Below are 72,089 nucleotides of genomic sequence, written 5' to 3' on the forward strand. Positions count from 1 at the left end.
ACATCTTCCAAGAGTGTGGAGAATTTGCTGTGAGAGTTGTTGCTTTAAGGTTTCGACTATTTCTCCGATTGGACTTGGTTTTAGACTTAACTAGGTGAGTTGGCTGAGTTGTGGGGTTGGGTAGGCTAACCTGGTGAATTAATTGGGTGGGTTGACTCATCGAGTTAACTTAAGGCTCTAGGGTTTTGGGTTCATAGGTATTAAGGTTAGGCCGATTTAGTTGAATGGGTTGAGTTCAAGGTTTAATACTGGAGTTCCTAGGGTTTAGGATTCTAAGGTTAATGTTTAGGATTGGGGTATGGTTGGCCATCCATTCGTTCACACTTTATTAGCTTACCAACCAGGGTTGGGGTGGGGTCTCTACACTTTAAGAAGGGGTTGGGGTCTCTACACTTTAAGAAGCAGGAAATGATATACGTGGCATATAATCTCGAATGTGTCTTATCCACACCATCTGTCATTTTGGATCATTGTTTTAGGGCATAAGCCCAAAAATGAGGCATATCCAAATCTCCAGTGGGACCACACCATAAGAAAATAGTGATGATTGAACACCCATCATTAAAAACTACCTAAGACTCGTTGTAACGTTTATTTGACATCTAACCTATTTTTTAGCAGAGTTGGAAGAAGGAAAACACAAATATCAGCTTGATGCAAAACTTGTGTGGCTCCAATAAGTTTTTAACCGTAGGTGTTCAATAACCACGGTTGCTTGTGGTGTGGTCCATGAGAATTTAGATCTGCCTCATTTTGGGATCAGACGGCTAGATAAAATGAATGAACAACGTTCATAAAATACATAAATCATGATGGGCCCATAAATCATTGTTCAGATATGCAGAATTTGCAGTATCAGTATGGAATTCGTGTCGGCCCCTCATGCAATGGGGTTCATGCATGAACCACTGAAACAATGGCAAAATAGGAGGGTAGTACTGTAATTTGGGAAAGGTACAAGAAGATGTCAAATGGTAATATGTGCTGTCAATCAAGGATAAAACTATCTTTTCCTCACTTGTTGGTTCTAACCGTTTGGTGCCCGTCAGTGAAGGTTGTTGTAGGACGTATATGAAATTGATAAGCAGGTTTTAAGAAATAGTTTAAGAGCACGAGGTTTCTAGTCCATAGCTAAAAAGATAGGCAGCTATATGGAAAAATCCCTTGTTTAGTATACAAGCTACCATAACTAGTAAATCCACACTCACATTACGTTAAACATAAACAACATCATGCCCATCCTTTAAATCATACCCGTCATCATTATGTTGACATACACGTATCATCATCTCAACCATTAATAGGTGCATCCCACCTTGGTGTGACTCCCACATTGACCTTTAGACTATACACCAGGTATGCGGTCCCAAAAGTCAAGTGTGAGTCCCACTTGTTGAACCAATAAGCTAATTCAAAGGGATAAACTTACAACCATAAGGCTTTCAATGGTGTAGACCTAATTCCACAACTAAGTGGACTCCACTCATTCCACCGTAAACTAGAAACAATGCACAATCTCAAACATAAAGACAACATACTAACATCTTTCATGTCATACATCATATTTGACCGACTAGTCACATACACAAGTAAACCAAGAAAAAGCTCAATTATCCAGTTTATGCATTCTAAAATAGGCCTCACTAAGTGTGGTCCAATTGAATAGAGGTAGTGTGCAAGGCACACTGACCACCAAGCAATGAGCTTGCCCAACGGGCTTAAGAAAGGTTACCACCATGGTGGGGCTTCTCACTCCCCAACGATTTCTCTTAGTGTTGGGCCCACTTAGGCCTTAGGGTTGCCTCATTTAGATGAGCCCAAGGCCACCAATATTATCTTAATATAATAATTAGGTAGCAAGATCTATCCACTACACATTTCACATGTTAAATAACACACATTTACAAAACATTCCAGGTAGGCCTCATTAGATGAAGGATAAGGCCCATACAAGACAGCCGATGCTAGATGGTCCACCTAAGGTTTTTTGCCCACCAGCACTTAGGAGTTCATTTTCAGAGTTTAGATGTTGCATTAAATTCCTTGGGAAGGTGGTGGACCCCATTGATTTGCCCCACAAGAATTTTGTCAAACAGATTTTTAGTAAAAGGTTGGTTTCTGGCCATCTTCAATTCAAATTTATGATCATGTGGGGCCCACATCTGATGAAAGAAGGATCTATCTGGTAGCTCTATGTATGGTCTTTAAAAATTATAAGGCTTGCCTCATTATTTGAGTGTCCAATTTACGATGATGGTCCAAATATGAGTACTTAGCGAAAATGTGCAGGAAACACAGTGCAGAATTAGTTTTGGCCTGACTTTGAGTACGTTCCATGATTACAAGAGACCACCTTTCAGCGTGATGTCAGGTGTCATTGATAGTCCTATATATGGACTTCAAAAAATATAATATGGGACCAACTTTTTATGCACACATAATATTTGGTGTATGGATAAACATATGTATTTTAATTTTCTGCATAGAATTTTCTGCATAACCATGCCTAGCCCAATTTTGGGACCCACTCCTCATCATGTGGAAACTTATTTGGACTAATTGGTATATTTTAAAAGGTCGAAGTGGTGGCCCACTCATATCTTGTGCATATGATCCACCACAGAGGCCCAAAGTTAGTCCAAAACACAATTAATCTGACAGTTCTCAGCAATGGGGTCTGTCATAACTTTAGGCCCAATTTCCAAACACTTGGGGATCATTCCCGATAAAACGTTAGGACATCCCAGGCCACTAATATGTGGATTAAACATCCCCTATATTGGGACCCTTAACTACAGAGCGTGAGGCCCACCACAAGGTGTCAAAGAGGCCTAAATGCAATACATATACTAGAAAAAATTTCAACAAACAGAAAAAGTGCAAAAGGATAAGAAATATATCTAATGGCAAGTCGGACCCACATGCTGGAAAGGCATAGATAAGATACACACATCAATGCACATGTTTGTACACATGTTTGTACAGATTGGATGAACTAATAAAACACATATCAGAAGAGGTCTCACTACCAAGTGGGTCCACAAATAGGATAAATGTTGTGTATAACATACAACTTACAAGTAGCACATGAAACGACGTGTTTTGGTCCGTTGCTAAAATATCTGTAAAATAAATAAATAAATATCGCCAGATTTTTATTTATTTTTAGTCTTACACCTGATAGTCATTCAAAAAATAATTCACATGATTGTTTAATAAGAATCCCGTTCACAAAATTCAACAGATTGTGCTGAATATGATTTTAATTAATTCAAAAAATAATTCACATGATTTTTATTTTTATTTTTTGTTCTCTTTGTAGGGCTTTTGCTCCTTTCGGCAGTCTCTGCCCTTTAATAAAGTCGCTTATCTTTCAAAAAAAACAAAACATATTTGTAGCCACTCGTGTTTTCTTGGGAGGAAAAACAAAGTTTCCCCTTTACTCCTATTTTTTCTTCTTCTTGATAAACAATGTTCCTTGATCTTCATTTAAAAAAAAAATAAAAAAATCCAAGTGAATGATCTATGCCTAGATGTAAGGAATATCAACAGGTAGAGAAGTTGATGGTCCTTAAATCATGTTTTGATAATCTTTTGTTCTCTGACATTTGTTAGATTTATACCGTTGACTTATATGAGAACCAAAGAAGCCATCATCACCACCATGTCTCAATGCCGCTTACAAGAAGAGCTAATCATGGCTGTTTTCTTAGTCCCCCTCCCCAACCCTCCAAAGAAAAATCTATGATGTGGTTACCATAGATGACTAGGAAATTTCAGAAGCTCACTACAAAAGAGCTATTCTTATGTAACTCGGCCTCCAAGGAAAACAACATGCTAGATTTTCTAACTACTAACAATGTTCTTTGGAACTATAATGAGAAAGTTGGATACAAGGATAAAAACAAAAACAAAAATAAAAAAGATGATATGCATGAATCTGGAAGGGAAACAAGCATCAATTAATCAGTGAAAGTCAAGAAACCAAATTAAAAGTTACACTACAGAAAAGCTAGAAAGAACATACAGTATGTGCAAGTTTGGCAACTGAGATAACTCTGGTGGAAGGCTCCCAGATAAGTTGTTATTGTCCAGAAGGCTGCAAAGATTCACTTCACTAATTTATATATATATATATATATATATATATATATATATATATATATATATATGCAACAAAACCAACATACCCTTAGCAACTAAAAAAATTGCCTGAGGGTATGTAACAACTCAAACTCAGAGCCAATAGCGTACTGTAATCATGGTATGCCAAAAAGGTTACGTAACAATATCAGTGGTAACTGTTATGCATCCAAAATGGGCATTATAGAAAAATAAAAAAATAAAAATGGCCCGTAACAGCCCCATATTGGGACAGAAATGGATTTTATTTTATTTTTTTCAAAAAAAAAGAACACCGTAACTGTTATGGCCCATATCTTAACGGTAACAGTAGTGGCCATTACGGCCACTGTTACCATTTTGGAATACCTTGAATGTTATACAAACAGAAAAAAAACCATTAGCTTAACTTACAAGTGAACAAGAATTGGTAAGTTGGAAAGCTCAGGTGGAATTTCCCCACTGATTGAATTATTGTTCATGTGCCTGCCAAAGAAAGCAGATTATTATATCAAAATGGTTAAACTTTTGTGCCACATAAAAGCAGCATTGCAAATCAAAGCCCACTCACAAATGCTTTAATTTCTCCAAGTTTGCAAATGATTTTCGTATTGGTCCCAATATATGGTTCTGATCTATTTGTATTCTGTCCAGGTTAGGAAGACAACCAAGCTCATCGGGCAAAGAACCTGATAATTGATTTCCATTCAAGAGCCTACAACAAATAGCACATAGAAAGGCAGGATTTAAACAAACTGAAATTTTTTAGTCAACAATCAGTAAGTGAACAAATGGACAAATAATCCCTTTATAATGCCCATAGAGTAGTAACATAAATAAAATAATTACTAAAGAAAAAAAATGAATGATCCTTCCAGCATGTCTTCAAGCATTAAAAAGCATGTAAATTGAATGCAGTTTTTCCAAAAACTAAACATTTAAGACTTCAAATAGAAAATCAAAGAAATAATATTTACATCAATGTGGAATGAGATTTGGACTGTAGTGTTAACTAGATCATGCAGCAAAAGCAACTAGACGAACAACAGAACTTTTGAAAACAAAGCAGAACTCCCAAGAAAGATCTTTGAAAGAGCAAAGAAGGAGAGTTATAGCCTCAGTTTTGGTTTTAAAATCATTCGCAGGCTCAAAAAAGAAGACCTGCTATGGGATTAGCAGGATTTTTGTGATTTCAGAGATATTTTCTCTGGGGTTGGATGATTTTATCACTTTTCTTTTTGCTGAAGCTGCTTTTTTTTACTTTCTAGTAAAGTGCTTGCTGATCAAAAAAGAATTCCAAGATCAAACTCTAGGCAAAAGGATCAGAAAAGACATGGAAAATCTTCAAGCTAACATTTAAAATGAAAATACCAGTAATGGACTATAAAAGGAGTCAGCAACAACTAAATTATGTGAATGATGTTCTTCAGTTGTCCAGAACTGCATTCCTTTGCCACATGTACAATCACAAATTATAGGGGAGGCATGGCCTAGGTCAGGGTTGGCCCTAGCCTAATCCTACTCCCCTGTGCCCTTTGCCCTGGCCCAGCCCTGGTGCTATTCAAGAAGAAGAAGAAGAAAGATTGATCTCCATGGCATACAGTAGAGCAGCATCAACACCATGAACTAAGGTCCAACTTCTTAAAACAATAGTGAACACGTCTTGGTGGAACATTATACCAACTGGAATTTTGATTTGAATCAGAAGCCCAGTTGGCAGCCAATACTGAATTTTTAAACCTTGAACTACACAATTCACCACTTGTCTAATTTAGATGAATGGTCAGGGGGTAATTTTGCACTCATACAACCACCACATCCCAATTAGGACATAATCGAGGAGCTTTGTTAGTTGTTACTCGGTGGACACAACTATTAACAGAACTACAACTTCTAACTGTAAAATACCCAAATTATCAGAAAAACAAGAAAACCATGTCATCAATAACACCAAAGGGTGGTGATGCATATTCTAAAGACTATATATATATATATATATATATATATATATATATATATATATATATATATATATATATATATATAACAGGGATATAGTTTCAGGGCCTGTTTGTTTTAAGAAACCCAAGACAACATGGGGCCTGTAGCTCCACATCATCAGTTTAATCAACATTTTCCTGGAAAATGGCCCACTATTTGTATGTCTTTTTTTTTTTTTTTGGCTAGGTCAAAACAAGAAACATTCAAATCAAAGGTTGCTCTCCCAAAGAACAACCACGCCATTCCTATCCTAGTCTAGAAACCCTTGGATTCTTCTAATGCAAAGTCTTTTGGAAGCAGCGTAAATGATTCGAAAGATTACATCACCAAATTATCACAATAATGGTTAAATGATTTACAAATTGAAATCACACTTCATCACATGTAGAAAGATCCAAGAGTAAACAAATAAAGAATGATAATCCCGTGAGTTGCAGGCATACCGGCTTTCCGAATTTGGACAGCTCAGCACTTTTCGCTCTATGCTGACCTGGATAACCTATTTGGTTCAAATGGAAAAAAGGAGCTCAGGTGACATGAATATTACTTATCTTTTACGTAAAATAAAATAGCAAATGAAATATTGGCTCCATTAACACCAGCATGATTATGTTGAACTCTTGAGCATAAAATTGGCAGATGACATCAATTCAGTTCAATTAACAGAAGCATGCTGTTGTGCAAAGAAAACTGCAACCCAGTAAGGGATTTCATTTAAAAGGAAAGCAAAAAACTTATTAAAGAGCTAAACTAACTTAAAATTGAAGGACGTAGTATTTTTTAAACTTGAGCACGCACGCTGATTTGTAGCTTAATGTATACCATGAAATGCACTAGGCCTAGCATAGCCTTTCCAGTAAGCAAGTTGAGGAGGTACACTCGCAGTTAAGTAGGGAACCTTGCAATGCAGTGTATAAAGATAAACAAAAATAACTACAAAATTCATCAGTTCAGTTTTCATGCTTTATCAAAGTATTCAAAAATGGTAATATAATGGCCATACTGGCCATTACATAACGTTAATGGCACGGGCTGTTACACAATATGGGGTAACAGACCATTCCAGAAATTTTAGACCATGACAGGCCTATGACGGCCATAACAGTCCATTAAGGTAACATATATAAGCCCCCAAATGGGGGCTGTTTTCAAATTCCCCCCATTTCACCCCCTCTTTTCCACATTTTTCCTAAGTTGTTTTCAAGCCATTTTCAACCATACTAGTGCACTTTTTGAAGATCGAAAGATGAAACCATTTACAACAAATCGAAGATGTAGAACCAGATTTGGAGAAGATTAAAAGATTAGGTAAATTTTCTTTTTGGTTGCTGTATAAGTATTGATTCAACATGATATTACCAAATCAACCAAATCTTGCTAGATTTGTGTTCGATTTGCACATGTTAGTAAATTTTTCTATTTTGTATTTTTGGGAATTTCGAGCTATTTTTGGGATGGATGGTTAACAAAAATAAAATAAAATTAGATTGTTTCCTTAAGTGGGAAGGTGAGGGGAGCTGGATTCAGAAGGTTGGGTGATATCAATATGGCCTTTCTTGAGAAGTGGATTTGGAGATTCGGGTCTAAACCAGGAAGATTGTGGAGGGAGGTCATAGCCAGTAAGTATGGTGTGCAGTGGGGAGAGTGGTTCGTGAAGAGGTCCTTGCTTTATAGAGCTTCATGTATTTGGAAGGTGATTGAAGCAATAGAACATCTAGTTCGTAGGGGTATGCCGTATTCACTCAGCAATGGGAGTCACATTCACTTTTTGGTGGATATTTGGAGCCGTTAACTACCAAAAAAAAGAGGGCAATCTGCCAGTTTGAATAGGATCATGGCCCCAGTGGCATCTGCAGCAATCATGACAACCTGTTTGGATGCGCCCTAAGTAGATATGGGTTGGTTATTCCAGGAGCCAGCAGGACTGGCCACTGTGCACTTGGGAAGGATCAGAGGACAGAAGCTGTGGTAGGTGGGCTCCATTTTCTCCATTTTCCACCCCCCCCCCCAAAAAAAAAAAAAAAAAAAAAACAGTAGTGACATGAGAATGGGACCTACTGGTTCTTCTCTTCTTTTCTTTTTTCTTGATTTTTTTTTTTTTTTTCAAGTAAACTTGACACCGTACTAGTTCTTGACCCAATATTGATTTGGGCTGCGTCCAAATGCACCCTAGTCTGGTACAACTCATAAACAAAATCTCTTTGATAAATAGCAGCCATAACTTCCAACTAAAGGATCATGAGATAAATACCTCTTCGATTCAATCTTCAAAACAAAATAAATACCTCTTACAAACTCTAGTGCTTCATCGAGCACTAAGTTAAGTAACTGATCATATCCTTTCAGCGTCCCTGTCACTATCGGAACAAAAAGATCAGTCAGTCATGCACTTTACGTTGGATTAAGAATAACCACATGTCATTTAAATCATATAGAGAAACCAAAAATTAAAATTTTATGCAAGCTAACCTTCTACATACCTTTCAAGAAGAAGCATTCAATATTTTGGAACTCTTCCAATGTAAATACATATGATGTCCATCCCTCCATCATTATTGTATCAAAAGGTGGGCCTGTGCTTCAAAATAAATCCCATCTTTTGGCACTTAGATCTACCAGTGGATTAGCAATCAGCCACTATCCAAAATCAACATTTTACTTAAAACAAAAATACACTCTCTTTTAAAAGAACTATTTTGAAAACACATTTTGACACAAATGCCCCCTATCAACAGCATGTGATAAGAAATGTGAGAATCCATAGTGAAAGAGGAATCCTAAATGGAAGATTTGTGCAGTGATAGTCTTAAAAAAAAAAAAAAAGAACCATTTCACCTCCAATACAAAAGGAAAATCGAAACATGTTTAGGCTGCATTTGGAAGATACTATTATTTGTATCCAGCACAATGGGCAATTGTGCTCAATTCGGCTCCTTTTTGCACTAACCATAGTTCAAAAACCCAAAAACTCACTGGACTCCATGTACAGCCAGGTGAGGTTGACTTGAAGACTCTACCTGACTCGACACGATGTTTAATGTAAAATTAAAACAATAGAATTAGTAGTAAATATTTAAAAGTTTTATATCTGTATATGAAATATAGAATACAATAACAAACATCAAGATGTACTGTAGCCTGCTTGTAAAGAGGTTGAGGTCTCAAGTCCAACTCTCCTTTCCTCCCTCATGATTTTTTTTTTTTTTTCAGTAAATTGGTTTGACGAGAGTGACTTGGTTTGAGTCAACTCAAGTCGTGTCGATTCGACCACGTCTTCGGGTCAACTTGACAAATCTTCCCAAGTTGGAAGCGAGTCAAACCTAGTACCGAGTGAATTTCCCAATGACATAGCTTGAAAGCTCACCGAGTTGAGTTGGCCGAGTTTTGAGTCATGTCCGTGTGTCTTGGAATTATTGCACTGACAGATATCATACCATTCTGCTCAGTTCTTAATGGGGTTTCTACCCTTGCCTTCTCGAACTAAAGTGAGTTTTCAGACATGTTCCAAACAGAAAGGGATGGTGTAATGGTTGCCAGTAGGGTGGCTAGAAAAAGGAGGAAAAGAAAAAGCTCCCTCTTGTCTATCTGTGCTTGCAAAAGGTAAAAATGATTTTTTTTTTTTTTAAGGTAAAGCTAGAATTAAACCCATGGCATCAACATTCTGGCATTCGGCCTACGGCATTTTTGTACTTTGTGGCTTGGTTTATCGTTTGCAGTTTTTATTTATCGTATGCAGAAGTGGGCCGCTTCTGGGCCCAGGTACCTCAACAAGATGAGCGGTCCGCTTCTGGGCCTAGGAACCTCAATAAGGTGAACGGTCCTGCTTCGGGCTGGATTTGGGTTGATGCTGAAGGCCTGTGGACTGTGCTGGGGTGTGAGTTTGAGGTCTGATTGCTAATCATGCTGGACCTTTCTTTGACGTGGCAGGTTGGCGTGACCCAACTTATTTAAGACTGTTTAAAATGGGTAACTATCCAATGGCCTAGGTCTAGATAGATTCCTAGTGGGCCTGTTCTTGGCCTCGTTATAGCCTCGCACCCTACAGTTAGACAATCCTCTTCCCAGCTAGCTTGGCCCATTTACGCTGCCTACCAAAGAGTACCCATCTCTTTATCTGAGATAAAACATCCGAAGGTATTCTTGGGTCTGACCAACCTAAGCTTATTCAGCTCCAAAGATCATCTAATAGGTCTTCGGGCAAGCATTTAGGCCTGTTGGGCACCTTCCCATTTTCATATAAAAAGGAGGGAAAAAAAAAAGGTTTACGGGTCCGTTTGGACGCACCCTCTAAAACAGGGTTTCAGGTGCAAACACCATTTTTATCTAAAATCCCTAATTTGTAATATCAGAAAATCCCCAATTAGGGGTCCACATTCAAATCTGTAAGCCCTAAAATCCCCAAATCCCTAAATGGGGGTCCAAATTGAATCGGGAATCCACAAATTACTAAATCCCTAAATTCCTAAATCAGCATTGAGATTGAAAGAGATACCTCGCGTTCGTGAACGAGTCTCCAACCGAGCTTCAGAGAGAGAGAGAGAGAGAGAGAGGGGGGGGGAATCGTGTGGAGAGAGAGAGTAAGAGAGAGCGAGGACAGGGAGCGGATTAGGGCAAGAGAGAGAGAGACAGACGGAGGATGAGAGGATTAGGGCGCGCGCGCGCGCGAGAGAGAGAGAGAGAGAGAGAGAGAGAGAGAGAGCGCTGATGCTCTTCGAGCTCCGAGTTGTACGAACGGCTCAAAGGAGATCAAAGTTAAATGGGCCTCACAATGATGTATTTATCATATCTACACCGTTCATTAATTTGGAGAGATCATTTTAGATCTGATCCCAAAATGTGTAATTTACAATGCTCAAGTGGGCCACACCACAAATAGAAGTGGGACAACGATTCTCACCGTTAAACCGTTAAACCACCTCTCAAGTGGCCCACAAGTAACATTTACTTTCCGTCCAATCTGTTCAAAAGGACAAAAAACCAAATTTCATATCGATCCAAAATTTCTGTAACCCTAAAAAGGGTTTCAATGGCAGGCGTTCAATCCTCCACTACTATTTACGGTGTGGTCCATTTGATTTTTGGATCTGTCTTATTTTTTTGATCAAGCCTTATGACCAACTTACCAAGTGGACGGACGGTTTTTAGTTATTGCAATATTTTATCATGAACCATCCATCAAATGTGGGGTTCATATGATGTGGAGTCCATATCAATAACCAGTCCTTTTCTCTATTGTGGTCTATTAGAAGTAACCATCAAATGGAATGCTCAGGATAGTTTTTATTCAAGATCATCAGGTGGACCAAAACATGCACATAGAATGGTCAATCAATATTAGGCACTTATTTGTTTCTATGCATGTGGCCCACCTAATGATCATAATTACTGAGTAAATTTTTTTCTATTTCAATGCAATATATAACATCCAACACGAATTGATATTTTTCTTTTCTTCCATGAAACAAGAGTGAGCATGAAAAGCAGAGGAGACATGCCAATATGTAGCTGAATAAAAAAGAGAGACCAATAGAATGAATTTAATAAGATGTCGTTCTGCACTATGGTAATTAGCATTACCAAGAATTCTCAGTGCCACTGCCACATAAATAGAACTTTGAAGATAGAGCTCTTTCCACACAATTAAGTTTTCAGTATTATTTGATTTGTTACTGTCCAAAAGGTGGTGTACTATATGAGTGTCTTCAATATCTGTAATGCTAGTGAGTATAATTGTCTCTTAAAAAAAAAAATAGAATCATTGATATATATATATATGTGTGTGTGTGTGTGTATAGAAAAGGTGGTCTCCAATGACTAGTAACACTGGGAAAAATTATGTTTTGGATATTGTAGCTTGCCAAATGGTTCTCTTAAGGAGATCACCAAAGTATATGCTCTGCATGCTGTGTACGACAATCCTTATGATGTCCCTAAAGATGTAATATGAAAAGCTTTTTATTCTTAACATGATCTCTTTAGTGTTCTCTATTAGCTGTAGCCTTTTGATTATAAATGCTTTGCTTAGTGAGGAAATCAAGTCCTATCATATATAAAGTGTTTAATCTTTATTTTTAAATAGAAATCTACATGCTTATCAGTTATTTAGTGTAGGTTTGTGTCTGTCAAAGATGTTGGAGCATTTTCCCATGTTCTAAGTTTTGGTCATCAATGCATGTGTGTATAATTGATAAAATAAAAATGCGTGCTTGTATGTTCAGGTGCCATTTATTACTATCTTATGGTGCATGCAGACTTACATGTTTAAGTATGATAGTGTCCATGGGCAATAGAAGATCATGAGCTCAAGGTGAAGGACTCCAAGACCCTTCTTTGGTGAGAAACCAGCTAATGTCTTTAGTGTCAGGTAATTGAACTTCACATCTCATGTATTTCAGAAGCCATTTTTTAATATTTAAAATGCATATGTGAAAGATGACCAAGGTTGCAGATCTCTCTACTGTTTTATCAATTATAAGGAACCAAAAGAGATTCCATAGGCTGAGATTGGTGTTGCATTATGTTGTGGAGTGAACTAGAGTGTTTATTGACGAGGACAAGGCTGCTGCCCATTTGAAGGTTTTTTAATTTCTATTAAGTCTCTTTTCCTTCATTCAATATAAATTAAAATAGATTTTTTGTAGTTGATATTAATGACTTATATAGGAGTAAGTTTGTTTGTAGTGTTTGATTTGATTGAAATTCATTTGGTGGCCTGATAGGTAGAAGTGGTTTATCATGTTTTATAACTGTTTCATTTAGTGGCAGTGCTAGTTTGTGCCATTTTTTATCTCCCTTTTCCTTTTCTGATGTTTCTTTTCCTCAAAATCTATATTGTTGTTTCAGCTTTTCTGAATTGGATATTTTATATGATTATAGGTCATGTTGCTGATGACATGTTCGACTGGTAAGCAACAATTATGGGACCAGCAGATAGCCCCTTTGCGGGTGGTGTATTTTTGGTAACCATTCGCTTTCGACCAGATTACCCCTTCAAGCCACCCAAGGTAAATCTCAATTTCTTGAGATTGGGAAATAAAATGTCTTTTTAAAAAGCCTGAGTAGGAATAGATAATTTGTAAGTCATATAACAAACTATTTAAGTAATGTTCAAAATCTTGGTCACAATTGAAAATTGGTCAATGACTTGGCTATGTCAATGAAAAGGTTGCTAACTGTAGCAACTGACTTGCATACCTTTATGAGGTGTGGCAATTAGCTGAAATTTAAAATACATTATAAGAAACTATGGATCAATGTTTGGGTTATAAAGAAGTTAGTAGAAATAAGAGTGCATCATATGACAATTACCACTATTTTATGCAGTGCACACATTTAGAAAGGATACAATTCTTATGTAGTCCATGGGATGTACATAGGAATATTTATGTATGTTGTACCTTCAGTTACCTCTAATGGCTATCGGCTAGGGATCCAATTATTAAAACCAACCATAATTCAAATATGGAGGTCTTTATCCCAACATGTTTTCAAAATTCACAACAAAATTCTATAAAAATATTTTGGATTTACCATCTATGGACAGTGGACATTTGTGTGCACCAAAATTATGCCTTTATGGACAAAACTTTGGTTTATTGATTGAGAAATGATCGCAAACAATTGTTGTTTATGAACTTTTGCATACAAATATTTCTTTCCTACCAACATGTCACGTGTAAAATTTAACTCATGCAAAAGGTGGGTCACACCATGATGATCATTTGGTATGAAAATGAGGCCAATGCATTCCATTTCTGCTCCAAATTTTGATGTTCTTCTCAAGGTACCAGGTATTTTTGGGCCTCAAACAATACTTTGTTTCTTCAAATGTGGGTGCTGGAAAGATGCAATGGTATGCCTTTAATAAAGAGCCATCGGGTGGTGTTGATTTTCCCAATGGTAGATATTCTTCACCAAGCATTTCCTTTTTCTTCTCTTTTTTGGTTACTCTATTATTGTATTTACCACAAAAATAGCTGGGACAAATCTATGATTGTGCTAGCGACGACGGTGATTTGCAATATGTTACAATAGAATTGAACATTATGGCTTCCCATCATTTGTGTTTCATCTATTTATAGGAGATTCATCTATTTACAGATAGTCTGTGGCTACCATGCTCTGCCTTTGCCATCACGTGGAGCTGAAATAGTCTTTCAACCTTTAGATAATTTGCAGCGAATTAGGTATACCCGACCTAGGCTATCTGCTTTGGGCTTATGTGGAAGTTACTCTGAAGTATCCGGTTGTTCTTTAGAAACTGCTGAGGTAAGATCAATAGCTATTGATAGTGTTATTCAGTTCAGGTGTTTGTTGTTGACTTCTTTTGTTTTTTGTTTTCTTATTTATGTAATTATTACATGCTTTTATAATTTAGCGGCAGACGGTGTCTGGCACATATAAGCGCATGACTAAGTTAAATGATATATCTTTCAGGTTTTGACAGCATATCTAAATCTTAAGCAGACCACACTGAAGGAAACAATGGCAATTGAACGGCTACCATTAAAAACTTCTTGAGAGCCATCAAAATGTTTATTTGTTGTCGAACCTATGAGCAACATGTCTGGATTGTGAGCAGCATGTTTGGATTCTAATCATGTTTCTGTTCTTGCTAATTTTGTGAGTAAATAATGGGTCTGAACCCTCCTTTCAAAGTCAAAGCAGGCCTTGCAAACAAGTTCATAGACAAGGCTCTCGAGTTCAAACCAAATCTTCTCATTCTTATCATTCCAAAAGAAACAGAAAGGTAATGCCTTTGGCAAGGTTTTATTATTCTATATGCATGTAGACTAGAGAATCAGGCATTCATCAGGTGGGCACACATGTATGTTGGATGTGGCCATTAGCCAAAACTTTCTATTCGTCCATCCTTCCATACACTGGCCTACCTGGTGAGTGGACCTACCTGATCTTTGGGTGATGTCATATATGTGATTGGGCACATAGTGAATGCCTTGGATTCCAGATAAAAGGACAGGTTGTTGCCTGTGGTTGTGCTGGGATCTTCAAACTGTGGGATCTCTCTATCTTTCTCTCATTTGGAAGTTTCTTTGCCAGGCTAGATGAGAAGCAATCACCATATGATCTTCTTTGGGAGGATGGCTAAAAACTCTCTAGCAAGGTTGGATGCAGTAGACAACACGTTTATTTTATACTCACTAATGATTTCATCAAGTAGAAGTATTCCGCCAATAACTCTCCTCCATCTAATGATCGTAGTTGCATGATTTGCCTCCACTAAATATGAGTTATTGGTTACAATTGTCCATTTCTTGTTGGACCAAAGTGATCATCTAATATGGAAAATATTATTGGCCCCACCATATTATTCAACATCACATAACCCCCTTTTATATTGTATTAACCACATGCGATATTAATAGTACCGGCTGAAACCATTAATATTGCATGTGGATCAGCTGATATCAATATGTTGGTCGTTTATGCTTCTTTTCTTCTTTTCTTTTCTTTACGAAGTGCCACTTTATCTTACCAAGTTACCACTACGCGTTCTATTATATTTCTTCTAAATTAATAGTGAGTTAGAAATTATGATAATTAGTTTAGAGGAGGACAACAACTAAACTTAATGAATAGGCGTTGTGCAGGACTACAGAATTGATGTAATCCTTACTGACTATTGTATGCCAAAAATGAGCAGCCATGACCTTCTTAAGGTTGTGAAGGTATGAAGCCTCGTATCCAGATCATTCTCTCTCTCTCTCTCTCTCTCTCTCTCTCTCTCTCTTTAATCTTGTTTTCAACATATTCAAGAATGCAATTAGTCCACATTCAAGAACTTGTGTATTTAGTTTGTCTCTTTTTCTGAAACCTCAGGAGAACAAATGCTTGAAATCTATTCCTGTTGTGGTAATGCCATCCAATAAAGAGCCACAAAGAATCAGTGGTGAGAAGATATTCTCTTTCACAGATTATAGGCTAGCTTATTATTATTATTATTATTATTATTATCATCATCATCGTCATCATCATCATCATCTTGCACATTACACCATTACTTAACATGAATATTATAAAATTAATCTTGCCACTCATGGTCAGCTGAAGTTAATGAATCATGTTTTTTCTTTCCATCTAAGTTTCGTCTTCAAAGTTCTCTTTTTGAGAAAAATGTGGATATAGTAGTAGTACTCGTTTTTACTATTGCAAAACTTAACATGATCATGTACGATTAAACAGTTCATCTTGTAGGGCTTGTATTAATACTAATTGTTCATGTCATAGATTCTCCTCAATTGGATGGACTTAGTTGTTTGATTGCTAGTTTGCAAGCCCATGGTTCACATTCAAAGGAAAAAGTCACCTAGACCATTTCTTGACGGGTCTTATCAGATAAATGGTCTTGACCAAGGAAATGTGTGGCTAACTCGTGTGATCCTACCCAAACTACACTTTTGTTTTTCCATCGATTAATAGGTGTGGACTACTGATATTTCCATGGGATGTGTCTCGCATTCGAGCATCGCCGTAGGTAAAAGCAATCCCAAGAAAAACAAGACCGATCCAATTCCATCTTTAGTAAAAGATCTCTCTCTCTCTCTCTCTCTCTCTCTCTCTCTCTCTCTTAACTTCATCACTACAACAATTTAGACTTTTTGTGACGAGTCTAATTTCATCGTAAAAAGTCAAATTTTTGCAACGACATTCTAAGTTGTCACAAAAAAACCACTATTTACAATGGTATTTTAAATCATCGCTAATAGTCACTTTTGTTACTACGAGCTTCAATTGTCGTCGCAAATTTTGTCGTTAAAACTTGACGTATGAGTTTTTCCCAGGAAATCATGTGGCGGGAAAGACTTTTCGCGACGAGCTTAAATAGTCGCCACTAATAACCTGTAATGAACTAGGTATGGTCACAAAAAAAATAAAATTGTGACAACACAAATTGTAAACAGTGGCTTTAGCGACAACTGGTTAGCTTGTTACACAAATACAAAATTAGACTTTTTTCCACAGGTTTTTTTGCGATGACTACGTCAACTCGTTGTGAGAAATACCAACTTAAGCCTTTTGCAATGACTGTAGTTTCATTGCAAAAGGGTAGAGTATTTGTAACAACATTGTAGGTCGTCATCAATATTCGACATTTTTGCGATGAGCTACAATTGTCATCGTAAAAACCTATTGCCCAAGTTATTTAGTGGGAAATTATGTCACGCCCCAAACTCGAAAAGCGGGCTCACAAAATTCCCGATCACCGAATCTGGCGCCGACAACCTTCATATTGTCTCATTCTCATATCCCGACGCTCACGTGCTCGATTCTGATCCTAGGATCCTACGAGGAGGATTTTCAGTGTGATTTTTTTTTGTAATGGAGTATAACCACAATCATAACTAAGTCACAAAACAACATCACCACATATCTACTATATCAAAAACTTTAAGTATAATACGGAAAGGAAAATACAGGGTGATAAAAAATTCCAAAATAATTTGATGTTGCTCCTGCCTCAGCACTGCTGCGATCTAAGGCCACCCGCATGCAACGGTCGTGCATAAGCTTACAAAAGCTTAGAGGGTGGTGTAAGTGTGTGTGCAAGGTAAGCGCCAAGTGTATAATATTAGAGTAATGCAAAAATATGCGGTAAGTCTATAAATACTATCAGCTGTACCAAAGCTATGTGATGCAAGGCATGAATGCTATTGGCCATACCAAGGTCATGCGATGCGAGGCTTATGTAGCTAAATGTCATATGCGAGATGCAAAGCAAGCATGCCAGTACTCATTAAGTACACATATCAGTACAGTTTCTCTCTAAGATATCACTGGGGTCTATTACACTCCACACTGACTGCCGCCTCCCTAGCCGCACAACCCAGCGAGCAGAATAGACCTCACTATCCGCCTGACCAGTAGTCTTCTAATACCTACCCAGTTCGGCGATAGCGGATTCATTTACGAGCTGATCAAACTCAGCCTAGCTTATAGCCCCCTCACTTGGACGGATAAGGCCACACCCCCTTCCAACCGACCACGACACAGTCGGAGACACGGCCTACTGGTATTCAGCACTCGAGTGCTTGTGTATCCACTCAGTCTAGACATTGGAGCGGCTCTTGGTACCAAAAGGTTCTGGAATTTTCACCTAAGAACATCCTAAGTGCCCACAGTGCTAGAACCAAGTATTTCCGGTATCTGATATGACCATCCATGATGTACCTGTAGAGCCACGACCCTAATGTCGATAGGGCATATAATGATCAAGTCATACATATGCGAGATGCATGAGTCACACCATCAAATCATGCAGCAATCCCGCGCGTACCACGCGCTCATGTGGGGCACTCCATCTCATAAGGAGTCCCGTAATGTCTCAGCCCAACAGCTTATGCTATGATCAAACATTCCTCATATCAAGCATACATATAATGCGTATGAGTATGAATCATGGAATTGTACTAAGCATGTTATAAAGTAATGAACTATCCTTACAACGCAGATGGGTCTAGACGGCATACACACAACAAGTACGGGCCTATCAATGGGTCCTAGGGAGAGTTATAATTTGGACATTTAACCAACATTAGTCAACACATAAACCATGGTGGAATCACATTCAATGGGTCTTATGTATATCCTATTGGGCCTCGACCCATAGGCCTCCAATACATCAAATGGGCCTCACAACATGGGCCTCATGTATATCAAGGTGGGCTTAATCACATGGGCCTTATGTATATATCAAGGTGGGCCTAAGCAACAGGCCATAACTACATCAAGATGTATATAATATATATAAATGAATCATATCAAAAGATCAACTGGACCGCACTCTAAATATCAGTAGTGATAATGATTTCCACCGTTGAAAACTCCACAGGGCATACCGTTATATATATTACCATGGCCCTTAAGAAGTTTGAACGATGAATGTCACTATCCCCACTATTTTTCAGTGGTGGGGATCCACTTGAACTATGGATCTGACTCATTCTTTAGCTCATGCCACAAAATGAGCTTTCAGATTGGTTGGATGGTTTGCATGCAACACATGCATCATGGTGGGTCCCACCATCTATGTGTGGACGGTGTGGATTAAACACATAAATCATGGTGGGTTCCACCATCCAATACCGTTGACGATGTGAATAAAACACATACATCATCGTGGGTCCCACGTGGGGCCCACCATAGTGTTTATCTGACATCCAATCTGTTGATAAGGCCACACATACCGGGATGAAAGGAAAAACAAATTTCATATGATCCAAAGCTTCTGTCAACCCAAAAGGGGTCCAATGGCAGATGTTAAATCCTCACTGCTTCCTACTGTGTGGCCCACCTGATTGACGGCTGGATGACATGGATAAAACATGTACATCACGGTGGGTCCCACCGTCCAGTACTGTGGACGGTGTGGACAGAACACATACACGATGGTGGGTCCCTGCCTCCCACCGCACAGCACACAGCAGCGCTTGCTGCACATCCAGAGGACATCAGCGGCAGCTGCTGCCTATTATATATATATTGGGTTTTCCTGAGGTTTTTCACAGGTGGGGCCCGCATCAGGTGGATCCGACCCAGCCAATGACTCCTATGGCTCAAGACAAGCTAAATAAGCCCAATATTCGATATATTTTGGGGTACAACAACATCAGAGTACATTTTAACGGTGAAAACTACTATTTCATATGCTATAGCCTATCAGAAAACTGGATTGACTTCATTTTTTGGCTCAACGCCTAAAATGACCTGAGGAATGGAATGGACGGCTTGGATCAAATACATACATCAAGGTGGGGCTTGCATGAGCGGCCCTTCCCAAAGGCTTTGAACCATAGCTAATATTTATGTTTTCAGGTAACGACCAGCGTCCCTGGACGCTGGACGGTTTGGGCACCCATGCATATAAGGTGGGCCTGCTCAGGTGGGCCACCAAATGGTGGATGATGTGGATACAACACATGTAAAGTGGACCCCACCTACAGATGGCTTGGATAAAATACATGCTCCATGGTGGGGTACATCCGGGTGGGCCACACGGGCACATCATCACATACAATTAAAAAAAAGAAAGAGAGAGGAAGAGAGAGAGAGAGACACGTGCGATGGAGGGACCCCGACACTATGGGCCCTTCGTTCCATGCATTCAATCATACATCAAGTGGGTCCCATTATATGTGGGCCCACTAAATCAAAAATCAACGGTGGAGATTCATTCTTCACCAAAATGGAAGGTCTAGATAACCTCTTCCAAACTTAGAAAGTAAACATCATGATAATCAAGGTGGGCCATCGGCCACATCTTAAGGTCCAAAGTGAGATCCATACCATCGATCGGTAGGCCTCACTTGGCCCATCATAAAAACATGAAAACTAGCCTATAGAAGCAGCTACCATTCGATCTTCTTGGTCCGATGGAATGCTGGTCTCCTTGTGCTTCACTTTGATAGAAGGTGATAAGAGTTGAATGGCTAGGATAAAGGATTTTGGGGTGGGAAGTGGGCCACACACATGAACTTTTTCTCTCCTTAGAAATGTTGGACGTCTACCACTCTTGCTAGCTTGGAAAATGTGAAGAGAAAGTGAGGGTTGTAAGGGAGAGAGAGTGATGGGTGATGGATGTGAGGTGAGTGATGGGTGAGGTGAGAGACTTGTTGACTTTTGGGGTTCGCTTGACTTATAGAGAAAGAAAGCATAGGTTGCTCTTATACCTGACATGAGGTGATTGATTAATTGATTTGAGTGATTGATTAATGGGACATGATGTAGAGATTCTCTTGAGATTTGCAACGCACGGTGTTTTTTTCTTAAACTGAATGCGGGCCCACATCTCTCGGCCAGGGTATCGGATCAGTATGCAAGATGTGGCGTTGGAACTGCAGTGATGGTGCGGTCGCAATGGTACAAGTCTCGGATTAAGTCGACTCAAATTTAAAGGATATGACTTAGGGTAGTATGCAAATGTCAATTATAAGTTGCAGGTTACCGAAATTCATCGAGAAGGATCGCAAGAGTCGTCAGAACAGTACAGACTAGGATACGGGTCTTACATTACATGGCGGGAAATACATTTCATGATGTATTTCAATTATCGTCGCTAATGTTTACTTCATGCCATGAATTGAGTGTCGTCACAAAATGTTAGGTTTTACAACGATGCAAAAGTCATTGTAAACGGTTTATTTTAGTGACGACTACGTCAGCTTGTTGCGAGAAATACAAACTTAAGCCTTTTGCGACGACTATAGTTTCATTGCAAAAGGGTAGAATATTTAAAACAACATTATAGGTCATCGCCAATATTTAACATTTTTGCGATGAGCTGCAATTGTCATTACAAAAACCTATCGTACAAGTTATTTAATGGGAAATTATATGGTAGGAATAGTTTTCGCGACGCGTTTCAATTGTCATCGCTAATGTCTACTTCATGCAATGAATTGAGTGTTTTCATAAAACGTTAGGTTTTACAATGATGTAAAAGTTGTTGCATATAGTTTGTTTTAGCGACGACTACGTCAGCTCATTGCGAGAAATAACAACTTAAGCTTTTTACGACGACTATAGTTTCATTGCAAAATGGCAAAGTATTTGAAACAACATTGTAGGTTGTCACCAATATTTGACATTTTTGCGATGAGTTGCAATTGTCATCTTAAAAACCTATAACACAAGTTATTTAGCGGGAAATTACATGGCGGGGAAATATATTTCGCCACACATTTCAATTGTTGCCACTAATGTCTACTTAATGTGACGAATTAAGTATTGTCGCAAAACGTTAGGTTTTGCAATGACGCAAAAGTCGTTGCAAAAAGTTTATTTTAGCGATGAGTAAGTTAACGTGTTGCAAAAATACCAAATTAGACTTTTTGTGACAAATGTAGTGTCACACCCCAAACATAGAAACCGGGCTCACAAAATTTTCGTTCACCGAATCCGGTGCCGGCAGCCTCTGTAGTACCCCATTCTCGGCTCCTAGCGTCCGTACACCAGATTCTGATCTTGGGATCCTACAAGGAGGATTTTTCAATGTACATTTGACTTGTAATAAGCATAACCACAAGTTTACCCAAATCACAAAGGCAACATCATCATCATATATCCACTAATATAATCATTTGAATACAATGCTGAAAGGGAAATACATATATCGAAAATCAAAGCTTCGAAGGTCCGCTGCATGCTTTAAGCTCAACGCTACTGCAACCTAACGCCACCTACATGCATCTATCATGCATGAGCTTATAGAAAGTTTAGTCGGTGGTGAAAGTGTGTGCATAAGATAAGTGCCAAGTAAGTAATATCAGAGTAATTAAAGTAAACGGAAATACTGATAAGCCCATAAATCATACAATATCAGAAATACTGGCAAGATCATAAATCATACGATATCAAAGTAATGCGAAAACATGCTGATAGGCCCATAAATACCATCAGCCTTATCCAGGCTATGTGATGCAAAAATATAATAAAAATAATATCATATACTGATGAAGCAATGTAGATTAGCTATACAATGCGGGGACAGTAAGCCAAATATTAGATGCTGATGATGTAATGTAATATACCATGCGAATGAAATGACCAAGCTGGAGTAAAGTCGGGATGATAGTACGTAGTATCGCAGGCTATGAGGTCCATCACAAGGGCCTTCTATCCAAACCAGTCATATACCTAAATTTGGATAGCCAGACTCATTGTAGTAGACTCCTGATCTCAGGTTAGTAGCATGCCCAACCGAAATCATTGCCATTACGAAGGTACACAACAATTAGTTGCGCACCACCAACCCAAGTGGATAGTGAATGAATGAATGAATGAATTATTATGCAACTCCTACTCGATAAGTCCACATAACAGTACGGTTTCTCTCTAAGATCATCACCGGGGTCTAGTATACTCTACATGTAAATCGTCGCCCACTGACGCATAACCATGAAAGTGGAAGAGACCTCACCATCCGCCTGGCTAGTAATCAGTCAATATCTACCCGGCACGTCGATAATGGACCCATTCACGAGCTGGTCAAACTCAGCCTGGCAATGCCCCTTACCCTCGGGCGGGTAAGGCCACACCCCCTCCCAACCGACCATGACACAGTGGGAGACGCGACCTCCTAGTATTCGGCCCTCATGTGCTCATATATATCCACTTGATCTTGATGTTGGGGCATCTCTTAGACACAGAGGTTTAGGGATTTTCACCCAAGGACATATATGGCGCCCCTATGCTAGAACCAAACATTTTTGGTGTCCCATCTGGCCATCCACGATATACTTGTGAAGGCTATAGCCTTAATATCACTAGGGCATACAGTAGTCACAATACACAATATAAGATGCATGAGTTATACAATCCAATCATGCATCAATCCTACGCATACCGTGCGCTCATGTGAGATAACCTCTGCCTATCAGGGAGTCTTATAATAACCTGCCCAATGACATATGCAATGGTCAACCACATCTCATAACAAACATGCAGATGATGCGTATAGGCATGTATCATGATGCTATGCTATCACATATTCATAATCAGTCTTAATAATCGGCATCAACAATCGACCCCGATAATGTGGACATTTAACCAACATTGCCTTCAAGGAATGACCCACATAGAGCCTAACATATAATGGACCCATGGCCTCATACAAGGGCTAAAAATACAACACCATGGGCTTTACTTAAGAGCTTAATACACATCACGATGGGCCTAACATACATCACAATGGGCTCCATAGTCTGGCCCTCAAATGTACAACAATGGGCCTCATACAATCATTACATGGGCCGCGTCATATGGGCCTAATACACATTACATGGGCCTATATACATCGGATGTGCCATGTCCCATGGCCCATAACCCATGGGCCCCAAACACATTGCAATGGGGCTCTCACACAAGTCCATTATACATCACATCAAGATGGACCTCAATGGATGGCCATAAATACATTATATTGGGCCTCATATACATCAAGTGGGCCGCATCACATGGGCCACATATACATCACAATGGGCCTCTAACACGGGCCTAATATACATCACAAGGGGCCACTTCTCAAGGGCCATATATACATTACATTAAGCCTCAACAATCGGAATCGACCTTAACAATCGGCCTCGACTAACGGAATCGGCCTCGTCAATCAGAATCAGCCTTGACAATTGGAATCGACAATCAGAATTAGCCTCGACAATCGGCCTCGACTAATGGAATTGGCCTTGACAATCGGACTCGACCTCAACAATCAGAATCGGCCTCGATAATCAGAATTGGCCTCGACAATCAGCCTCGACTAATAGAATCGGCCTTGTCAATCGAACTCGGCCTCAACAATCGAAATCGACAATCAAAATTGGCCTCGACTAATAGGATCGACAATCGCAATCAGCCTTGACAATTGGCCTCGACTAACGGAATCGGCCTTGTCAATTGGACTCGGAATCGACAATCGGAATCAACAATCAAAATTGGCCTCGACTAACGGGATAGATAATTAGAATTGGCCTCGACTAATGGAATCAGCCTTGACAATCAGACTCGGCTTTGATAATCAGAATTGATTAACGGAATCAACCTCGTTAATCGGACTCGGCCTTGACAATCGGAATCAACAATCAGAATCGGCCTCGACAACAGGCCTCGACTAAAGGAATGAGCCTCGTCTATCGGACTTGGCCTCGACAATCGGAATCGACAATCGAAATTGGCCTCCACAGTCGGCCTCGACTAACGGGATTGACAATCAGAATCGGCCTCGACAATCGGAATCGGCCTCAACAATCAGCCTTGACTAACGGAATCTGCCTCGACAATTGGACTCAACCTTGACAATCGAAATTGACCTCGATAATCAGAATCAACAATCGGAATCGGCCTCGACTAATGGAATCGGCCTCGTCAATCGAACTTGGCCTCGACAATCGGAATCGACAATCAGAATTGGCCTCGATAATCAGCCTCGACTAATGGAATTGGCCTCGTCAATCAAACTCAACCTCGATAATTGGAATCAGCCTCGACTAACGGAATCGGCCTCCATGCAAGGTGGGATCCATGGATGGACGACCGATGATGAATCAAGCAATATCAATGGGGTCTAATCGTTTAGGTTAACCCACTAGAGAATGACGAGAATGGGCCTAACAAGGCCTAAGGGAAGGTCATAATGTGAACGTTAAACCATCATTGGCCATCAATATGGCCATTTAACCAACATTGCTCCTAATTAGTGGCCTATATAAAGCTAAACATATAGTGGGCCCATAGCCTCACGTAAGGGCCCAATACACTTCACTATGGGTCTCACTCATGGACTTCATGTACATCATAATGGGCCAAAATACATAGGCTGAAAAATAAACCACATTGGGTCTTACCAAATGGGTCAAAAATACATCACAATGGGCCATGTCATATCAGCCAAAAATACATCTCAATGGCCACACCCCATGGACCACACATGCATCACATTGGGCCTCACACATGGACCATGAATACATCACTTTGGGCCTCATCAATGGGCCATAAATATACCACATTGGGCCTTACATATGGGCCTTAATATATATTAGGTGGGCTACATCAATGGGCCGCACTAATGGGCCTCATACACGTCAAGGTGGGCCTTAAGCATCACAAAATGGCCCACAAAATACATCAAAGCAGGCCTCATGTAATGGGTGGGCCTCATATATATCAAGTGGGCCTGATGGGGTAGCCCAAGGTTTAACCAAAACAGATGGACAACATGGTTGAAACACATTCATCATGGTTCGCCCCACAACACACACACACAGGTGGGCCTCATCCTAGAAAAAATGGATGGACAGTGTGGATAAAAGCATATGTGAGGTGGGTTCCCACCGTCCAACAAACTGGACGGTGGATATGCAATACATACATTGTGGTGGGGTCCATCGTGATATGAACGGTGTAGATGTAAACCACACATCATGGTCAGGGCCCACTTGGCCTGTTGATGTCTCTAGGTAGATGCAGCTGTCCACTGCATGGGACCCACCGTCCATCTCCAGCACATGCCTCACGTGTGGGTCCCATGTACTGGCATCATACAACAGCTATATTGTTGATTTGAGACACCCAGCCAATCTGCTGCCCACATTAGGTGGGTCTCACGTGGGGCCCATCACATAATATAATATTATATATTATTATAATATTAATTATTATTATTATTATTATTATGCCAAGCAAGGATCCACCATCCAGACGCTAGACGACGTGCGTATCAACACGTACATCATGCGTGTGGCCCATATGAATGGATGGGCGGTGTTGATACAGAATATATGTATCCAAGGTGGGCCACATTGGACGTCCTGGATGTAACATACATACCAGGTGGGTCCCACATGTGGGTGGGTGCATCTAGCACCATCCTTTGCTGGACGGTGCGGGTGAATAAATACAACATGTGGGGCCTCAAGATTTCTGACGTCATCAGCTATTGCTGGTGTGGGATCCACACGTGTGGACGGTGTAGATACCCTCCATCAAGGTGCATCCCACGTGTGGATGGCACATACATCACGGTAATCCCCACCGTCCCAAGCATTTGGATGGTGGAGGATATTCAATGCATACATCATTGTGGGGCACGTCCTACGTGAATGACGACCACATCAGGGCCCACCGTCCCTACGTGGATGGTGTGGATGGCCTAGATGAAACACATATGTCAAAGGTGGGTCCGCACATGTGACCCACATAGCTTTTGGAATAAAGTTGATATTCATATTTCCCTTCATCCATATCTGTCCAGGCGGACAGGCAGTGGCCTGTCTGCTGGACATCATCAAGATAGGCCCTACGTGCAGACGGCACGGATATAACATATCTTGGTGGGCCATACACATACACATCAAGTGGGCCACGCACCTCATCATCTTCATCATCATACACAAGGTAAGGAAAGAGAGAGAGAGAGAGAGAGAGAGAGAGAGAGAGAGAGAGAGAGAGAGAGATCGGGTGTAGCAGAGGACCCCGCCACTATGGGCCCCTCATATCATCACAGCGCATACATCAAGATGGGTCCCACATATGTAGGCCCTTAAATCACAAATCAAATAATAAAATCACCCATGTACAATGAACATTCACCCACCGATTGGCCTTCTTCTTAGTCCGATGGAACACCAAACCCCTTGGCTTCAATCTTGATGGAGGATGATGAACATTAGACGGTTGGATGGTGGAGAGAGGTAAGAAGTGGGCCACACAAAGCTCTCTCATGGAGCTCTCATGGACGTTGGGTTGCTTACTTGAAAATGGAGAAATGAGAGAGAGAGAGAGAGAGAGAGAGAGAGAGAGAGAAAGGATGGGATGTAAAGAGAGAAAGAGGGATGGGTGATGTGTACTTTGACATCTGAGGGATGGGTTGCTTTAACTTTGGGGTTGCTTGGGGATGGAGTGTTGTACTTGACATGATGTGGTGATTGGTGGGATTGATGGGATTGATTTGATTAGAGATTCTCTTGGGTTAGCAAATGCGTGGCATTTTCTCGAACTAATCACAGGCCCACATCTCCTGGCCTGGGTATCGCCTCGGCGTGCGAGATGCGGCATCGGAACTGTGGCGACGACGCTGTCGTACTGGTACAAGTCTCGGGTCGAGCTGACTCTAAAATACGGGATACGACTTGGGGTCACGCGCAACTACCGATAAAAGATCGTGATTCACCGGAATTCGACCGGGAGGACCATGGAAGCCTAAGGAACGGTACAGGCTAGGATGCGGGTCTTACACGTAGTTTTAATCAAATGGTGGAAACAATCGCTTAATTAACTTCCCAATCACATGGAATCCACTATTAATTTTTTTCTAAAGAAAATGCACTATAGTTGAAGATGTTGGCTTGTTGATGTCAGCCACGTGGATGGGTTAGCTAAGATGAGGACCGTGGTTGGAGCTTTAAGAGCTTGACCAATAGGAGGTCTTAAGTCGGGAATCCTTGCGGGAGTAGAAGAATATTGGAGGGCTGAAGTCTGTCGAGGAACAAGTCCTTTCACCAAAACTTTTTTGCATTTCAGTTTGTGGGCTGCTTTGATCGTTGGAATTATTATCGTCATTGTTGTTTCAGTCGATGTATCTCTCAACCTATTTGTTCGTCGGCCAGAAGTTGGGGACGATTGAGGTGTAATTCTTCTCTTTCCTTGTAAGTCCATCAAGGAGTAAAGGTGAGTAGTGATAAGCTCAATAGAAGTGGAGACCAACTATTTATAATGTTCCCACCATTCAATGAAGGTGTCCATCACCTAGGGATGATTCAGAAACTTGGACAGCTCAAAAGACATGTTGGCTAATTGGAAAGTGGAATGAAGAGAGTGGTAAACTTCGACCTAATCAATGAATGACCGAGAGTAAGGAGGTTAATTGCAAGTCTTTTGAGTAAAGAGATAGGGAATACATTAGACTAGGCCGAATTGTCAAGTGAGAAAATTCAGACAATATTGCTTGATTCCATCCATGACGTTCTTTCCAATCTCCACCGTGCCGTCGTATGGGAGGTCCCAGACATAAGGTAACACTCCAAAGCTTGAAGCATCAGAGAAGTCGACTACTCGTCAGTTTCTTCAAAACTACCTGTTTTAGTAAAAAGGGGGTGAAAGTGCGGTAACACTTGCTAGCATTAAGAGGGAAGCAAAAAGAGTCCATATAGGTAGAGAAAGTACGGACCTCTTGAGGAAAATGAATATTATGGTGACCGTAAGAAGTATACATTATATGTTCAGGGGAGGATAAGATACAAGAAAAGAATGAAAATACTCATACAACCATATTTAGAGAAGCCATAATGGTCCTTTGCTATGAAAATGATTGTTGGTGGTTAGCTCATATATGCTTCTGTATAGGTGGTTGAGCACAAAGGGTGCAAGTGCTATTTTTTTTGCCTTGTGCAAGTACCTCAGCTAGTTGAACATATTCATTGGTGATATGGAGTACATTCATAAAAAGTAGATATCAGCAAATGCATAGTAATAAGAAGGCAATGTGTTCTTCATACTCGACTGGGCCTTTATATTTTTTATAGGTGAGCATGAAATGGAAGTAGGCCTTGTTACCTTTATTATGGAAATATCTCTTTCCATTGTGAGCAAAGCTTAGAAAAATTGCTTTGTCAAAGGGAAGAAGTTGTGTGAGGGCACAAATGTTTAAGATTATTGGACTCATAGGGCCATAACTGAAGAAGAAGCTGTTGGTGGATGAGTTTCAGAAGGTGGATGTTGTAGTGAGAAGTGGAGGATCCGATGCATAATCATGCAATGATAACTTGATGCACTCATAGATGCTAGTTTCTTTTCAAGAAACCTTATATTGTGCAGCTACACGCTTAAACCAGTCATGTCATCCCAGTAAAGGTTTTGTCCAAGTTCATGGAGTCTTCATGGCATTGGAAGGACTGGGGATCGACTGAGATTGAATCAACATATTCTCACCTAGGCAGATTAGGAAGAAGCAATTCATGGAGTGGATTTTGCTAACCTCAATTTCAGGAGAGAAGGCAAGGTCGAGGCAAAAATAATCACCAAGTGGCGATTTAAAGAGTATCTCATTGATGAATTTCTTGAAAAGACCTTCTAACGCATATATCAGGTCATCTTGTTGGAAGGTTGGAGAAATAGATGATGAAGAAGTAGCCATCACTAATACAAGAGAGCGTTAGGGTTTCAAGAGTAAGGAAACATAGAAGAAAGCTTGAGGAATGTGAAAACGTGTTGAAATTGGATATATATATATATATATATATATATATATATATATATATATATATATATATAAGGTGCATTAATGAGAATGTAATTGTCACGCCCCAAACTTAGTAACCGGACTCACAAGGAACCCAATAGCTGGTTCTGGCCACAACAACCTCCGTAGTACCCCATTCTCGGCTCTTGAGGCAGGTTCCGATCTTGGGATCTCACAAGGAGGATTTTCATAACCGTATAACCATTTCCAATATGAGCATACCCAATATCACAACAAGTATATCTGATAATAACAAAGGCACATATCATAAAATCAACTATAAATTTGAACTTTTACAAGTACATAGCTGAAAGAAATACATTTGATAGAGAAAGAAGTGAGAAGAAGATCTATAACGCTTAGGGAGTCCTCGGCTCGACTCTAATCCAAGCTCTGCCACTACGATTCTTACCTAGGATCACCTGCATGCATCAATCATGTATAAGCTTATAGAAGCTTAGAGGGTGGTGAAAGTGTGTGACAATAGTGCGCAGAAGAGTAATAGAAGATATAGGAAGGGGAAACATGATCAATGAAAATATCACTAGCCTTACCGAGGCTCACTATGAATATGATGCAATGAGTACTGGGTGCCTTACCAAGGCGATGCATAAAGGAGCTTAACAGCCGATACAAATGTAATGCGAAGTGATGCCAGTGCTCATATCCAATTTCACATATCAAGTACATTTCTAATCATAAGGAAATCACCAGGGTCCAGTACACTGCTGGATGACTACCGCTCTCCAGACCCGCATAGTTAAACGAGTGTAAGAGACCTCACTACCCGCCTATGGACAGCCAATCGCCAACAAGGCTCGAGGGCAGTGGACCTATTCACGAGCTGGTCAGACTCAGCCTATCAATGCCTTCTTACAACAGGCGAGTAAGGCTACACCCCCACCTAACCGACTACACGATATGAGAGTCGTGGCCTAATGGTATAAGGCCCTCTTGTAGTCATAGTTTTCACTCGGTCACAACGTTGGGGTAGATCCTTAGTACCATGGAAGTTTTAGGAATTTCACCCATGGGCATACTATGTACCCTGTATGCTCAAGTAACATTTCTGGTGTCCACATATATGGCCATCCACGAATGTCCTTATGGAGGCAAGACCCTGATGAAGCGAGGGCAGTATCATCATGAAATGAGATACCAATGATGAGTCATGCATACAGATCATGTACTAGCTTCAAGCACTCGATGTGCACAAGGGGAGAAACTCCATCCCTCTATCATATCAACCTAATGACCACACACAATGCAATTCATTCACGCAGACGATGCATATGGGTCATAATGGTGTGAGTGCACTACTCAGTGATGATGACGGGAATCATACTCCTCCTTCCCAAGGAGGGACAAGGTCTAGATACTTAGACATGTACTCTAAGGAGAAGTCTTCTAATGAGGGCCCAATACTTTGGAGTAGCCCATAAGCTAAGAGGGTTATAAAAGCCCAAGAAGAAGCGGTCCTAACAAGGGTCTAAGGTGGGCCTTCAACCACCTATAACAACCCTATGGGCCTACCTTAGGGCCACTAAGGAGGACATCCAACCTCAACTGGGTCCCAAAAGGTAGCCCGCTACCTACACTCATATAAGGCAAAGCCTAAGGTCTAAATAAATCATGAGCCTAGTGAGCAAACATACAAAGCCCAACTCATAAGGAATATGGTGGGCCCATAGGCAAGGTTTGGACCCAACCATGAAGATCATAAACCCACATATTGTGGTGGGCCTAATGGGCAGCCTGGTAATCCAACCATATGGGCAATATCATAACTTTATCCAAGTGAGTTGGGCCTCACAACTTGACCCTTATACAAGGTCATTTGGTGGGCAACTAAGGGCCCAACTACTTGCACTTATGGTTCATAAGCTATCACAATAGGTGGTGAAATATAGGCCCAAATGGTGAAGGGGCCTAACTTAAAAGACCTAAGATGACTTGGGCCTACCAAGGCCAATCGAAACTATGAGTACAATTCTAAAATAAAACCCAATAGAAGTGGGCCTCCAAACATACATACATGAAGCCCAAAGATACCTCAGAAAGGGGTAATCTTATGTGCATGATTCACCCTTAACCTGGTGGGCCATGCTGCCTCATACTAGGCTACTAGGGGCAGCCATTTTGGGCCCATTGCTGAATTTCCAACCCACCTATATTTTGGGCATGCTGGGGCCCAGCAATAATTAATGAGAGACTAGGTATAAGTCCCCTGGTGACCCACATATATCCTTGTGGGTCCCACCAGATAGGAAAGCTGAATTAAACACATAAAATAGGTGGACCATGCTGCGGACTAAAAGTCCAGCAATGGTCCAATCGGCCTAGACGTGCCAAGGGTAGATGGTCCTATGAGCCTGGGCAATTGGCCTAAAACTCATCCAAATGGGTCTAAAAAATGGAAGCTACTGAGGGAGATGGTCATGTACCATATGGACCAAGATTGGATGGATGGTGGGACAACAAAATACATCAAGGTGGGCCCACAAACTGGCATGAACGGCCAGCCATGGCTGGATGCCCCAGCCATCCTGGTGGGCCGATCTAGCTTGCACCATGGGTGGTGCAAGGGTCCGTTGACCCTGAAAACTTACAGGTAGGTCGAAGATACCCGAAGAGGAGTTTATGGGTATACAGCTGGTGTTTACCGAGCAATGCCACATCATCCATAAAGCAATAGTGGTTGAGCATAACGTAGTTGAGTCAACAAGGAAGCTTAGAGTGGTTATCCATATAAGTGGCAAGCTAAGAAGAGAAAAGGCTCTTGGGGTTCAATAATGATAAAATGGTTATAACAACCGTTAGAATGTGAGAAGCATCCACACGATCAATTCAATGCTATAAATAGTAACAGAATTCTGCAGAAGAGATTGTCTCATACCAACCAAACCAAACCAAATCTATCTTTCAATTACCATTTCCTTTATCTATCATTTACATTTCTTAGTGTAATCATTTAGTTTATTTGTCATTTACATTCCTTATTATAATCTTTTAACTTCTTTTTTTTTTTTTTTTTGCATTTACATTCCCTAGTGTAAACCATACCGGTAATCACTTTAGCTATAATTCAAGTCTCACTCATACACCGGATTTAGGTCGAGTATCAAGCAAAGTTTTCCATCCATAGAGGTGTTTTCCAATTGTTCTCCATGGTTAGTTCTAAGACTTTATTTATTTATTTATTTTTACTTGTAATGAAGAGAAAAAGTCATTTCATAAGGAAGGCAGAGGTGTGACCCATTTTCAGAGGATGAACCCCAATCTCTGACTATTGCCTAATAATCTTAAGCAAGGTTCTAGATTTCGGTCCTATACAGTAAATTTCAATATCTTGATGCTTGGGGTAGTAGATATTCGGTTTGAATTAAGTCGCACATTAAATTATGGCATGCCTACACTAATCACATGACCAAGATTGAAATAATAACAACAGGCATAGGCTTGGGTGAAGGGAAAACACAAATATCAGCTTGATTCCTAACCTTTGTGCCGAGTTTTTAATGGTAGGCATTTATTCACCACTATCTTTGTGGTGTGGTCCACCTGATATTTGGATCTGACTTAAGTTTTGTCTTTTGCCCTAAAATAAACTGGCAAAATGGATGGACAACATGGATAAAACACATGCATCTTAGTGGGCCCGCAGAGCACCTTAATAGGTCCCTACTCGATCCCAGTACCTTACTTAAGTGTCCATCGGGCCTACCATGATATCCATGCCATCTAATCTATTCATCAGTTTTTTTTTTTTTTCAATTTGTCTTTAATGTTAGCATGAAAGGAGATATTTTTAAAACTAGCCACATAACAAGAAATAGCGGGGATTAAGCTTCTTCAAACGCACATATTTTGGATCTACTTGTGGTTTCCCTTCGTCCTTGTGGGAACAACCTTTTAAATAGTTGGATGACATATAAATATCACAACCTACCATGAAAGTTTTAATGGTGGGTGTTTCTATCCCCACTTTATGTGGTCTACTTGAGTTTTGGATCTGCCTCATTCAGTCTCAAATCCTAATATGGGATGGCCAAAATTGATTAATGGAGTGGATTTCACACCATCAGTAAAGTGGACCCAATACAAACTCCTAATATCGGAATCTTGCATCCACATGATTTGCATGATGTGGCACAAGTAGCTGACTTTGGTGGTGTGTTGACATGGCAAGGATTATTAGCCCCACCATGATGTATGTGTTATATCAATATCATCCATTCATTTTGTGAGATTATTTGAGGACATGAGTAAAAGGTGAGTCAAGCAGACCACGCTCTAGAAAGCGGTGGGGATAATGGCGCTTACTATTAAAACTTTCTTGAGCTCACCTGGTGTTTATTTTCCATTCAACCTATTTATAAGGTCTAATGATGTAGAGTAGGTCACCGATAATTTCATGGCCAAGATGTAATAGAAAAGGCCTGATCGGAGATGGAGATGATCCGGACCGTTGGAACTTAAAATTGTTCACAACCCCAAGTGTAGGGTTGGGATGCAATAATAATCTCGGTGAGACTGAGGTCGAATCCATAGGGACTAATCTTATGTGTACTCTGAAAGCAACTAGAAGTAAAACTAGAAAAAGATATAAATCAAAATCTAGAATTAAAGGGAGTAATTGTGAAGTGTATAATTAGAAACTTAAGAATTCAAAGGTGGGAACTAGGGTTTCCAAGGATCCACTTGTAGCAATCAGGGTGATTCCTCACTTGATTCAAGAAACACAATTGGAATTGGAGTCCTATCCTATCCAATTGGAAGATATAGCAATTAAGATCAAATCTGAACTTCCTTTGACCTAATTCTCAAAAGAGGAGAACTATGATAATTGACAGGGATTCTATAACTAAACCATGCCCATGAGAAGATGGTAAACAATAGGATTTACTAATCCCATAATCTTAAAACAAGAAAAGAAGATACTCAAAGCTATTACAGATCTACTATAATTTAAGTCACAATAAATCATTAAAAACTGAAAGTATTCCCTAAATATCAAAGTAAAATCAAAATAAGTTCAACATAAACATGAATCAAAATAATAAAAACATCCCATCACGTTACAAGCTTCACCTCTTAGCCCTAGCTAAGAGGTTTAGCCAACCATAGACATGATTGGAATTAAAACCCTAGAAGAAAGTATGGAAAACTAAGGAAGAAAGGAAGAAAAATGCTTGGCGATGGCTCTCCACCCTTGTGCTTTTACTCCTCCAAACCCTAAAATATCCTTTAGAGCATCCTAGGGAGTTCTATTTATAGTTGTGGAACTCTAACTTTCATGCCTAGTTGGAAAACTCTAGAAACCGCCTCAAATTGATGCAGTTTACTAAAATAAACTTCACTCTATGCAGTTTTCCAAAATTAACTTTACTCTACGCAATTTCATAGAATGACCCAAAGTTTCAGAATATGCTTTTCAGGACAATTTCAGGATTCCTTTTCTTCACTTCAAATCTTTGATTCTCTTCATTCCTCACTTGGTTTTCTTGGATCTTTGGCACTTGAATTCTTCAATCTTGGTCTCCTAAGATCCATCCCTTGCCTTGGTTATTCTTGAGCATCAAATCCATGCTTTAGCACTGTTTTCAATCAAAGCTCTTAAATTCACATTGCAACACAAACATGAGTAAAATAGAACATTAAGCATTATCATGTTCATAAAACTAAGATATAAATAAGGGATAATATGTAATATTTGACCCTCAAAAAAATTCCCAACCAGCATTTTGCTAGTCTCGAGCAAAGTATGTGTGAAATAAATCTCAATGCTTAATGTTCAAAACCTCTCTAGGAAAACAATCTTTTGTATACTTAAGTATGAATGGGTAGAATTCAGATACGAAAGTGGGATTTTAAAAACTTAGAGCCGAACCACATAAGCAACCAATCAAGTAAATTCTTTGTCCATTAAATTGAGCATAATTTGTATATCAAGTTTTTCAATGTGCTCAGTGAAAATCAACTTACTTCCTGTACGAATACTATTAGTTCATTATGTTAGCCATACTCATCACTTCAATATCAGTTTGAAACTTAAGTACTGATTCCGAATTTATCCCCTTTTCCTTCTTTCTCCAGCTTTGATTTTTATATTGACAGTCAATTTTTTATTCATTCTTTTTATTTTTGCATTCTTTTCCATATTTTTCATTCTTTTTATTCTTTTCATGACCCCTTTGTCGATCTCCTTTTTTTTTTGAACTGGTTCTTTTCTTCTTTTATGGTGGATAAAATTCCCCGGACTCGATTCTCACCATCTATCAATGATTCACATACTGACAATCAAAACTTCTATCATGTCTTATAAAAGACAAATTGAATGTGTCTTGTGATTTAGATTAACATGATATTCAAAATATCTCTTAATCAATTGAGTACAAGAACTTAGGTGATAGATTACTTAGTTGACCAAACTCCAACAATCCAAAATTCAATCTCTATTTTTATCATACCCAATGCATTCTTAAGTACACAATTCATCGCTTCCCAAACAGATTTCAACTTGAAACATTAAAAATTTTGCTCAAAACTGTGAAAACACTGATTAGTTCACCTAATCCCCCATCCCTTACCAAAAAATCTACATTGTCCTCAATGTTTTAAAAAAAAGCATGTAATGTAAAAGAGACAATGAAAATAGAAGGAAAATGATGGAAGAGTAATACCTGAAGAAGGAATTTTAAGGCTTTTTGAATGTTCTCAGTGTGAAGATGGGTTAGCACAAGAATTAAACCAACAGAAAGAAAACTATCCTAAACAGTGAAAACTAAACTATCCTAAACAGCGGAAAGCAAACTGTCCTAATCCTAAATCCTATGAAAGTAAATAGATCTACCTATACCTCCGTCAGACAAGGAGGCCAATCCTAGTAAATAGGGTCAATCAGTAGTTTTGACATGTCCTCTGAATCAAAATTTTCAACAAATGGCTTTAAATGATGTCCATTTACTTTGAATTCATTGCCATTGTTTAGATTCTGAATCTCGACATCCCCATAAGGATAAACATTAATAATAGTGAAAGGGCCAGTCCAACGAGATCGGAGTTTACTAGGAAAAAGGTGTAACCGAGAATTATACAAAAGGACTTTCTGACCTGGTGTTAATGGTTTCTGAAGAATGTGTTGGTCATCAAATACTTTCATCTTGTCCTTATAAATTCTCAAGTTCTCATATGCATCATTTCGGATTCCTTCCAGTTCATTCACCTGAAGTTTGCGCAATGAGCCAGCGTTGTCCAAATTGAAGTTCAGATTTTTAATTGCCCAGTAGGCGCTATGTTCCAACTCCACAGGTAAGTGACAAGCCTTCCCATAGACAAGTCTAAAGGGAGACCACTACTAGAAAAATGGGAAATGGCTACGGATAAAAACTGTAGCTAAAGACCTATGGCTATGGTTTTAGTCCGTGGCACGACCATAGTCGTAGGTGCCGTAACAACGGGTATAAAATCTATGGCTATGGATTTAATCCGTAGCTATAAATTAAAATAGCTACAGATATAATCCGTAGCAACTATTTCTATAGCAAAAAGTACATACAACTACGTATAGTATTTGTAGCTAAAAGTAATGCTCAATCCGTAACAATATGCCAAATTTAATAACAGCTACGGTCAATATCTGTAGCTATTTCTTACATTAAAAAAATTTATAATTATTCATTCATTTAATTACCACCTGCATAATCATTCATTCATTCAATTACAATCATTCATTCAACAATGAATCAATTACAATCCTTCATTCAATCAATTACAATTACAATTACAATTACAATTACAATTACAAGTACAGTTACAGTTACAGTTACAGTTACAATAACATACTAAAAATACAAAGAAAATGTCATCAGGTCATCATCCTTTTCTTGGTGAGTCTGGTCCCTAACTGATGAATATCCCAGATCTGACACACGTTACAAAGATCCTTTTCCCTTTGCACCAATCTCCTTTGCATTTCTCTCTATTTTACAGGAGGCAATACCTTTCCATCTATCCGTTCTTTTTCCTTCAAGATTTCTTACTGTAAGTAGAGAGGATATAACCAGCATAGATTGATGAACAACCAAGAGATGAAGATGGGTACATGTTTGAACCCATTCCCATCCGACGCCCAGTTTCCTTAGCAATTGCCAATTGATCACCTGCAATGGTTTCCGTGGGGGACATTAGTAGAAACATATATATCGCAGCACTGACTGGCAGTGCGATAATACAAAGAAAACCAATTCAAACATGAAAAGAATGATGTCGACAATGAGAAAACTTAGTAAAAGGTTTCACTACTCCCAAACTTCAGTTGGGAAATCTGTAAATAAAGGGAAAAAAGGAATTGATCAACCATTGTATTTATTGTTTGGCTGTGGATATCTTTGTTTAACCTTTTTCTCATATTATGAAATTTGCTTAGTTCTGTTAACTGTTGATTTAATTCACATAAACAAAAAGAAAAGAAGTGTTAATATCACAACTACTGGACAGTACTTGATGCTAAATTCTCATGAATGAGCTACGAACTGTGACATTGTAATCATCATTATCCCAACAATTCAGGGATTGGAATTTCTAAAATACAATAGAGGAAAACTATGTAGTTAAGTATGAGTTTATTTAAGGGTTTTCTCATTGTCATCAACGTTTCGAGAGAATTGAGTATTGGTTATATAAATTGTTCAGAGTTAGCAACATTTCCTGATTTACAATTCCTTGCAGTCTTGGTTGGCAACAACAAAGAATTTGCAATAAGATTCCAATCTTTTTTTTTTCAATAGTGCGCTCATTTATATGTATTTGTCCTATACAGAAAACAATTCACAATACTAATAAAGCTCAATTGTAACAGGTTCTACCTCAGGTACATCAGGTGCATGTGTATCTCTATGTAGAACATGTAAAAGATGTGCAAGGTTCCATGTTCCAAAAGACCTCCAAAAATAAATTAGAATTCCATCTCCATTGGAATGAGAATGTAAATGCAATTTGTAACTCTGACAAAAACTTTTATGCTCTGGCAAAACAGACCAAAAATGGAGCAATACAAAGAAAAAAATGACATGAAAAGGAAAATAAAGCTACTAAAATCTATGCCACCTCAACAATTTTCTCCATTAGAACTATGGGCTAGAAATAGACAACTGAGAATGAATTAATGCCATTTCCAAGATTACATCATGATCTACTTAGTTGCAGAATTGAAATGGACTGCAAATTGAATTTGAATGACAAACTTTTACAAATCATTCCACATCAAGAAACCTTATAAGCTACTAAGAAATTTCCAACCCATAGTGATAGATGATTGATTTACAGGATGAAGGAAATCCATATTAAATCAGTCAGTACAAGGAAAAAAAAAAACAAATAGATTATGGTTGCTACAAATATAAACAACAAAAATGGCAATATCTTTGCATTGTTGTATATCAAGAAGCTTCACAGTAAGTTAGAAATTCATCACTCATAGTAACAGATAATCAAAATAGCTATAAAAAAAAAAAAACTATAACTTGTTTATATACAATATTGAAGTTACAAGCCATAAATGGTTTACCTCTGATTCTTAAAATTCAAAATGTTTAGTAGTTCCAATCATGAAAGATTCCAATTGCCACTTGAGTTCTTTGGAATCCATACAACAAAGAAACCCAACTTCAATTCAATGAATTTATCAATGAAAATAGAGAATTATGCATGAAAAAATGTTAAAAAATTGAACCTTTTTCTATGGCACTCTTGCTTTACGCCAAAGCCTCAGCTCTTCCAGTAAACTTCACATTAAATTAATGTGTACGGTTACCATCAGTCATTTCTCAGCAATGATTCAGAATAAGAAAGAAAGAACAACCATCATACAAAGGTGTAAGACATGCAAAGTTGTAGGGCATAGAAAACAAGAATCATGAGATAAGTGAGAGTGAATCGGCATACTTTTTGGGAGAAGTTTATACAACTTTCTTTGGTATAATGCTAGCTTAAAAAGAATACAAGACATGCATTTCCCTACGGGCATTCATTTTAATAAAAGGAAAAAGGTGGCAGAAAAATCTGTATCGTTCACTCATCAGATGGGTCCACAAGCAACAAAAAAATCTTATTGTTATAATGACTCCAAGCTACTCTCTGAAACTACCTCGAAAATTCCTCATAAAATCCGAATAGACTTAAAATAAGAGTTCAACCTCCTAACACTTCATCGCATCCTAGGATATGTAGCTTTCTTGTTATGAGTTTCAGCTTCTTTTCCACTCTATTCCGGGATTCCATCTCCAGTTGTAGCTGCCTTTCTAGCTCTATGAGCTGCATCTCCTCCAAAAGGAGATAAAGGAATGAGAAGAAAGAAGGATACTCAAAAAATCAAAGCTGACATAGATTCCCAACATGTAATTTTAACTAAGAAATTCATCAAATTACAATACCCATGAATTTTTTACATGGGAAAAAACAAAGGAGAGTATTCAAAAAATAGAAATTAAAAAAAACCCACAAAATTCTACAGATATTATATAATTATAATATAACAAAAATGACAGTAGTCTTTCCAAAAAAGAAAAAAAGAAAAGATAGTAGCAAAAGGAAATGAAGAAACATGGCTCAACATGTGGGTCCACTTTACATTTCTTTTTGTCAATGAAAAACCATAGCTTAAACATTCGGTTTGTGCTTTAGGTGTATTTAGCAGTGGATTGTCTTTTATTTATACATTCAGACAAGAGAAAAAAGGTTAGTAATCCGGCAGAGTTGATGGATGGAAGGCAGGCACTTAAATATTGCTAAAAAAATTACATACCTGGAATGCAAGTAATTAAGTTAAATTGTCCAAACCTGGAATGCACATGGATGGCAGGGCTCACACGCATGTGGAATTAGCAAATCTCTTTCCAATTTTGGCAAACTTGGTTTCAAAGACTTGCTTTTCCATTGCATCAAGGTTGTCCATTAGTTTCAACCGAAAAAGGAATGGTAAATCAAACTTGCATACAAGTATGAACTCGGATTGACAATCGTAGAGATTCCAAAAGAAAAAGGAAAGTGCAGATGAAACAACATTTTTTTCATCTTGTTGAAATAAAAGAATTAGTTCTTATGCCATTAGCCAAAGTAACAACATTTTTTAAAAAGAAAAAGATGTAAAAGAAACATCTTTCAAAGCTACACCTGGAATTACAACAAAATGAAACAAAAACAGATGCTTTTTTATGATTTGTTCTGGCTGAAAAAAAAAGTTATCATGCCATAGTTTTCTATTTTCACTTCTTGGCCGTTGTAGCCTAAGAAGTGACTATTATGAACTCTGGAACTCTTCTCTTCCAAGAAACAGAACATGGAACTGTGAACCATGATTTTTTTTAGATGAATTGTATTTTTTATTTTTTATTTTTAAAAAATAAATGAAACAAAGTATGGAACTGCTCCAAAATAGATTCATCGAAGGAAAAAAAAAATAGAACTGTAATCTTTTGTAATTTTGAGATGACTTGCTCCCAACAACACATTAGCAATCTATATGGAAAAAAGAATTAATGAATTATGAAGATTTTGTCCCTTTTTGAAAGATTATCAAGAAAAGTAAAAGAAAAAAAGGGATTAGCTCAAACCAACAAACCTGGAGTGTAAACCGATTAATCTAAATCATCATCCTATTGAACAGAAATGCAATGATTAGTATCCATGAGAACATCCAAAACCAAACAGAGTGACTTGATAATGAGTTCTTCAAGGAGCCATCATCAATGTGTCTGCAAAACTATGCATGAAACATGTCATTTTTTAATATTTGTGGTAGCATTTATGTGACTGTGTGCAACAAATGCAAGAAATAAGAGGCATGAAAGTAGGTACTTCCAAGACAGAGGAGACTGGCTTTCCAGTAGTTTTCTAATCTAACCCAAGAAATAGGAAGCAAGAAAGTAATTCTTTTAGGATGTGAAAGAGAAAAACAGAGGCATTAAAAAAAGAGCTTCCTATGACTAATGAAATTCACTACGATAGTAAAAAAAAAAAAAAAACTAACTCCAATTGCCTACATTCTTTAAGGACACTTCTAGACACTCACCCATAGAACCTGGGGCTTTGAGTATAGACAGCAAATTCTCTTTTGGTTGGGGCTCATCACTTAATGATGACAATGGTGAAGTCATTGATGCATCCCCACCTATTGCAGGAAAAAGAAAAAAGTATAGAATAGTATTAACAAATAAGCAACTTTAATAAGAAATAATAGTAAAATCTCCTTGACATGAGTGGTGAAAACAATTGAAAACTTCATAGATTTAACAAGACCACCACAATAATAATTTAAAGAAAAAAATGGTAAGAGTTACATGGCATCTGTGTGAAATATAGATGCAATTTCCAGCCCGGTCTCATTTTGAATTTTCCTTTGCCAGGAAAATCTGTCCTTGAGAGAAAAAACAAGCTTGTAGAATCATCGACTTGCAATTGTTCGTATCCACTACATCTATGGCTATTGTGAATGTTTGAAGACGTCCAATCTCTGTATATAAGAACCTGCAATGATGAGGAGCAACAATTACAAGCATAATATTAGATTCAGCTGCAAATAATGTTCTTGTTGTAATATTTTGGAACATTAAAAAATGAACTTCCATTACTAAAATTTAACAGTAGATCTTAACAGTAGAGGCTATATGATTAAGAACTAGCATAGTATGTACTAATGAGGTGAACTAAAATAATTAGTTCTTGAAGTGGAAGTGACAAAATTGCAATTACCTTGGTATTCGTATTGAGGAACCAGTCTCCAATTTTCAATTATATTACCATCATGTCAGATACAAATGGAAGTTAACTGCAACTTGAGGGCTACTCCCTCATATCATAAATACTAGGACAATTTCACCATTTCCTTTCTATTGAACTAACCATGGTTAATTGGTCACGGTGCATACAAATGCCCGTGATTCAATGAAAGCCCGTGATGTGAAGGTGTGAGATGTGCTAGAATCTAGCTAGATGCCAACATGTGTTGGAGATCTGTGGAATTAATCCATATTCTGAAAGAGTACATGACACAATCGAGAATATTGGTTGAAACATTTCTTCAAACATGTAGGGGGCCATGGACGGTGGCGGACATGGCTGCTACCCAATTTTCGGCTATCAAAAGAGAAAAATAGAGAGAAAGAGAGAATACCTCAAGTGCCTCTATTTTTATTATTATTGTTATTATTATTTTACATGGAGACTATAATTCTTCTTCTAGAGAGAATGTTCAACAAGTTCAACTACTGCTACAACAAGGGCAGATACTTCATAACCATGAAGAATGAGTAAATCTTTCTTTTTTTAAATTTTTTTTATAGGTACAGAATTCCTTAAAATTTCACAAATAAAGGGAGAAATTCGAATTATAAAAGATATTTCAACATCAAAGCTGGGAAAAAAAAGGGAATGTGATACCCAAACACCCAAATCCAGATGGACAAAAAACCATCAAATCCCAAAACAAAACCCCCCACTAAAGAAAGCATAAATTACCATAAACCCAGGAACCCAAATCCTCAAAACACAAAACCCATCATACCCCCAAAACAAAATGTTGAAACGAATGACCAAAAGAACCCACCCTCAAACCCAACATGATTAAACCCCAAAATCATAAAAAAAAAATCCCACCCACGAAATGAAAGGAAAAGATGATCCTTTTCCCATTACAGATTCAGAAAAATAAACCATAAAAGTGATTTTTACAAAAGCCAAAATCCTTTTCCCATTACAAATTTTAGGAAAGCCCTAATTCCAATATTGTAAAATATGATAATACGCAGATTTGCAGATCTAGAAATAAAAACCCTAAATCTCAATTTGAGAGAAATGAGTACCTGGTTGGGGAAGAGGTGAAGGGTGGAGGCTGCTGGCTGCACCAGATCTGGAGATGATGCTGGAGACGATGCGTAGAGAGAGAGAGAGAGAGAGAGAGAGAGAGAGGGAAGGGCGAGGGCGAGCAAAGGCAAGAGAGTGCGAGAGAGGGAAGGTGAGGGCGAGAGGGATTGGGAGAGGGAAAGTGAGGGCGAGAGGGAGAGGGAGAGGGAAAGGGAAAGTGAGGGCGGAAGTGTGCGGAGGTTTCTTTTACCAAAAGAATAAGATGAAATTTTGGGGACCACCATTGCATGGATGGTCCTGTCATGGGCTCGTGGGGCCCACCATGATGTACATGGTTTATCCAATCCATTCATTCATTTCAGAATCTAATTATATGCGTGATACAAAAAAAGGAGGCAGATCGAAGGACCATGTGGATCACACAAATATAAATGGCAGTGACTTAATATCGACTATTTCCAATAGTGTGGTCCATTTAAGTCTTCAATCTGCCTCCTTTTTTAGGCTCATGCCTTAAAATGAGCTGTCTAAATGGATGGATGACTTAGATAAAACACGCATGTTGCGGCAGGGCCATGGAGGCTCTAAGGGTACCGTAAAACATCAGTAGGCTGTGTGGGGTGCAATATCCTTTAGCTACGAATTAAAACCGTAGTAAATTAGCTATGGTTTATATCCGTAGCAAAAAATTCCCATAGTCCGTAGCCTTTAGTCATTTTTTTAGTAATGGACATTCCAATAGGGGTCTTGAATGCAATATGGTAAGCCCATAAAGCATTAGTTAATTGGATTGACCAGTCCTTACAGTCAAGGTTAATAATTTTTTCCAAAATACGTTTAATTTTCCTATTGGAAATTTTGGCTTGCCCACTTCTTTATGGGTCTTATGGAGTGCTCACTTTGTGGGAGATGCCATATTTCCTCATTAAGTTCGCAAATGGCCTGTTACAGAAATGTGAACCTCCATCACTAATGATGGCTCTAGGCATTTCGAACCGAGAAAGGATGTTCTCTTTTAAAAACTTAATGACCGTTTGATGATCATTGTTCCGGCACGGGATCACTTCGACCCATTTAGTGACATATTCTACTGCTAGCAAAATATACAAATTTCCAAAATATTGAGGGAACGGTCCCATGAAATTGATGCCCTAGTAATCAAATGCTTCAATAATTAAAATGGGAGTTTAAAGGCATCATATTTCGATGGGACAATGCTCCCAATTTCTTACAATGCTCATAAGCTTTGCAAAACTCATGAATGTCCTTGAACATAGTGAGCTAGTAAAAACTGCACTGCAGAATTTTGGTCGTAGTCTTTTTAGCAGAAAAGTAACCACCACAGGCCTGAGAATGATAGAAGGAGATAACACTTCAGTGTTCATTGTCCAGCACACATCTCTTTAAGATTTGGTCTGGGTAGTATTTAAACAAATATGGATCATCTCAAAAGAATTTACGTACCTCGGCGAAAAATTTCTTCTTATCTTGCGCAATCCAATGTGTCGGCATGAAACCTATGGCAAGATAATTAGCAATATCTGCAAATCAAGGTGAATAAGAGACTTTAAACAGTTGTTCATTAGGGAACATGTCATTTATATTCATCATCTTAAGGGAATCAGAGAGGTCAAGGCGGGAAAGATGGTCAGCCACTACGTTCTCTACTCCCTTCTTATCTTTTATTTCCAAATTAAATTCTTGGAGTAGGAGGATCCATCTTATCAAGTGGGGCTTAACATCATTCTTAGAAAGAAGATACTTTAGTGCTGCATGATCTGTGTAGATGATGATCTCAGATCCAGTCAAGTAGGACCTTAATTTGTTCAAAGCGAATGCTACAGCTATGAGTTCCTTCTCCATAGTTGAGTAATTCACTTGGGCATGATTTAGAATTCTACTTGCGTAGTATATAACATAGGGCTTCTTCTCTTTTCTTTGGCCTAACACTACCTTAAGAGCATAATCGGATGCATCACACATAATTTCAAAAGGAATGCTCCAATCGGGTGGTTGCATAATAGGTGCAGTGGTTACCATGCCCTTGAGCATTGAAAAAGCTTCCTAGCATTGTTCAGTCCACTTGTATGGTACATCCCTTTGAAATAGATTGCATAAAGGACGAGAGAGGTGACTAAACTCCTTTATGAATCTCCTGTAAAATCTGACATGTCCTAAAAAGGATCACACGTTTCTTATGTTCTTGGGTGGAGATAAGTTAGAGATAAGATCAATCTTAGCATTATCTACCTCAATTCTTTTGGAGGAGATAATATGTCCGAGGACAATCCCCTTATGAACCATTGTTCACAACCCCAAGTGTAGGGTCGCGATATAGTAACAATCTCTGTAAGACCAAGGTCGAATCCATAGGGACTGATCTTGTGCTTTTATGAAATTAATTAGAAAAAGTTGTAAAACTAATTCTAAAGTGATTGAAAGAGTAATTGTGAATTAAGTAATTAAAACTAAGAATTTAAAGGTGGGAACTAGGGTGCTAAGATCCACTTGTAGTGATCAGGGAGCCCTCTTGCTTGATTCAAGTAACACAATTAGAATTGAAGTCTTATCCTATCCAATTGGAAAATACATCAATGAAACCAAATCTGAACTTCTATTGACCTAATTCTCAATGAAGGAGAAATATGATAATTGGCAAGGATTCCATCACTAAACCATGCCCAGGAGACAATGACAAACAATAGGATTTACCAATCCCATAATCTCAAAGCAGGAGAATTGTGAAGATTAGGAAGGATTCCATTATCCTACCATGCCCAAGGGACGATAGTGAACAACATGACTTACTAATTTCACAATCTCAAATCAGGAAAAAAAGATACTCAAAGCTATTGTAGATCTACTGTAATTTGAGTTACAATGAACCATTAAAAACTAAAAGTATTCCTTAAATATCAAATTAGAATCCATGGAGTTCAACATAAACATGAATCTAAGCAATAGAAACATCACATCATGCTACAAGCTTCACCTCGTAGCCCTACCTAAGATGTCTAGCCAACCATAGACATGAACAGATCTAAAACCCTAGAAGAAAGTATGAAAACAACTAAGGAGGAAGAAGAAAAACTCTTGGCAATAACTTCTCCACCCTTTTTCTCCACTCCTTAAACCCTAGAAGATGCCTAGGAACATCCTAGGGAGTCCTACTTATTATTGTGGAACCCAACTTTCAGACTTAGTTGGAAAACTCTAGAAGCCGCCTTAAATTTACGCAGTTTGCTAAAATAGATTTCACTCTATGCAGTTTTTCAAAATAAACTTCACTCTGCGCAATTTCACAGAATGACCTAGAGTTTCAAAATATGTTTTTCAGGATGATTTTAGGATTCCTTTTCTTCATTTCAAATCTTTGATTCTCTTCATTCCTCACTTAGTTTTCTTAGATCTTTGGTGTGTGAATTCTTCAATATTGGTCTCCTAAGATCTATCCCTTGCCTTGGTGATTCTTGAGCATCAAATCCATGCTTTTAGCACAATTTTCAATCTAAGCTCTTAAATTAACCTTGCAACACAGACATGAGTAAAATAGAAAATTAAGCATTATCATGTTCATAAAACTAAGAAATAAATAGGGGATAATATGCAATAATTGACCCTCAACACAATCCCCAACCAACATTTTTCTAGTCTCGAGCAAAGTATGTGAAAATTATTTCGAGAACCACAAGATAATTTTTATAAGCTCAAGTGTTTTTTTTTTAAAAAAAACAATACAGATAATAGAATTCTAAAATATATCAATTTTGTGCATTACCTTCTCCTAAACTCTAGCACTCGGTAAGTTTCATAATCAAGTTCAAAGCATTAATCCTCCAATTAGAACAATTCTAAACATTGAGTTCCATGTGTGAATAATGAAGTCTAAACTTATCACAATCAAAGGTTCAATTTGTCACTTTGATGATAACATTGATAATTAAAAAAGCATTTAGGACAACCAAAACCAAAACCGAAAGTTGCCTTATATTTCATCTTTTAGTTCCTTCTTTTATTCCTCCAGCTTTTGATTTTTCAATTGATGGGTTTCACGCTATGTCAACCTTTTTAAAGATCTTTAATATATAGCCCTTTTCGATGACAACTGTTCTTTTTAGCAGGGTATTTTCTTTTTCTTTCTTTTCAATTCTTCCCATTGAACATGATGGACAAATTCCCCAGGTTGGTTCCTTCCATGCTTAATAATCATCAAGTTAACAATTCAATATTAAACTGACACTTTAATGTGTAAGCTGGATGTGACATGTGAAATCATGACTTAATCAATGTTTAAAACTTCTAATCGAGGATCAATCACTTAATTTTGAAATCTCCCAAGTGACTAAAATTCAAGAGACATAAGGAATCAACTTTAAGTATCTTGCAATTATAATTCATGGATTAACTTCGAGATTACTTAAATTTGCAGAAAATTCAGAAAATTTTCTCAAAATTTCACAATTTCACCCAAAGATTAAGAAAACAACTGATTAACTTGCCTAATCCACACCCCCCAACCTATAATCTACGTTGTCCTCAATGTAAAAGAGATACACATTCAATGCAAATGAGGCAATAAAAATAAGGGAGAAGTAAGGGAAAGGTAGTACCTTTAAAAGGAATTTTGAGGCTTTTTCACAAGGATCTTAATGTGAAGATGGGTTAACACAAGAATTTAAACCAACAGAAAGAAAACTATCCTAAATAGCGAAAAGCAGGAGAAAGCTACTCATTTATGCCGCAAAGTTCCTCCTCCGGCCAGTATCTTGACAAATTTCTCAGTAAGTTTCTTAACAAGATCATCCAAAAGCCCTTTTTGTAATAGACTTAGATGCCCTAGAGCATGATTTTCTGGAGAAATTTATGGGCCTTAGCAAAAAATCGTCGATGAATCGCCTAAGGTATCCAAAGTATATATGATTCACCTATGATAGACAAAATTTCAAAGTTAGAGCAATATGATGAATCAGAGACTACAAGTAAGTGAAATTCAAAAAAATTCTTAGTAGGTGATGTAGCCTCAACACATTCCAAAGTTTCAGACTTAGGTTCAATTTTCAGCTCTTCTTCGTTTGCTGGTAAACATTCAGGATCTGTGGAAAGAGATTCTTCAGAGTAAGGATTCTCTCAGTCAGTATCAACTACAGAGGAATTGTCTCGCAAGGCATTCATCATATTTTGTATCATGGGATCATTTAAATCTTCAAAGTGTGCTAAACAATCTTTTAGAGGGTTAAAACATTCAGTTGAAAGGAGTTCATTCACCACATCGAGATATGTGATGATATGCCCAATAACTCCTTTATCTTTTTTGAGAGTAAAAATGATCATACTCTCCTATTTTTTCTCAAGGTAGGATAAAATCACCACTGTGTATGTCTCTTCTTGACCTAAATAAACTTGTTCATGATCAGTGGGGAAAGGTTTTAGGTTAAGCTTTAGTATCTTGAAGCTAGACGGTAGAGGCATTACATCAGTTTGGGGTAAATCTTCAAATTGTGGCCTCCACCGGTTAACATTAAGTACCAGCGCAGTTTCAAGTATGGCATCCACCTCCTTAATCATGTCATCATCTAAATCAAGGGAGTGGGCCAAACACATCTTAAGAGGGTTGGAGTATAGAACCAGGAGCGCTCTATCTTTCACGAACGAGTCAATCATATTAATGTTGTGGCCGTCGTCATCATCCTCTGCCTGTTTGCTCATATTGAATAACATATTAAGCTCCAATGTCATATTTCTAAAAGATAAAATCATAACTCCATTCCAGCAATTAATGATTGCATTTGATGTAGCAAGGAATGGGCAGCCAAGAATGATAGGAATCTGAGTGCTCATGTCCATGATGGGTTGAGTATCCAGGACAATAAAATCTATTGGATAGTAGAATTTGTTAACCTGGACCAACACATCCTCAATGATCCCTCTCGGTACATGAAATGATCGATCGACAAGTTATAATGTGGTCTGGGTAGGTTTTAATTCACCTAGGCCCAGTTGTTCATAAACCGAGTAAGGAATCAAATTAACACTCGCCCCTAAGTCAAGAAGTGCATGCTCGATTTGGTAGTTCCCAATTACACAAGTGATGGTTAGGCTACCGGGGTCTGTGTACTTTTGTGGCACATATTGCTTAAGGATGGCACTCACTTTTTCTGTCAAAAAAATTCTTTGTTGAATAGTCTGTCATCTCTTGGTAGTGCATAGATCTTTCAAAAATTTGGCATATGAAGGGATTTGTTTAACGACATCAGTAGAGCGATGTTGACCTTCACTTGTTTAAACACCTTTAAAATATCCTGAGAGTTTGATAGAGGTTTTGGTGCAATCAACTGCTGAGGGAATGGAGCAATCGGCCTACCATGAGGTTCCGATTCTAAACCATATGGGGCAATGCTAGGTCTATCATCTGTGTCTTTTTCTAGGTCCTTAGAATTTTTAGTCTTTACCGGAATAGATTTTTCAATTATTTTACCGCTCCTAATAGTGGTGATAGACTTAGATTATTCCACATATTGATTTGAAGAGCTTAGGTCAATAATTTCGTATTGTGGTTTAGGGTTGGGGAGAGGTTGGGCTAGAAAGATCTCTTTCTCCCCAATCAAAATTTTTGTCTCACACCCTTGTATGGCCTTTGAAAGGTCTTGAATGGATTGCAATATACTCTGATTGAAAAGCTCTTGATTTTGAAGGTATTTTAAGACTGGATCCTCTTGAAGGTTCCCTTGATTCAAGAATTGATTAGGGAATTTGAGTAGCAGTTTGTTCATTCCTCCAGCTGAAGTTGTATGTATTTAAAGTGGGTCCACTAAAAGGTCTGTAGTAGTTGTTCATGGCATTTAACTGCTTATTCAGAATTTCTTGAAAAACAGGTATTGTTGGACAATTTTTAGTTATATGTCTGTTGTAAGCGTAAATACCATAAAATACTTCCTTAACCTTATCCTTTTGAACTTCAATGGCTTCGACTCTTCTTGTGAGATTGGCCACCCTTGCACTCAAGTCATCTTCTTCTTTTAAAGCATACATTCCTCCCCTTTCCTTTGATCGAGTAGGCTTAGAAGTGGTGGGTTTTGGAGAGATGTCCCATGATTGTACGTTTTCAGAAAGTCTGTCCAAATAATCCTTCACATCATTAACATCTTTGTTCATGAATTCCCCATTGCACATCGTCTCGACGAATTGGTACATGGAAGATATCAGTCCATCGTAGAAGAAATTTGTGATACGCCACGTTTCAAAACCATGTTGTGGGCATGAACTGACAAGATCCTTGAACCACTCCCAACATTGGAAGAATGTTTCATCTTCCTTTTAGGCAAAGTTCATGATTGACTTTCTAAGGGTGTTCATTTTATGATATGGGAGAATTTTCTTAGTGAACTCCCTTGTCATGTCGTTCTATTTACCAATCGATCGTGGACATAAGGAGTGCAACCACGTCTTAACCTTTTCTTTTAAGAAGGGAAAGATTTTCCACCTGACCATGTCCTCAGACACATTAGGAAAGTATAAAGTGGCTATTATCTCATCAAACTCTTTCAAGTGTAGATATGGATTTTCAGATTCAAGTCCATGAAATTTTGGAAGGAGTTAGATCACTCCCAGCTTGATATTCATATGTCCTGCATTCTCTGAAAAAATTATGCAGGATGGTGTGATCACCCTCACCAGTTATAAATAATCTCCTAGAGTATGAGGTGGGGGTGCATGATGCATCTCATTCTCATCCTGAGCTTCCTCAACTCAAAGTTGAGGTGGATTTGTAGCCATAACTTCTACTAACTCAGAGGATCTCAAGAGATGTCTAATCCTGTGATGGATAGGCAATCCTTTAACTAGTCCTCCTTCACTCAAGAGATGTTGAGTGTTATCACAGACCCACTTGGGCATGAAACACTCACAACCCTCAGTTTCTAATCTAGCCTAACCTAAGAAGAAAGAAAACTAAAGTAATAAAAAATAGAGAGGAAATTAGAAAGAGGTTACTAGATTGGAGATTTTTATGTTAAGATCCTACAAAACAGAAAACTCAGTTAGTTTCTAAAAATAAATTAGAAAAAATCCTAACCAAAAACAAACACAAAGATAGTCCTAAAAAGAAATTAGAAAAGTTTCTAGATCTAGAAATAGAAAAAAAATATTTTTAAAAACAAATTAGGAAAGTTTCTAAATCTAGAAATAGAAAGAAAAGTTAGTTTCTAAAAATAAATTAGGAAAGTTTTTAAATTTAGAAATAGAAAGAAAAGTTAGTTTTTTAAAAAATTAAGAAAGTTTATAAATCTAGAAACAGAAAGAAAGTGAATTAGAAAGAAGTTACCAAATTAGAAGTTTTTATTTTGAGATCCTGCAGAAGAAAAAGGAAAGTGAATTAGTTTTTAAAAAAGAACTAAGAAAGCAACCTAGTTTCTAAAAAAAGACAAAAGGAAAGTTTCTAAAAATAGAAAGAAAGTTTCTAAAAACAGAAAAAGGAAAGGAAATTAGTTTCTGAAAACAAATTAGGAAATTTTCTAAAAAATAAAAAATTAGTTTCTAAAAACAAAAAAGGAAAGTTTCTAAACCTAAAAATAGAAACCTAAGTTAGTTTCTAAAATAATTCTGAAAAAAACCTAACCTAAAAATAGAAAGTAGAAAAATTCTAATCTTAACCTAATTCCAAAACTAATTAAATCTAAAACACGCAACCGTCAATCCTCGACAACGGCGCCAAAAACTTGTTCACAACCCCAAGTGTAAGGTCGTGATGTTGTAATAATATTGGTAAGACCGAGGTCGAATCCATAGGGACTGATCTTATGTGTTTATAAAATTATCTAGAAATAGAACTTTAAGAAAATGTAAAACTAATTCTGAAGTGATTAAGAGAGTAATTGTGAATTAAGTAACTAAAAATAAGAATTTAAAAGTGGGAAAAAAGGTGTCAAGGATCCACTTATAGTGATCAGGGAGCCCTCTTACTTGATTCAAGTAACACAATTCGAATTGGAGTCCTATCCTATCCAATTGGAAAATACATCATTGAAACCAAATCTGAACTTCCATTGACCTAATTCTCAATGAAAGAGAACTATGATAATTGGCAGGGATTCCATCACCAAACCATGCCCAGGAGATAATGGCAAACAATAGAATTTACCAATCCCATAATCTCAAAGTAGGAGAATTGTGAAGATTAGGAAGGATTCCAACACTCTACTATGCCCAAGGGATGATGGTAAACAACAAAACTTCCTAATGTCACAATCTCAAATTGGGAAAAGAAGATACTCAAAGCTATTGCAGATCTACTGTAGTTTGAGTCACAATAAACTATTAAAAACTGAAAGTATACCATAAATATCAAATTAGAATCCATGGAGTTCAACATAAGCATGAATCAAAATAATAAAAACATCCCATCATGCTACAAGCTTCACCTCTTAGCCCTAGCTAAGAGGTTTAGCCAACCATAGACATGATTAGATCTAAAACCCTAGAAGAAGGAATAAAAACAACTAAGGAAGAAGAAGAAAAACTCTTGGAGACGGCTTCTCCACCCTTTTGCTCCACTCCTTAAACCCTAGAAGATGCCTAGGAACATCCTAGGGAGTCCTATTTATAGTTATGGAACTCCAACTTTTGCATCTAGTTGAAAAACTCTAGAAATCGTCTCAAAGTTATGCAATTTATTAAAATAGACTTCACTCTGCGTTAGTTTTCCAAAATAGACTTCACTTTGCGCAATTTCATAAAATGACCCAAAGTTTCAGAATAAGCTTTTTTAGGACGATTTCAGGATTCCTTTTCTTCACTTTAAATCTTTCTTTCTCTTCATTCCTCACTTAGTTTTCTTAAATATTTGGCTTGCAAATTCTTCAATATTGGTCTCCTAAGATCCATCCCTTCCCTTGGTGATTCTTGAGCATTAAATTCATGCTTTTAGCTCCCTTTTCAATCCAAGCTCTTAAATTCACACTGCAACACAAACATGAGCAAAATAGAACTTTAAGCATTATCACGTTCATAAAACCAAGATATAAATGGGGAATAATATGCAATATTTCGTTCTCGAAATTTAAATCATAATACTACCAATACAAGGCTCACCAAGGGTGGAAAATCCTATCAGAACACAACATATCAACATACTCATATACCTAAGAGATAGGGATAACGCCAATGAATCTCAGCCTCTTATTACCAAGATGCCTCCTCAGCATTATGATGACCCCACTAATCTTCGAATCCCGAATCAGAAATGATCGAAAATGGAATACTATGCAGCCTCACAATCTCAACAGTAGGGGGCTATATCAGAAAATTTCTAAGTTATTCGAACTTGGGAATCTAACCATTCTAAGTTCTCAATAATCATAGAGTGCAGGGTACCTATCAGGAGATATGTGATGTTATCTTCAGGTATTCCTAAATTATGCTCTTATACCATCTTCTATCATGCCCCAAACTCAGAAACCGGGCTCACAAAATTCTCGATTGCCGAATCTGGTGCCGACAGATTCCGTAGTACCCCATTCTCGGCTCCCAGCGTGCATGCGCTAGATTCCGATCCTGGGATCATACAAGGAGGATTTTTAGTATGATTTTTTTATAATGGAGCATAACCACAAGCATAGCCAAGTCACAAAATAACATTATTACCACATATCCATTAATATAATCATTTGAGTATAATGCTGAAATGAAAATACAATATGAAGATATTAAAGAAAACTCTAAAAGCTCCACCGCATGCCCCGACCTTAGATTGACTGCATCCTAACATCACTTGCACGCATCTATCATGCATACGCTTATAGAAAGCTTAGAGGGTGGTGAAAGTGTGTGCGCAAGATAAGTACCAAGAACACAAATACAATGCCATAAATCATTCAATATTGAAATAAGCAAAAATATTGACAAGATCATGAATCGTACGATATCAAAGTAAGCAGAAATATACTAGTAAGTCCATGAGTCATATAATATCAAGGTACGCAATGCAGATCATAATGAGCCAAATATCATATACTGCAAATGCAATGAAATATGCAAATCCTGACGAGCCATGAATATCATCAACCTCATCTAGGCCATACATTAAACCTGCATGTATCGCGCGATCATGTGGGGATACCTTCGTCTCACAAGGAGTTCCATAAACTTCTCAGCGTAATGACATCTGCTTTAATCTATTATCCATCACAACATACATACGAATGATGGGGGTCCACAAAAGGATGGTGGATCTAGTCCAAATATCAAGATAAGCTCACTGATTTAAAATGTGTCACGATAGTTAAGGAAAGAATCCAACTTATAGCCACCACAACATCGGACAATGCAACTGATGTGGGACAAAGTTCTACCTTCACTGTGTGCATAGTAGCCTGCCAATCACTGGTAGCTCGCTTAGGCTCCTCAGGCCCCGCCCACATCAGTGTCCGCCCACGTGCGCCCGCCCACATGTGATCATAGTGATGGAGCATCACAATATCCCCCACCGAGGGCAGATCCGAGTCTAAATGCAATAAGTGGGCTTCCTTACCCTCTCTATCGCGCAATAGACTAGACTTTCCTATGGGCCCAATATATACACAAGGTAGCTCCAAAGTGTAGGTATCATGATGCTATGCTGTCACATACTTATAATCAGTATTGATATTCGGCACTGATAATGGGCCTCGACAATCAGAATCGGCCAAATAAGGCCTAAGGGAAGGTTAAAATGTGGACATTAAACCATCATTGCCCAACAATGTGGCCATTTAACTAACATTGCTCCCAAAGAGTGGCCCATACAAGGAATTTATACAAAACTTAACGGGCCATACATACATCGCACTGGGCCTCAACCATGGGCCTTAAATACATCACAATGGGCCGGAAATATATCATAATGGGCCACTTCCCATGGGCCTCAAATATATCACAATGGGCCTTATGTACATCATATTAGGCCTCGACCCATGGGCCTCCAATATATCAAATGGACCGTCTCACATGGGCCTCATATATATCAGGGTGGGCCTCGACAACAGGCCCTATACACATCAAGGTGGGCCTCAACAACAGGCCTCATGCATATATCAAGGTGGGCCTCATACATCCCCAAAAAGAATCATATGGAAGGATCATTTGGACCATACCACAAATAGCAGTGGAGATAATAAATTCACACTATTAAATAAATCATAGGGCCCACCATAAAGTTTATTTTCCAACCAATCTAACCATAAGGTCATAAAGACCTGGATTAAGAGGGAAAACAAATTCCCCATTGATCCGAAGCTTCTGGAATCCAAGGATTTCAATGGTAGATGTTCAATCCCACTGTTTCTATAATGTGGTCCACGCAGTACTAGATCTATCTTATTTTTTATCTCAATACAGTACATAAATCAAAGGGAGCCCCATCTAGCAAAACGTCCAAATGGATGGCTGGATGGAACAGATGAACAGCGTGGGTATCAAATAAATGCAAAGAAGGCAGGTCCCACCGTATGAGAATAAGGCCCATACATCACGTGGACTCCACGTGCACCGTCAGAATGGATGATGTAGATACATACATCCATGTGGGGTCCACAGAACTTGCTGGTGTCATTACACCGCTAATGAGAGGTGGGGTCCACATAAATGGATGGTCTAGTTGATCAGACCTAGATGTTGATGTCAATACACTAGCTAACATAGCTGGTGCACTGTAGACCAGCCAATCCACTTCATGCAAGTGGGTCCCACGTGGGGCCCACATAACGTTTATCTGCCATCCAAGCCATTGATACGGTCATAGAGACCTATATGAAGAGGAAAAACAAATTTCATAATGACCCGAAACTTCTGTGAACCTAAACAAGGTTCCATTGGCAGTCGTTCAGTCCACTATTTCTTGTCGTGTGGGCCACTTGAGCATTGAGTACGGCTGATATTTAGGGTGGGGCTCACAGCAAAAAGAGGCCCACCATATGCATGGTGTTGATGTTCCAACAGACCTCATGGTGAGGCCCACGGCTGGGATGTGGTCCCTGCCCGTTCTCGCCAGAGCGCTGGACGCCCTCCGCATCCTCAGGATGGTCAGCAAGTAGCAGGCGCTACTTCTCTTATTTATTATTTTTTTTGAAAACCGATTTCTTACAGTTTTTCCAAGGTGGGGCCCACATTAGGTGGATCCACTCAACCCATTGGATTTCATAGCTCAAGACCATCCAAATAAGCCCAATATTCGATGTGTTTTGGTGCATAGAAACATTAGAGTGGGTCCTAACAGCCTTTAACGGTCAATATCACTATTTTCTATGGTATAACTCGCTTGATTATCTGATTAATATCATTTTTTGGCTCAACACCTAAAATGGGTTGGGGAAAGGGATGGACGATGTGGATTTAATTTATACATCAAGGTGGGGCCTATATAAGTGACCAGCCCCAAGTTTCAAATCAAACTGATATTTCTATTTTCATCCCAGTAACGTCCAGCGTCTAGGGACGCAGGACGGTTTTTAATACAACACAAATTAAGGTGGGCCCCACCTTTAGACGTGCTGTCCAAGTGGGCCACCATATGCATGAATGGTGTGGATAAGACATACATCAATGTGGGGTCCATCCGAGTGGGCCACACAATCACATCATCATATAAAATGAAAAAAAAAGAGAGGGAGAGAGAGAGAGAGATAGAGATAGAGAGACGCGTGTGATGGAGGGACCCCGATACTATGGGCCCTCCCTTCCGTGATTTACAACATGTATCAAGTGGGTCCCAATACATGTGGGCCCACCAAATCAAATCAACGGTGGAGATTACTTCTCCACAAAAAAATGGAAGGTCTAGATAACCCTTATCAAACTGGGAAGTAAACATCATGATGGGGTCCATGGAGAATGGCCCCATCATGAAATGATCATGTTAATCAAGTTGGGCCATTGGACACATTTAGGGTCCAAGGTGAGATCCATACTATAAATCGGTAGGCCTCACTTGGCCCATCATAAAAACATGAAATCTCAGCTATAGAAGCACCTATCGTTCGATCTTCTTGGTACGATGGAACGTCGATCTCCTTGTGCTTCTCTTTGATGGCAGATGATGAGAGATGAATGGCTAGGATGAAGGATTTTGGGCTGGGAAGTGGGCCACACACACTCACTCTTTTCTCATGAAAAAGCTTGGACATCCACCACTCTTTCTTTGCTTGGTTGCTTGGAAAATGTGAAGAGAAAGAGAAAGAGAATGGGTGGTTATAGGAGAGGTGATGGGTGATGGAGTGATGGATGTGAGGTGATGGTGTACTTGACATGTATGGGTGTGTAAGAGAGAGGGTGAGAAAGAGTTGACTTTGGGGTTGCTTGACTTAAGAAGAAAGAAAGCATTGATGATTGATTGAAAAGACATGATGTAGAGATTCTCTTGGGATTGCAAACATGCGGTGTTTTCCTTGAACTAAACACAGGCCCATATCTCATAACCAGGGTATCAAATTGGTATGCAAGATGCGGTGTTGGAACCGTAACAACGTTGCGGTCGCAATGGTACAAGTCTAAGGTTGAGCCAACTCTAGAATACGAGACATGACTCAGGGTTGTGTGCAAATGTAGTCTACATGTCACGGGTCACCGAAATTCGACGAAAATGATCACGGGAGTCAACGGAATAGTACGGAATAGGATACGGGTCTTACAAGTTCATTATCGGCATTGGCTATGATGGTGATTCTGAACTTCTTAGGAACTACTTGAGTTGGACTCACCCATTAGCTATCGGATATAGGGTATATGATACCCACATCCAATAGCTTAAGAACCTCAGCCTTAACCAGTTCCTTCAAGTTTGGATTTAATCTATGTTGTGGTTACTAAGAGGTCTTCGCATTATTCTCTAGATAAATGTGGTGAGTACAAAACGAAGGGTCAATTACCTTGAGGTCCGCTATCGACCATCTAAGGGCTCCTTTGTGCTCAATGAGAGTGCAAATAAGCATACTCTCCTGTTCTTACTCAAGGTGGGAAGAAATCACCACCGATATGTCTCATCTTGACCTAAATAGACATATTTCTGAAAGTGCCTTATTTTGTCAATTAGCGTGTGGGTTGAGTCGATGAGTCAACTGAGCCATGAAGATCATACAAGCTATTACCTTAACTGGATGTGTGCTCTGAGCTCGTCACAGGTAAATTAAGCCTTATATCCAATGTCCCAAAACACCCGGGTAAATAAATCCTTAAAAGCTTTAGAACAAAATAGGCATTAAGAGTCTGAAAAATTATTCTTTAAATAGGAAAATTTTCTAAGTTTTTCAGCTTAGTTCGATGGTATTGAGCTTGTGTCAATGGCATCGAGCACTCACGATTGATGACATCAAACATGCCTCAATGACATTGAATTGAGGTCATTTTATGTCCAGCAACCACAAAGTATTTGGACAGGATATTCGATGAATCGAACAATCCTTCAATGACATCGAACATCAGTAATCAATGACATCGAAGGTTAGTCGATGAACTCGAAGGACTTAGAGCATTGTCCAGCAAATTATCTTGGAAAATATTCTAATATTGCTCGAGGAATCGAACCTGCTTTGATATCATTAAAATTCAAATTTTGATGACATCGAGCAAGTTTCGATAACATTGAATCTGGACACGTCTGTCCAACAAGCTTGAAAGGAAAATTAAATGGAAATGTTCGAGGAATCGAGATGTACTCGATAATATCGAAATTCAAACTTTGATGATATCGAGGGAACCTCATGACATAAAAAAAGGACAAAGAAGTATCCAGCGAGCTTTCAAGGAATATCTTCTGAAAAGATCAATGAATCGAACTTGGATTCAATGTCATCAATATTTGAAATTCGATGAGATCAAATCAAGTTGATGTCATCAAAGACAACCTTTAAAATGTCCAGCAATCTCTTATGTGTATAATGTCGAGGAATCGAACTGTGATTCGATGACATCGTAGTTCAAATATCGATGACATCGAATAAGGTTCGATTACATCGATCTTCATTCAAAAAGTTCACGGAATGTTTATCAGTTGGGTTCATATCATTGAACTGTTATCCAATGGCATCAAAAGTATATGTTCGATAACATCGAATCAGCTTCAATGACATCGAACTCAGTTAGACTCTAACAATTTTATTTCAGTTGGGACTTTTTGCCTTTATAAGGAGAGCTTGCTCTCGGTTGCTGTATTGAGAAAAAGAGAGAGAGCTTTGAGAGAGTAATTGTATACCACCTACCTTAAGCCCTTTTTCTAATGGGAGTTCATTCTTCAATCCACCCTCATCATTGATATTCAATAGAGTGGATTAGTGAATGAACTTTCTCATTCAAGGATCATCCAACTACCATCTTAATGACACATCATTGAGCTGAGATCCCTTAAGTATTTAAGACCTTGGAATCACTCCGTCTCTTCAATGATTAACATTCATTAGAGTAGATTCCAACAAAACTTGAACCCAACCTGTCGCCTTACATTGGAGCATCATAAGTGTTGCGGATCAAGCGAGCTGAAGAATCTTCATCATCAAGGGAGATCGTCTTCATCAACATATAGAATGAGGCTCATCTACTTATCTGTAAGTCATTAAAGTCCAGAGACCCTGTTGATCATTCCTTGTGTAGGATTGGGTTACAGGTACATCTCACCCTTTATAAGCCCTCCTAGGAGGTGTCAGACCCTTAACTTGGTATCCGTTCTATTCCGTTAGGTCTCACGGTCCTTCCAGTCGAATTCTATTGACCCGCGACTTGTAAGTTGCATTCGCGATGATCCTTAAGTTCCGTCCTGTAAACTTGACCCGATTCAACCCGAAACCTATGCCCTTGCGACCACATCGTAAATACAGTTCCAACACCTCGTCTTGTGCATTAAACCGAGTTGTAGATCAAAAGTTTTAGGCCGCGCATTATTTGGACCATTGATCATGATTGTGGGACCCGCCATTGCATGTACATGTTTCTCTAGGTGATGACATCATCCTAGTCCATCATTACTTATAGCCTACCTTACCTAGCCTAGTCTATAGCCCAACCTACCTAGTGTAGCAATCATGGATTTTCTTCCCCAAAAGAAATCATTACTCTCCATCTCCCATGTGTTATGATGGATTTTCTTCCCAAGACCCATGATTATCTTACAACTCATGATGACAAAGCTACAACTCCCCATCTCTCTCTCTCTCTTTCTCCCTCATTCCTCTCTCCCTCCATTTGCAAGAGAGCTTGGGATGTCCTCCTCCAGCCCCTTCTTTCCTTAATCCCCATCAATCTAGCCCTCACAAGACCCATCTCCACCATTAAAACAATTCCTTAGAGCTAGAAGATCATAATGGTTGAAGAAGAAGGAAGATCTTGGAGGTGGGTGTTCATTTTAGGTTAGTTTTTTAATTTTTCTTCTTACATTCCATTCTTGGAAGCTTGTAGGACCCACCAATCGATGCTGGAGGTCCTCGACTTCCTAGGTGTGGCCAATGGCCCACCTTGTGCATGTATGAGCCATGATGGGGCCATTCTCCATGGACCCCATCATAATGATTTTCCTTGATCCATAGTTTGATTGGGTCATCTAGACCCTAGATCCATGGTGGGGATGGTATCCCCACCTCAGATTTTTAATTTATAGGGCCATGCATGTATAGATCCATGTGATATCTTAATGTAATATTATGATGTGTGGTTGTGATTGATGGAGAATGACTCTATAATGGCGGAGCCCTTCTCCTATGGCGGTGATCATCTCTCTCTTCCTCTCTTATTATTTTCCTGATGTGTGTGGCCCACTTAGTGAGCCGAGGACGTCCAGACTGTCTAGCAAGGTTGGACACCCTTGCTGTCCATTTTCTGGATGTTGGGTGTCCCACTTGCTGCCCATTTATGAAGGGTCATAGTCTGGGGGTTTGTGGGGCCCACTAAGGTAGGCAACATCATGGTTGATTTGGGGTATTTCCCTTTGTCCAGCAAGTTATGGACTGATGTGTCCAGCAATATGTTGCTATCCAGATATTTCTGGGCTATTTTCTGGGCCATTGATTGCTGATTTTTGGTATGGAGTTTAGCTTTACATGTAGCTTGATTTTCTTCTTAATGTGGGGTGGTTCCCTTATGTGTGGACCCCACCTTAATGTATGTTGAACCTCCCATCAGCCAACTTGTCATGCTCAAAACTTGAAAATCGGATTCATAGGAATCCCGATCGTGAATCCGGTGCTGACAATCTCCGTAGTACCCCATTCTTGACTCCCAGCGTCTATATACCAAGTTCCGATCCTAGGATCCTACAAGGGGAATTTTTCAACGTACATTTATCTCGTAAGAAGCATATCCACAAGATTACCTAAATCACAAAAGCAACATCATCATCACATATCCACTAATATAAACTTTGAATACAATGCTGCAAGGTAAAATACATATGTCAAAATAAAATCAAGCTCTGGAAGACAGCTGTACGCTCCAAGCTTAACGCCACTGCAACCAATGTCACCTGTACACATCTATCGTGCATAAGCTTATAGAAAGCTTAAAGGGTGGTGAAAGTGTGTGCGCAAGATAAGTGCCAAGCACATAAATACAACGTCATAATCAAACAATGTCAGAAATGCTGGTAAGATCACACATCATACGATATCTGAGTAAGCAGAAATACTGACGAGTCTATGAGTCAAACAATATCAAAGTACGCAATATAAATCAGTTATGTAAATGAGGAGCCATAAAGAGTCAAATATCAGATGCCGAGGATGCAGTGTAATATACAATTCCTGATGAGTTCACAAATACCATTAGCCGTATCTAGACCATATAAATGCAGAAACATAGTGACCCAAAATGTCATATGCCGCGGATGTAATGCAATATGCAGTGCGAATGGAATAACCATGCTAGAGTGTGAAGTCAGGATGATAGTACATAGTATTGTAGGCTACGGGGTCCATTACAAGGGACTTCTATCCAAACCACTCCCAAACCTAAATTTAGATAGTCAGACTCAATGTGGTAAACACCTGATCTCAGGTTAGTTGCAGGCCCCAACTGAAATCCTGGCCATTGCGAAGGGACATGTAACAAATAGTTGTGCACCATCAGCCCGAGTGAATAGTGAATGAATGAGTGAATGAGTATGTAACTCCTGCCTAACAAGTCTACATATCAGTACCGTTCATCTTTGGGATCATCATTGGGGTCTAGTATACTTTACATGCAAATTACCACCCACTGACGCACGACCATGTAAGTGGAAGAGACCTCACTATCTGCCTGACCAGTAGTCAGCCAATATCTACCCCGCACATTGATAGCAGACCCATTCACGAGCTGGTCACACTCAGCCTAGCTATGCCCCCTACGCTCGGGCGGGTAAGGCCACATCCCCTCCCAACCGATCATGACACAGTGGGAGACGCGGTCTCCTGGTATTCTGTACTCGGGCGCTCATGTATCCACTCGGTCTCGACGTTGGGGCATCTCCTGGCCTAAGAGGTTTAGGGACTTTCACCCACGGACATCCAAAGTGCCCAGATGCTTGAACCAAACATTTTTAGTGTCCTGTCTAACCATCCAATCTTGTCTATGAAGGCTATATCCCTGATGTCGTTAGGGTGTACAGTAATCACAATACACAATGCAAGATGCATAAGTCATACATGTAAGTGCTATAGTTTATAGCCCCCTTTTGTTATCAAATTTGTGGTGCCAAAGACACTGTTATGAAGCTTGAATATGTGAAGAACAAAGCTCTACTCAAGATCAGCTTTGATTGACAAGCACTGTTCACAAGTCAAGACTCGAGAAAGTGAGTGTTCAACTTAATTCAAGACAAGGATAATGTTAGATCGCAAGAAGCTTCAAGTTCAACCTTAAGATCTCAAGAAGCTTTCAAGTTTGAGCTACATTAAGACTTCAAGCTTCATTACTTTCAAAGGTCACTCGTCTCTAAGTTTTAATGTCCTTACTTCACTATTAAGGTATGAATGACCTTAGGTTGACTTTTAGAGTAGGTCATTTTGGATACATAATTCATATGTTTTAAGATTAGTCCTAGCACTGCTTCGACCTGTCTAAGAATTTCTTGGATCAGTCGTAAGGTTGTTGCAAAATTTAAAAATTTTCTATCAGGCATTGACTAGTCTTAGGGACTGTTTGACTAGTCGTATGAACAGTGTTGACTATTTCTTCAACCAGTCGTAGACCTACGACTCAAAGTATAGTGTTGAAATTCGGCTAGCTTTGACTAGTCGTGAGAAACCTACGACCAGTCGAAGGAGACCTATGACTAGTCGTAGACTACCTACGACCAGTCGTGAAACCGCCTTATCTTATCGCACCTGAATTTTCAAATATTTGTTGGTTCTACGACCAGTCGTAGAGATCTTTAGACCAGTCGAAGACGTGATTTGCTCACTTATAAATAGAGCATGAATCTCAGAATAATATATGAAATTCAAGCTAATTTAATTCGGTCTTCTGAGAGATAAGTTTGTGCTTCATTTAAGCTAAGTGTGCATTTATAATATTCTCTTTCTTTAGCTTTTCAAGTTGATTTTGTTTCTTGTATTCCAATTTGATCTAAAAAAGAGGAAGTTTCATTTTTACTTTTTCTGGAATCAAAATCAATTAGAGCTAGCCCCAGTTGGTTTAACTTAAAATCTATTAGAACCTAGAACCATTATAAAGTGAGTATTGGACATTGAACTTTGACATTCAAATCTCTACTCTGACTTGGTTCTTTTGGGCTGCTATAATGAAGGAGAAATTCAGGTATTTTACGTTTATGTAATTTACTGTCATTTGGTTTTCTTTTGGGATTAGCCAGAAAAATCTCATTATATTGGTTATCTGAGGAGAGCCAGGAAAACTTAGAAGAGGGTTTTTTTTTTTAATTGTATAAGCCCACAGAGAAAGACACAATTGTGAAGGTTTTGGGTGAACCTAGAAAACCTATCTTTGATAGTGAACGCTGATATCCCCTGTGTGAGGATATTAGGAGTGGAGTAGCTGTGTGGCTATTTATTAACAGTTGGTGTACACAAAGGCGAACCACTATAATCCCCTGTGTTTTGTGGTTATGTGGTTTATATTTCATATCTTTAATTATTCATTTGTGGGATGTATATGTGGACGTGAATGTTGTAATCATTTTATTCTAAGCTCAGTGGGGAAAGTTGTAATAGTTTAGATTTATATTTATGCAATTTATTCCTTACTATCACTTTATTAGTTTGAACTTTAGTTTCTCTATTTGTTCTAGTAAGGTTGCCCTGCCATTTTTATGGTGCATGATTGTCCTTAGAACAATCAATATTTTGAGATTGCATTTAGCAATGTGTATTGATTTATTTATTTAGCCATCTCTCTTTCTTTACTTCCATTGTATTTATTTTAAATTTGACATAGTCCTATTCACCCCCCTTTAGGACATATAGCTTGGCCATTTCAATACAATTCAGTCATCCATCAATCATGCGCATACCGTGCGCTCATGTGAGACAATCTCTGCCTATCAGGGAGTCTCATAACAACCTGCCCAATGACATATGCAATGGTCAACCACATCTCATAATAATTATACAAATGATGCGTATGGGCATGTACATAATGCTATGCTGTCACATACTAATAATCGGTATCGACAACCGACACCGATAATCGGCATCAATAATCGGCCTTGATAATCGGCCTCGATAATCAGAATCGGCCTCGATAATCAGAATCAGGCTCGACAATCGGAATCGGCCTCATCAATCGGAATTGGCCTCGATAATCGGCCTCGGTCTAACAAAGGGCCTAAGGGAAGGTCATAATGAGGACATTAAACCATCATTGCCCATTAAGGTGGACATTTAATCAGCATTGCTCCCAAGAAGTGGCACACATAGAGCCAAACATATAGTGGGCCCAAGGCCCCACACCATGGCCTAATTTACAGCACCATGGGCCTCTCTCAAGTGCCTAATACACTTTATGATGGGCCTCACTCATGGGCTACATATACAACACATTGGGCCTCACCGTATGGGCCGGAATTATATCACAATGGGCTGCAACAATGGGCCAATACACATCACAATGGGCCATGACATATGGACTGGAAATACATCTTATTGGGCTGTAAATACATCACATCGGACCTCATCATATGGGTCTCATAGACAACACGGCGGGTCACATCACATGGGCTTAATACACATCACTATGGACCGCTCACACGAGCCTAACACACATCACTATGGACCGCATCAATGGGCCGCACCAATGGGCCTCATATACATCACATTGGGCCTCATGCCTAGGCTGTATATACATCAAGTGGGCCGCATTACATGGGCCACACATACATCACATCGGGCCTCACCAAATGGGCCATAGATACATCATAATGGGCCTCGTCAAATGGGCTGGAAAAACATCACAATGGGCCTCATACCTATGCCGCATAATCATCACTATGGGCCTCATAAATGGGCCTTATATACATTCCGATAGGCCACAACTCATGGGCCATAAATACTCAACAGGTGGGCCCCATCACATGGGCCTTAAATACATTACCTAGGCTGCATCAGTTGGGCCTTAATTATACGTCACAGGTGGGCCTCAAATATTCATCATAGGTGGGCCTTGCAAATGCAGCAAGTGGGCCTTGGATGCTGCAGGCGGGCCCTGCACGCTGCAGGTGGGCCTTGCACGCTACAAGTGGGCCCTGTAGATAAACGATCTGCATGAAACACATACATCATGGTGGGTCACACCACGTGGGTGGACGCCGAAGATATACAATCATGCATCAATGGTAGGCCCCACATGGTACTGTCCAAAATGGATGATGTAAATATACAATGCATACATCTAGTGGGTCCCACCTCCGCATGTGTAGCACGTGTGGAGTGGATCCCACATGGATGGTTGGGATATAATACATACCTCATGTCAAACCACAGAACTTGCTGGTGTCAAAACAGTAGCAAATATAAATGGGGTCCCTAGCAAAATGGACAGTACAGATAAAACTCACTCATCATGTGTGCTCTATACAGATGGACGGTGGATACAACACATATATCATGGAGTCCATGTAACGGACGGCTGAGATAAAACACATATGCCAAGGTGAGCCCCACCGTACATCACGTGGTGCCCACCATCCAGATGATGGACGATTGGAATAAAACACACATACCAAGGTGAGCCCCACCATACATCACGTGGTGTCCCACCATCCAGATGATGGATGGCTGGAATACGACACATATACCAAGTGGTGTCCCACCGTCCTTTGTTGGATTGGACGGTGAGGATACAATACATAAATCACGTGGTCCCACCTGCTGGACCACGTAAATCATACATCAGGGTGCGTTACAGACCCACAAAACGTGCGGATGTCAATACAGCAGCTATACAGCTGCTATACACCAGCTAATCCGCTGCATGGAGGTGGGTCCTACGTGGGGTCCACTGTAACATTTATTTTCCGTTCAATCTATCCATAAGGTCATGAAGACCTGAAAAAAGAGACCAATTTCATATTGGTCTAAAACTTCTATGACCCCCAAAAAAAGGGTTTCAATGGTAGATGTTCAATACCCCACTCCTTTTTATAGTGTGGACCACTTAAGCCTTTTGTACGGTTGATTTTTGGGATATCCCCATGCCTAAAGGGGACCCATCAAATGCACGGTGTGGATGCCCCACATGCATCATGGTGGGACCTGAGGTGGGACCCATTCTTCCTGGCAGTCCTAAGAGGTAGGACGCTGCCTGCTAATGTCGACGTCAACAACAACAGCCTCCAGAGCCCTTTGTTTGATCTTTTTATTTTTTTTATTTTTATGAAGATTTTCATAGGTGGGGCCCATCAGGAGGATCCACCTCACTAGTTGGGCCCCTAGGCTCATTACAGGCCTAACAAGCCCAATATTGAATATATTTCGGTGTGTAGAAAAATTACAGCAAGCCCTATGAAAAGGCCAAACTATATGTCCTAGAGGGGGGGTGAATAGGACAATGTCAAATAAAACTTATAACAGTGGAATTAAAAAGAATATGATAGCCAAAGTAAATCACAATGCAGGAAAGTAAAATAACCTCAAAATTCAGATCTTGAGAGGTTGATACAAATGTTGTTCTAAGGACAACCTTACACCAAAAACCAGAGTTTATGGTAGGACAACCTTATTTCTAGAAAGATCTTTGTATCAAATCTCAAATCGAAGAGGAATACAGAAATAAATACAAATGGAATTAAAATAAATTGCAATCACAAATGTATTGTTCTAGGGACAGTCATACACCATAAAAATGGCAGGGCAACCTTGCTGGAACAACTTTTAAAAGAAATTAAATATCAAGCTGATAAAGGAATAACAGAAAATAAATTCTAAACTATTACAACATTCTCACAAAGCTTGAATTAAATGATTACAATATTCACCACCATACATACATCCCACAAAAGAATAATTAAAGATCAGAAGAATAAATCATTCAACCACAACACAAGGGATTATAGTGGTTCGCCTGTGTGTTCACCAACTGTTAAACAACAGCCATACAAAATGCTACTCCACTCCTAATATCCTCATACAGGGGATATTAGCGTTCACTAACAAAATAGGTTTTCCCAGGTTCACCCAAAACCTTTACAATTGTGTCTTTGTCTGTGGGCTTACACAATTAAAAAACCCCACTTCTGAGTTTTCCTGGCTCTCCTCAGATAACCAATATAACAAGATTTTTCTGGCAAATCTTGAAAGAAACCAAAACAAAAAGGAATTTACAATCAAATGTAAAATACCTGATTATCTCCTTCATTGTAGCAGCCCGGTAGAACCAAATCAGAGTAGATGATTGAATGTCCAAGATCAATCTCCAGTACTCAATTACAATGGTTCTAATTCTAATAGATTTTAAATTAAACCAAATAGGGCTTGCCTTAATTGATTTTGATTCCAAAGAAAGGGAATAACAATTCCTCTTATCAAATCAGATTGGAATAGCAGAAATAAAATCAATTAAATAAAGCTAAGGAAAGAGAATATTAAATAAGCACACTTAGCTTAGATGAAGCACAGAATTATCTCTCAGAAGTTCGATGAAGATGGGCTCAAATAGATTAATTAATTCGATAATTTCTTCTGAGATTCGTGCACTATTTATAGGTGAGCAGATCGGGTCTTCGACTGGTCTAGGGAGCTCTTCGACTAGTCGAAGCAATAACAGATATTTGAAAAATCCGGCGGAATATGCTTTGACCGTTCTACGACTGGTCGAAGGTCTCTTACGACTGGTCGTAGGTCTCCTTCGACCGGTCGTAGGTCCTGAAAAGCTTCGCTCGATTTCGAGTCGAAGATTGTCGGCTGGTCGTAGATGCAGTCGACACTGTTCCTACGACTGGTCGAATAGATTCCTGGACTAGTCGAAGCCTAACAGATTTCATCCGAAATTTGTAACAAACTCACGACTGATTGAGGAATTTCTTAGACTGGTCGAAGCAACTCTAGGACTAGTCGAAGAAGGCCTAGGACTAGTCGAAGAACTGACCAAACTCAAGTAAAATAAACATTTGGTTTATGTATCCGAAATGACCTACTTCTAAGGTCAACCTATGGTCAGTCAAACCTCAACCATGAAGTATGGACATTAAAACATTAGGAACAAGTGACCTTGAAGTATGAGCCTTGAAGTCTTGATGTAGTTGAAACCTTGATGTAGCTCAATCTTGAAGGTGTACAAACTGCCTTGAACTCTTCTTGAAGTCTTGCATCTTGAGTCTTGTCTTGTGAGCTTTGCTTGTTTATGAATGTTGATCCTTGAGAGAGCTTCACTTATGCAAGTTATTTATAACAGTGATTTTGGCACCACAAATTTGACAACAGACAGGGATATAAACTATAGCACTTACAATCTTCCCCTTTGTCAAATTAGTGACAAAACACATAACCAAGATAAACAAAAAGTAAAACAACTGGTAAATACCTTCAAATCAATATTCGATATTCAACATTCAACCAATTTCATTCAACAAGCTCAAACATACTCCTACTCCCCCTGAGTAACATAACCAATGCTACTCCTCTCACAATCACATCGTTAAGAACAAACCATTCTCCCCCTTTTTGTCACAATATGACAAAGGAGAACTAAATAAAGGGATATATGAGAGTAAACATGAGGAGTTATGAGAGTATAGCAAAAGAGTGAAAGAGATACTCAATATAGCATTACATAGAATAAATATCTAGCATAAAACATAGATAGTATCCAACTCAAAATCAGTCAACCAAGTGCTAAGTTATAAAGTTATTACAGGCCAGAAGTCTCATAAAAACTATTGAGAACCAGAACTTAATGACGGAGCAGGAATAGAGGGATCAAGTTGGTGCATGCCTTTGTTCAAGCGCCTAAGATATTTGCGCATGTACTTGAATTGCAAATCATGAGCAACAGACATGTTTTCCATCTTTACATTTATATTCTCAACTTTATCCTCTAATGCTCTCAGACGAGCATCAACATCAGATGGTTCAAAATCTGGATCATTTGCTGAGTTAGAATCTAGTTCCTCAAAAATGTCATCCATATTAATGTCAACACCAGCTTCTTCATGACCACCACCACCACCACCACCTTGTTCAGGAAGCAGATCCAACTTCATCTTATTGATATTAGTATTGTTGAAGATCAGATGATGGATTGGTGCCTCATCAACTGGCATATCGACTAACATATGTGTAGCCAATACAGTCATTAAATGGCCAAAAGGAATGTCACTATGACCAGGATGGAATCTAAACTGAAGAATGAAATGACAGATTAAGGATGGCAAACAAATCTGAGTACCATTGGAAATAACATGGATAACACGAACCATAAACGAAGTCAAATCAGATTTATTACCCGAACGAGGATACAGATTAGACACAAAGATTTTATGGAGAATTCTGTATTTGGGTAACAAATACCTTGCAGAAAGCGCATTCCCTTTTTGAGTCCATTGAACATCCATGTTGCACAGTCTCTAGTGAGCATGCTTTTTTCAGCCATTGAGGGTTTATCAGTTAAGTTATGGATAGGAATACCCTCATCATTCACAGGTATGTCCATAAGGGTTAAAATTAGATGACGATCAACGTCAAAAGGCCCTTCTCTAGTAGATATTTTAAAAGTTAAATCATCCTGTGAGGAAGCACTAATACATGTAAACATGGATTGGGCAATGGACTGGTATGTAGGCCCACCCCAATGTAATAAGTTAACCCAACCTACAGCTTCAAGAATAGGAAGGATGTCAAAAGGTGCAATATGATTAACATCAACAGGATGTTCAACAATAATGTTACGTAATCTAATGTCCCTAACATATGATGTATCATCATTGGGAACAAGAAGATGACGTTTAGAGATAGTGGTCGATCTGGAGGAAGAAGAAGGACCACGGGAAGTAGTTTTTCTACCTCTAGAAGCCATTTGCAACAAGGATTTCAAGGATTTAAGAAGTTGCAAAGGATTGAGAAGTGGGTTTTCTCAAAACAGATTTTTCAAAATCCAAACCCCAAATCTCAATGAAATCCAAAATAGAAAGCTTCAAGCTTGAAAAGAAAGCAATCTAGACATAAATCTGCAAGAAAAACGGGATTTGGAACACTAACCTTGAAGAACTTGAAGGATGGGTTCGACAAGTCGAAGCTTGGCTCCAAGGAGAAGAAGAATGAAATGAGGAAGAAAGCAAAAATCCCCAATAATAAGTGAAACCCGAGTTCTACGACTGGTCGTGAGTATCTACGACCGGTCGTAGGACGACTGGTCGTGTATACTCACGACTGGTCGAAGAAGCCCTAAAAATTCAAATTTCTTGCAAATTTTACAAAAATTGGAATTCAATCTAGCAAATATATACACTATAATACAAGTAGGCATAAATAATTAATTTAAAATGCACATGCCAAGATCAAATTTCATCTTTTTGAACCTGCTTTTATCGAGAGGTTTTGTGAAAATGTCAGCACGTTGATCGTCAGTAGGAATATATTCTAGAGATATAACTTTTTCTTCTACTAATTCCCTTATATAATGAAATCTAATGTCAATGTGCTTAGTACGAGAATGCTGAATAGGATTTTTTGAAATATTTATCGCACTGGAATTATCACAATGTAATAACATAGAATCCTGTTTAATTCCATAATCACTTAGCATTCGTTGCATCCAAACAAGCTGTGTACATGCATTACCAGCTGCGATATACTCAGCTTCAGCTGTTGAAAGTGATATAGAATTTTGCTTCTTATTAAACCAGGAAACTAGACAATTTCCAATGTAAAAACAACCACCACTGGTTGATTTTCTATCATCTAGATTACCAGCCCAG

General features: G+C 38.8%; 2 protein-coding genes, 1 long non-coding RNA gene and 1 other non-coding gene across 9 annotated transcripts; 2 read left to right on the forward strand and 2 right to left on the reverse strand.

Annotated features, from left to right (window-relative positions):
• Nucleotides 1–3,507: 3,507 nt before the first annotated feature.
• Nucleotides 3,508–4,847, reverse strand: LOC131252029 (uncharacterized). Its single transcript, XR_009174110.1, has 3 exons — nucleotides 4,694–4,847; nucleotides 4,537–4,608; nucleotides 3,508–4,099 (listed from the first exon to the last, which is right to left on the reverse strand). It is a non-coding gene; the product is annotated as an uncharacterized LOC131252029 (long non-coding RNA).
• A 7,110-nt stretch (nucleotides 4,848–11,957) lies between these two features.
• On the forward strand, nucleotides 11,958–16,099 carry LOC131251247 (uncharacterized). Of its 6 annotated transcripts, none has more exons than XM_058251860.1 (8): nucleotides 11,958–12,487; nucleotides 13,000–13,127; nucleotides 13,822–14,022; nucleotides 14,224–14,391; nucleotides 14,560–14,610; nucleotides 14,754–14,872; nucleotides 15,184–15,812; nucleotides 15,964–16,099. In XM_058251860.1, exons 3-7 carry the CDS (start codon nucleotides 13,951–13,953, stop codon nucleotides 15,230–15,232), a joined length of 459 nt encoding a protein of 152 aa, XP_058107843.1. In that variant the 5' UTR covers nucleotides 11,958–12,487; nucleotides 13,000–13,127; nucleotides 13,822–13,950; the 3' UTR covers nucleotides 15,233–15,812; nucleotides 15,964–16,099. The 6 variants fall into 6 exon arrangements, with proteins under 6 accessions (XP_058107843.1, XP_058107842.1, XP_058107841.1 ...); XM_058251859.1 differs by having other exon boundaries at nucleotides 13,907–14,022; XM_058251858.1 differs by lacking the exon at nucleotides 13,822–14,022.
• Nucleotides 16,100–41,615: 25,516 nt separating this feature from the next.
• On the reverse strand, nucleotides 41,616–44,019 carry LOC131250604 (uncharacterized). The gene is made up of 3 exons (XM_058250890.1): nucleotides 43,735–44,019; nucleotides 42,214–42,400; nucleotides 41,616–42,044 (listed from the first exon to the last, which is right to left on the reverse strand). The coding sequence occupies exons 1-3, from the start codon at nucleotides 44,017–44,019 to the stop codon at nucleotides 41,899–41,901; spliced, it is 618 nt and encodes a 205-aa protein (XP_058106873.1). The 3' UTR covers nucleotides 41,616–41,898.
• Nucleotides 44,020–50,975: 6,956 nt separating this feature from the next.
• LOC131252321 (small nucleolar RNA R71) lies at nucleotides 50,976–51,082 on the forward strand. The gene has a single exon (XR_009174349.1). It is a non-coding gene; the product is annotated as a small nucleolar RNA R71 (small nucleolar RNA).
• The last annotated feature ends 21,007 nt before the right edge of the window (nucleotides 51,083–72,089 follow it).

This window comes from Magnolia sinica, chromosome 7 (assembly GCF_029962835.1).
Source record: "Magnolia sinica isolate HGM2019 chromosome 7, MsV1, whole genome shotgun sequence".
NCBI classification, from domain to species: Eukaryota; Viridiplantae; Streptophyta; class Magnoliopsida; order Magnoliales; family Magnoliaceae; genus Magnolia; species Magnolia sinica.

Bases quoted from the DNA above. Each gene is read 5' to 3' on its own strand.
- LOC131250604 (XM_058250890.1), bottom strand. From the start codon at position 44,019: ATGGTGGTCCCCAAAATTTCATCTTATTCTTTTGGTAAAAGAAACCTC. The intron at 42,401-43,734 runs GTACTCATTTCT...TCATCATTGCAG, and splicing joins TTCACCTCTTCCCCAACCAG to GTTCTTATATACAGAGATTG. The intron at 42,045-42,213 runs GTAACTCTTACC...TTCCTGCAATAG, and splicing joins ATATTTCACACAGATGCCAT to GTGGGGATGCATCAATGACT.
- LOC131251247 (XM_058251858.1), top strand. From the start codon at position 13,041: ATGGGACCAGCAGATAGCCCCTTTGCGGGTGGTGTATTTTTGGTAACC. The intron at 14,392-14,559 runs GTAAGATCAATA...TATATCTTTCAG, and splicing joins GTTCTTTAGAAACTGCTGAG to GTTTTGACAGCATATCTAAA. The intron at 14,873-15,183 runs GTAATGCCTTTG...TTTCTTTGCCAG, and splicing joins ATTCCAAAAGAAACAGAAAG to GCTAGATGAGAAGCAATCAC.